The sequence below is a fragment of the Physella acuta genome, unplaced genomic scaffold, assembly GCF_028476545.2.
Source record: "Physella acuta isolate Inbredline_101_S28 unplaced genomic scaffold, ASM2847654v3 ptg000548l, whole genome shotgun sequence".
In the NCBI taxonomy this organism is placed as follows: Eukaryota; Metazoa; Mollusca; class Gastropoda; family Physidae; genus Physella; species Physella acuta.
In genome coordinates, this window is record NW_026732067.1 from 1 (window position 1) to 72,089 (window position 72,089).

Genomic DNA, 72,089 nt, shown 5'->3' on the forward strand with positions numbered 1-72,089 from the left:
TGCCATCCAGATGGCTAAACTCTAAACGAACACGCCAGTGTTTAGTGTTGCTCAGTTAGTTCTAAAAAACCTGAAACATAGGCCTACTTATATAAAAACCGTTACAGTTACTTGACATGATGTTTTAGATATTTTGTTGATCTAGGCAATGCCTCCCTGAACAAGATGCCTGAATGACAACACAACATTCTTCGCCGTTTTTTTCGGGTTTGATACGATTCCAAATTCTTACCCAATTTCATACTATAATTTATTATTTATAATGACATCACGCAAGCAGCTTTTTATTTCAGACTTTTTTTTCTCGATGGGGGGGGGGGGGGGGGGGGGGGGGGGGAGCGGACACTGGTAAAAGTATATATTTAAAATTATTTTCTATATGAATTCTATTTATTTGGGGGGGGGGGGGGGTTAACGTTCTTCGTGAGGCTCCACCCCCCCCCCCCCCCCCTTCAGACGAGTTGCCTGGAAGAAACAATGCATCCCCGGTCAAAAAGGAAAAATGTATAGGCCTATTGTATGTAGAAAATAAATACTTTAACCAGTGTCCGCCCAATCCCCTCCCCTGGAAAGTTCAAGTTCACCCCTCCTCCTGGAGAAAAATATCTAAAAGAAGCCGTGCTACAATTAGTACGTGTTCAACGGTTTTGATACTGACCGTTTTAAAAGCGGATTTTGTATTTTTTAAAATGTGATTATAAAGGAAATAAACGCACAAACTTTTTATAGATAGCTTCCCTTTATTTCATTTGCCTGTTGCTAAAATAACACGCACGTGCTAACAGCTGAACTAGAGGGCGTGGGGAGGGATGGGGGTTACACACAGCCGTGTCGTATAAACTGGTGAACACTTTTTACTGTCATAATATTCTATCCCCTACACTACACCATTAGAAGTTTTGAACCCACCTGTGTGGGCATGTGGTAAATCTACACACGTCATTGCTAAGTGGGTGTGTTGATTTGTTAGGTCTCAAGGTGGCAGAGTATTCTACTTGAACTTAACTTTAATGCAAACTCAACTGCAAACAGAATTTTAACAGAAACAAGTTTTAATGATACGGTGTCAAAAAGTATAGATCTACTAATTTGAAGTAGATCTATTAGGTATGTTAATGTTTTGCTAATGACATTGGCCTACACATTACTTTACTTGTGCATCGGGAATATTGAAGTATTGATTTGTACTAGATCTAGGTCTAGATCTAGATCTATCTATACACTTTTCTTCACTATACAGTTTTGCAATAACTGTTTTTGATAGTTTTTATTTATAAAGTTCGGGAAAACGTTATTTTTAAGCTCTAGATTAGAAATAGGATAAGATTTCAACTTTGTATTTTATCCCTCTGTTGTTGTTTTTTTTAAAAACTAAACGTATAGTATCTAGATCTAGATTATGAATATTTAATATAGATTTACCTCCCTAGTTAACTCTCATCTACTAATTTCGAACTTAACAGTTATTTAAAGCAGAATGTTAACAAAACAGAACTAACTTTATTTTGTGAGAACCAGTTTAGAGCTTAATCTAATCATCCATTAATATTTATATAATAATAAAGTATACTATTTATATTATTAATCAAATATATTTTGAGATGGGCTTTTGCCAAGCACAAAATCTATTGATATGGTCTCTTCATTGTTTAGTAATGACATTAGTAATTTTGCCAAAAGGTAAACATTTTTTCAGATAAATAATTATGCATTTTGTTTAATTTGTAATATATTTACTTACAGGTAACCTCACAGCAGCTGTTCTATTTTCTGGCACCTGCCTAGATAGACGTCAGCCATGTCTAACCAGCACAAACCACCCACCACAACCCCCAGCTATTTCCCACCACCACTGAACTACCACCCCATGCAGTACTATTTGAATGGACCAGTCCTACAGAGCGGCCAACCAGGCCCACACAACTACCCTGGGATGTCTTTGTTCAACTCCATGGCTGGCTCCAGTAATGCTCTACACCCAGCCAACTATGCTGGCAACGCTATGTATACTTCAGCCTTGGCCAATGCAGTTCCTCATAGATTTCCATTTGCATCTCAGAACAACCAGGACCTGTCTAAAATGATGGCAGCAAATGAACAAGCTAAAATGTACAACACAGCAGTCTCCTCTAACTCGGCTTATTTGTACAGTGACAATTCTCAAAAAGGTAACTCACGGCCATCTAGTCCAGCTAATGGTGGGTCGTTTAAGACTAACCCTAGTGCACCAAGCAGAACCAACACACCTGGGTTGGTACAGACAAAAACACCAAGCAGAAACAACACACCAGGTGCATACAGCTACTTCGGAGAAACCCAGGCACCAGGTGAGCCGATAGATCTCAGGCTAGAGAATTTTAACGGCCAGAATTTCCAGTCTAAGAACCTGCCGGCAACAAAATTCACCACCGGCACCAAAAAGGAAACTGATGGTCCTTCTACAAACGTCAGTGGGTCAAGAGACACACGCCCCCACCATGAGCGTGACGAGAACCCTCCAACAAACCCAGGTAACCAGATGTTAAACTCGCTATCACAAGATCATCCAAAGACTTCAGCTCCGTATGGTGCTGACTACTACAAGATGCTGTCCGCCTACCCGTACCTTCCATACATGATGAACAGCCAAGCTCTGGCATCTAACACAGCAAGTCCTTACGCCTGGCCACTGCCTGCTCTGGCTTCAATGTCTGGGTACTACCCCCAGCTTGGCTCCCAAAGTGCTAACCTCTTACAGCTGCCCATGGGTCAGTTTGCTTTGAATACACAACAAGGTTTTATACCACAAAACATTTGGAATCCCGTGCTGGGTCAAGTAAATTCTGGCCAAACAAACCGAGCAGCTTCCCCGGCCAGAGTTGAAGCACCACAAATGTATGGCCAGAACAATGGTGGCCCACAGTATCCCACATCAGCCCAGAACTCGCAACTAATGTCAGCCTTAGCTTCACATCAGTTCATCAGGTCGTCAACACCAAAGGACAATGGTCATTCTGCTAAATCCACAAGACTGGACACAGTCCAGGAGCCCGCAGGTAACCAGAGTCCAAAGTCCACACCAAAAAGAGCTAGAGCAACAAATGCTAGGTCAAATAAGAGGGCTGCAAAAAATGTAAATGGAGACCTGACTCCAGCTAAGGGAAGAAAAAGAAAAGTAGTGGAAATTGAACCAACATATTCACAAGCTAAACAACAAAACTGTGCCACTGATGATCAACAATATCAGTATGGTAGTCAAAATTACTTTCAAAATTCTGGAACAGTTTGTCAAAACATGGCATCACAGTCTGGAAATGTCCAGCAAATGGACAACATTCCACAGACCACAGCTGATGATAACATTGATTACCTAGATAGTGATGAATCCATAGACTTTTCATCCGCAAATAAATTAAATCATAGACTAATGGCAGTAAATGGCCAGGTCAGAAATCAAACTCCAAATGAAAAAGAATCCAATGAAAATGCCAATTTGGCCAGTGACAATAGTAAAAACATTCAAACTTTTTCTCAAAATGAAACCTGTGAAGGCTTTAGTAATCCACATGTAATGACCACATCAGCAGCTAATGGATCAGTTTACCAAGAACCTGAGAAGTTCAATGAACAAGAGGCAGTTGAACAACCAGTGTGTCAAAACAGAACAAACAGCATGGATTTTGAATCTGGCAACTTGGTAATTGATACTACCTGTCCAGGTTCTCCCACATCTGAAGAAGATAACTGCCATGTACCTGGGACCACATGTGAGGCAGATAACTACCACCTACCTCAACACCCATCTGGGGCAGATAACTACCACTCTGGGCACCCATCTGCGACAGATAACTACCATTCTGGGCACCCATCTGGGGCAGATAACTACCTTTCTGGGAACCCATCAGCAAGAGATAACTACCTTTCTGGGCAACCATCTGTGGCAGATAACTACCATTCTGGGCACCCATCTGGGGCAGATAACTACCTTTCTGGGCACCCATCTGGGGCAGATAACTACCATATATCTGGGGCTGTCACTGTGTCAAGTGAATACTACGAGCCTCCAAAGTTGTTGGACAAAGATTATAACATTGTTGATATCACTGATAACAAGTGTACTCCCATTGACTCTTCTAATACTGAATCAAATCAAATAAACACTAACACTGAAGAAAATCATGCAGAATATAATCAAAGGGTTAATCAAGTTCCAGGAACTTTTGAAACATCAGACATAGGTGTTTACAGTAACAGATTGGACTGTGAAACTGCTAACAAAGAAGAAACAAGGCCAGACAGGAGCAATGAAGACCATCAGCATGAAGGTAGGGACAACTCCTATCATCCCATGTTCTATGTTGAAACTAACCTAACAGAAAATCCATCATTCGATCAACCAGGCAGGGTGGAAAGTCCTGAAGAAGTGGATGTTTATCCAACTAAAAGTGACCAAGACCGTGGGAAAGATGTTCATCCATATGACACACAAGTATCTTCAACATCATATTCACCACAGTATTCGGACACCAAAAACATGCAATACAGTGCTGAACCACAGAACACAAGCCGTAGTCCAGAATCACAGAACATAACACATACTCCAGAATCACAGAACACATGTAGCCCAGAATCACAGAACACGCTCCATGGTACTGAATCACAGAACACGCCACACAATATTAAAACCCAGAACACACACAGCTCTGATGAACACCACACAACCTGCCATGAGCCAGCACAAGGTAACAGCCCCCACCAAGGACAGGGCAACCTTTCACAGTCTGTCTATCATTTTAATAGCACCAATCAAGATGGTCGAGCTGATTCAAACTCTTCACCAATAGGCAACTCCTCCATGCCAGGTATTTCCCAGGCAGAATCAATCAGTACACAAGGCCAAAGCAGACTTTTTGGGTTTGATGTAAGAAGCAATCACCAAGTAGCTAAGACAGCTCACCTTGCTCAAGAGAACTCTTCACAGTTTAAGTACAAAGATGGCCACCATGACAAGACACCAGATAGACACACAGAGCAGTACTCCAACTCTCACAACCATGGTGCTATTAACCTGTCTCTAGAAAACTCAGACAAAAACTCCGAAAAGGTTTTACCCTACCCCAGCACTGGCATGAATTATCCAGCCTGGTATGGGAACCCGAGTGGACCCCAGAACTTCCGTGGTGGCCCTGTAGCTCCAGGTGGTCAGCCACAGCCATTAACTGACAAAACCAACACACCTGAGCCACAGAATGATGCAACACAATGGAAGCACCTAGTTCCTCCGTATATGCTACACCCCATGTTCAACGGGCGTAACTTTGATTTTAATACAAATTATAATCTTAGCGGCAACCAGCTACAAAATTCATATTCACATTATTTGGATTATTATTATAATAAGGGTAAATAATTTGAGCATATAATGCGAAACATTGATTTTAATTACTAATTCGATTTGTTTTTAAACATAACCATATACTATACATTGTGTACATAAAAAAATGTTTTAGCGTGTATATTTGTAAAGCATTTCATTTTTCATTTATTGTTTGTAGAAGCATTTATTTCCTTTTTTTTTTTACTTACAGAAAATATTGAGAAAAATGTTGTTGATTCTCTGACGGTGATGGAAAAAAATAAAGCACAAATGTCTTGTAGCAATGTGTTGGTTGATAAAAATGTTGTTGTATGCCAATCTAAACTCTCTTGTAGCAGTTCCACTGATCAAACCAACACTGTGGCTGGGCATGAGCATGTTCCTAAACTGGACTCTGACATGGACATCAGCCAACAGAGTAATCCAGTTGCTGAACAGCAGGTGAAAGATGTTGTTGCATGTGGGATCAATTTGACTGAGCCAGTTTTAAAAATTGGGCCGGATCCTGAAATTGAGCCTGAATCTAAGAATAGACCTGATACAAAGGTTGGGCCTGATCCTGATATTGGGCCTGACTCTAAGAATGGACCTGATGCAAAGTTTGGGCCTGACTCTAAGAATAGACCTGATACAAAGGTTGGGCCTGATCCTGAAATTGGGCCTGACTCTAAGAATAGACCTGATACAAAGGTTGGGCCTGATCCTGAAATTGGGCCTGACTCTAAGAATGGACCTGATGCAAAGTTTGGGCCTGACTCTAAGGATGGACCTGATGCAAAGGTTGGGCCTGACTCTAAGAATGGACCTGATGCAAAGGTTGGGCCTGACTCTAAGAATGGACCTGATGCAAAGGTTGGGCCTGACTCTAAGAATGGACCTGATGCAAAGGTTGGGCCTGACTCTAAGAATGGACCTGATGCAAAGTTTGGGCCTGACTCTAAGGATGGACCTGATGCAAAGGTTGGGCCTGACTCTAAGAATGGACCTGATGCAAAGGTTGGGCCTGACTCTAAGAATGGACCTGATGCAAAGGTTGGGCCTGACTCTAAGAATGGACCTGATGCAAAGGTTGGGCCTGACTCCAAGAATGGACCTGATGCAAAGGTTGGGCCTGACTCTAAGAATGGACCTGATGCAAAGGTTGGGCCTGACTCTAAGAATGGACCTGATGCAAAGGTTGGGCCTGACTCCAAGAATGGACCTGATGCAAAGGTTGGGCCTGACTCCAAGAATGGACCTGATGCAAAGGTTGGGCCTGACTCTAAGAATGGACCTGATGCAAAGGTTGGGCCTGACTCCAAGAATGGACCTGATGCAAAGGTTGGGCCTGACTCTAAGAATGGACCTGATGCAAAGGTTGGGCGTGAATCTAAGAATGGACCTGATGCAAAGGATGGGCCTGATCCTGAAATTGGGCCTGACTCTAAGGATGGACCTGATGCAAAGGTTGGGCCTGACTCTAAGGATGGACCTGATGCAAAGTTTGGGCCTGACTCTAAGAATAGACCTGATACAAAGGTTGGGCCTGATCCTGAAATTGGGCCTGACTCTAAGAATAGACCTGATACAAAGGTTGGGCCTGATCCTGAAATTGGGCCTGACTCTAAGAATGGACCTGATGCAAAGTTTGGGCCTGACTCTAAGGGTGGACCTGATGCAAAGGTTGGGCCTGACTCTAAGAATGGACCTGATGCAAAGGTTGGGCCTGACTCTAAGAATGGACCTGATGCAAAGGTTGGGCCTGACTCTAAGAATGGACCTGATGCAAAGGTTGGGCCTGACTCTAAGAATGGACCTGATGCAAAGTTTGGGCCTGACTCTAAGGATGGACCTGATGCAAAGGTTGGGCCTGACTCTAAGAATGGACCTGATGCAAAGGTTGGGCCTGACTCTAAGAATGGACCTGATGCAAAGGTTGGGCCTGACTCTAAGAATGGACCTGATGCAAAGGTTGGGCCTGACTCTAAGAATGGACCTGATGCAAAGGTTGGGCCTGACTCCAAGAATGGACCTGATGCAAAGGTTGGGCCTGACTCTAAGAATGGACCTGATGCAAAGGTTGGGCCTGACTCTAAGAATGGACCTGATGCAAAGGTTGGGCCTGACTCCAAGAATGGACCTGATGCAAAGGTTGGGCCTGACTCCAAGAATGGACCTGATGCAAAGGTTGGGCCTGACTCTAAGAATGGACCTGATGCAAAGGTTGGGCCTGACTCCAAGAATGGACCTGATGCAAAGGTTGGGCCTGACTCTAAGAATGGACCTGATGCAAAGGTTGGGCGTGAATCTAAGAATGGACCTGATGCAAAGGATGGGCCTGATCCTGAAATTGGGCCTGACTCTAAGGATGGACCTGATGCAAAGGTTGGGCCTGACTCTAAGGATGGACCTGATGCAAAGGTTGGGCCTGACTCTAAGAATGGACCTGACACAAAAATTGGGCCAGAAGCACAGAGTGCACCAGATGCAAATATTCAGGTGTGCTCAAATGAAATAAACATCAAGCAGGAAATCGTGAACAATGAATATTTGACTTGCTTGGATGGAGCAGAAAACTTGATTCCTAAAACTTGTGATAAAAATGACAATCAACTGAATTTGTCCAATACCAAACATCAAAAAAGTCTTCTTTCATTCTATGGCAATGTTTCTCATGTTAAAAACTCAAGGCAGCATGTTAAGAAGGATGAACATTTAATTAAACAAGAATGTGTCTCACAAGAAAAATCAGCTGTACACAAGAAACAAACTAATATATTGACATTCTTTTCATCAAATGCTCAGAAAAATCAACTGGCAAACAGATTAGAACCTACAACACCAACACAGTCACATCTTCATAAACCAGAACAGCCGCAGGCAAGTTTAGAGAGTAGAAAACTTTTTCCTTTTAAAGAAAAAAACCTCAGCAATAACAAAATGCATTCACAAGTTCAAAGCAAACCACTTTGTTTGGTTAATAAAGCCAAAGTTGGATCCTGTTCACAGACAAATCACTCGCTGGTCACTGGGAATTATTCAACAGCCAGTCGAGGCAAACTAATGTTGATGAAATCCAGAGAAAAAAATTTGGAAAACCAAATCCATCTTCCTGAAGATCTGTCTGTGTTTAAAATGCCCCATGTTGGAGCTACTGGCAAAAAGGTCCCATGTTTGAAAAAGCCTCATCAGCCAACTAAACCTAAAACTTTAAAAACATGTTCGAATTCTGTGATGAAATGTGATAGTCAATTATACACTGTGGGGTGGGTGTATGGCTTTATACAAGTCTTAAATTTGACTGAAGATCCAGCCACACATTTATGCAGGTTAAGTGGCAGTATTGGCACTCTGCAAGATCTGTGTCCAATGGCAAGTCTAGAGGAGCTGGGTTTCTACACAAACCCTATGTGCAGAGGTTTATATTTCATCATTAAAATTGAAGATGGATTTATACCTCTCCGACCGTTAATCAAACAGTTTTTGACAGGTAAGTTACAGGCAAAGAAAGCGCCATCAAATCCTGCTGCCTTTAATGTTGTAGGCACATCTTCTGGATTGGATTTAAGAAAAGTTTCTCAAGGGAGCGCAAGAACTTCTGAATACGCTAAACTTCGGCAGAACATGAGCAGATCGTACTGTGATGCGTGCGGGAATGCGTACAGCTGTTCCACAGAGCAGCACCTCAATGGTGATAAGCACAGAGGTGTGGTCAACGCACCTGGGTTTTACCATAGGTTGGATGCACTTGTGAACTTAACTGGAAGCATTCACACCTTTATCAACTTTCATTTCGTAAACAAGGCTTGTGACCTTAGTGTTGGTAGCAAGGCTGGTGATGACAAGACTGGTGACCTTAATGTTGGTGGTGACAAGACTGGTGACCTTAATGTTGGTGGTGACAAGACTGGTGACCTTAATGTTGGTGGTGACAAGACTGGTGATCTTAATGTTGGTGGTGACAAGACTGGTGATCTTAATGTTGGTGGTGACAAAACTGGTGACCTTAATGTAGGTGGTGACAAGACTGGTGACCTTAATGTTGGTGGTGACAAGACTGGTGACTTTAATGTTGGTGGTGACAAGACTGGTGACCTTAATGTTGGTGGTGACAAGACTGGTGACCTTAATGTTGGTGGTGACAAGACTGGTGACCTTAATGTTGGCGGTGACAAGACTGGTGACCTTAATGTTGGTGGTGACAAGGCTAGTGAAGCCAAAGCTTGTAATGACAATGCTGTTGACAACATAATCAACAAAACTGGCAAAGACGACCTTTCAGAACACAATCCTAGTAAAACAACAGAACTGGCTGACCTATCACAATCCACTATTCAGCAGGAAATGTGTATTGCTGGAACAAACTCTCCTGAATGTAAACCAGCGACAACCGACATTGCTGTCAATATTAACATCACTCAAACCATTAAGAGTGACATGATACTACAAGCACCCAAGCTGAACCTGCTGAACACTGCAGTGGTGTACAGGAAAAGGGCATACTCTAAGATAGGCAATGTGACCTCGGATAAGCCCAGGAAAGATCAGAAATCAAAGCGGATATGCTGTAGAGCACCTTCTGACCAAGACCCATTTTTCAAACTAGCTCAGGATATAGAAAATTTCAGCATTTCTCCATGCATAAAAACACAGCAAGATAATTTATATGCAGACAAAAATCTATTTGTTGTTTCTAAGGATGAAGATAACCCCTTTAGAAGGGAAGTAACTCAATTAAAAGTAGCTCCCAAAAAAATAAAGCAAGGGAAACTACCCAAATTAGTAAGAAAGAAAAAGTCCCGTAATCCAGTAACTTACGTTTTAATAAATAACAGTGTGGCCATGGATCAGTGGAGTGAGGGTAGAGACAAGAATATTTTTTTGCAGTGCTTCGATGAACTAAAGAAAGGCATTCAACCAAACATTTTCCAATCCACTTACTGAAGTTGAACTCTACTTCACTTGCCCCATAGACCATCAGGTTTGAAAGGGAACTTTACTAAAGTTTCTTTGTGGACTAAGGTTTGACTCAAGACTAAGGCTTTATTTGATAAATCAATTTTTAGTCAATTTTTGTAAATTATTTTAATGCAAATTATGGTTTATATTTCAAATGTAATTAATGTAAAATAGTTTCTCCACATCTGTACATAATACTCCATGGTATGAATCTATTTATAATTAAAAATCTAAGAAATATAGATGCTAAAATACACAATTCTCTCAAATAAATGATACATATAAAGAGAATTAGTTTTGTTTTATATTTAACAAGTGTCATAGTGTAGTGTAGTGATGGCTTGCCATTACAATACTTTCACATTTCATTAAGTTTTTTTATCAGTTTTTTTTAATCAGTCTTATATATCACGGAGATAATTGTTTTTTTTTTTTTACTTTGTCTCAGGTAGAATAATGGGGCTATACTTATCAATTTTTATAGTAGTCCAATGCTAATGTAAAGAATCCTGCAAACCATCAGACATTCACATAAGTATACAGACTAAAAACCTTGGGTAGAATGTATGTGATTTGTCAAACTATCCAAAAGTTATCTTTCGCAGTTTAAAAACATGTAAATAAATTTTAAAAAGTAACTGGTAGTATACATTTTATTATCACATCATGTAAAAATATAGAGAACACAAGGTATATTTTTAAAATGTACAGCAGTTGCAGAAAATCTCTTGACAAAACCTAACCTTTTGATGTTATGGCATCAAATATTCTCCGAACACAGTTGCATATTGCTTGAGCTTGATCCTGAAATCCAAACAGCCATTGCACCATGAATTATGTGAATACATGTTTAGAGTACCACAGAACAAGTTACAGCATTCAATCTGAATAAATCTGAATGATACTTAAACTATAACACATACATTGAATATAATAATCTGTGTAAATAATGGCCTTTACTTTGTGCCTTGGTATTTTCTCCTATTTATAATTCTTATGGTTAACCCCAAAATAGCTATCATTAATTACCTCTGAATGGCACTGGAAAATGTAGCATTGGTACAAGTGTTTACCAACTTGTCCAATTTTGACGGCAATGTTAGGTCTGTTAAATCCATCATTGTACTGGATGAGTTGCGCTATAGTGTGGAGGGGATGTCGCTGGAGGACTTCCTAAATAATTGTTTGGAATTTGGAAACATAATCTTGAACATGGAATCAATAAGTACCTTAAAAAAACTAAAATTAAATGTTTAGAATTATAAACCCTGATGTTGGATAGTGGTTTCATAAATATAATATTTTACAATTTAGTTAAATTAATCCATCAAAGTGTTTCATATTAAGAAACATCACCTTGTATTATGGGACGGAGTGGTCTAGCGTTAGAGAGCTGGACTGCTAACCTGTAAGTCTCGAGTTCGAATCCGGGTTCAAGTCAGTAGACCGTCCCTGAGTCCGTCCAACTCTGATGGGTACCTAACTCACGTTAGGGAAAGTAAAGGCGGCTGGGCATAGTGCTGACCACACTATCTCTTCATATGCCGAGGTCACAGTGAACTCTACTTCACTTGCCCCATAGACCGTCAGGTTTGAAAGGGAAACTTTACTTTTACCTTGTATTATATATTTAGAATCAATGATACACATTACCTAACTCAAGAATTTAATAATATAAAAATATTTAGAATCAATGATACACATTACATAACTGTTAGTGTAAAACAAATGAACACACCTGGCCGCTACTGTCCATGACTTTGATGCCATGCCTCGACACAAACATGACAACTTTATTTTCTTCTGAGGCTAAAACATTCAGTCTTCCTTCAATCTTTAGAGAGATTATTTTTAAATTACTTACTGAATAACATAATGCAAAAAAATTTAAAGCTATTGTATACCTATTTTAGTGACTAAATTGAATATCTGTTAAACAAATCAGATTTAAAAAAAAAACAAGAATTTTGAAACAAAACTATAAAAATATGCATATTTAAATAACAAATGGCAAAATATTTTTTTGTGTCACTTTCTGCATCCACAAATCCCAAATCATTCAGAAAGTTAACAAGTACCTGGTTTTCTTCTATAATATCCACTAATTGTGGCTCTGTGTCTCTCTTTTTAGAGTTGGTCATGTTGATTTGATCAACTACTCCTAAGTAGTACACCTAATACAGAATACAGAAAACCTGTAACTATACTATAAAACCATAAACACTTCAGCACACCCCTCAAATTTAAAACTAATGTTGCTGACATTGTGTTGTAACTTATTTTTTCATCTGACCTGCTTTTCAAACTGAAAATAAAATGTCACCTGAAAGTGTACTCGTTGATGGAGAATTTTGTCACCCCTTTCTTTGTCATCTTTAGAGCTTAAGTTCTCATTACTTGAGCCACTCTGCAAAATCAATTTGCTGTTGTGTACAAATGTGAACACTCATTTATTTATAAAACATAGCAGGCCTCTGTATAATAAAGAATGTGTGCCAAATCAATTTGCTGATGTATACAAATGTGAACACTCATTTATTTATAAAACATAGCAGGCCTCTGTGTAATAAAGAATTTGTGTGTTAGATAACCTAATATCATAAACAACAGTATGACAAAATGAAAAATAGGTACTATTACTATTATAAAAAATATTTTATTTTACTAGGGGATTAAAATGTTGATTTCATGTTTATTTACCAGTTGGCTGTCCATTGATTCACGACTACCATTATAATAACTCATCTTGTTTGGTTTCTCATGTATTTTCATCATTTTGTAGAATTTTAGCTCCTAAGCTCGCATCAAATGTGTAGACAATGTTAAGTACCATTAACTGTAACAATACAATCAAAATAAATAATAGCTTGAATTATATGTTGCTGCTCTTTCATAAGTCTGTAGAAAAAAAAATCCATTTACTATTGGAAAGACCACTTGATAGTTTTAAGTTTTATTTTAAATACAAGCTAATTCTAATATTAATTTAAAATGATAATAAATATTAGACATTTTTATTAGACGAAGTATTAATACAATTTAATATAATTAACAAAACTAAAGTAAGAACAAATGACAATTATTAATAACAACAATATTACAATAAGTCATCAGACGCCATGAGGTAAGATAAGAATTAAGATTGTCAAACAATTAATTTTAATTCAATGCATTCCATAGTGATAGATAGTAGATAGGGGAGGCGATCCATAATAATAAAGAATTAATTATAATTATAGGGCCTATAGCCTAATTTTAATCGGCTAATAATTAATTACTAATATAGTACTGTACAATACAGTTATACATTACTTACTTATAGAATATAGATCTATTTAGCTTAGTTAGAAGATCTAGATCTATAGACCTTATTAGTATTTACTATAGTATTAGTAGTATTTAGTAGTATTAGTATTTTACTATTTTACAAATTTACACTCTTACAACAGACAGTCAGTAACAGACTAACAGTCGTCTAACCACGTACTACATACAGTTAATTACAGTAATAATAATTATTTAGGCTCTAGTAACAGAGTTTCTTCCAGGCATCTTTTTGTTTTGCCGCCGCCCCCCCCCCCCCCTCTAGAAAGTCTACCGCCTCCCGAACGAGATGGAATTTATATAGTAAACATACACTTTTACTAGTGTCCCCCCCCCCCCCCCCCCGGAGAAAAAAAAGTCTGGAAGAAACACTGCCTAGTAATATTAAATTAAAATTAGGGCTTACTATTACTAATTAATAGGTAATCTTTTGTTATAGGTACGCAAAAATCGACAACAGCTAGTAATGTACGAAAAAGTTACCTCATTGCCAAAGCTTTAATAGCAGTATATTGTGATATATTTGGGTCAAGTATTATAGATAAATGAATAATAAACCTATATCACTGGCTAAATATATCAATATAAGCCAGAAATTAACTTTAAACAGCAGTGTTTGCGAGCAAGATTTGCTATATAAACAGCAGCCATTTATAAAATAGAGTGGCTTCCCCCGAATCTCACGCAATAAGTTTACAAAAAAAATCTTAAACAAGATGAAGATGGCTGCTAGATTTAGATCTATAGTAAATGAGGGTAATTTATCGTTTTTGGTAAGTAAAATCGCCCGCTGCTAGTAATGTACGAAAAAGTTACCGTGTTTGCGAGCAGGATTTGCTATATAAAAAGCTGCCATCCATAAATTAGAGTGACTTCCCTTGAATCTTGCGCTATAAGTTTAACAAAATAAAACTTAAACAAGATGGCTGCTATAGTAAATGAGCATGGTTGCATCTGTTGGAAACATCGCTAGTCTTCATTTATTACTGAAAAGTTTTAATTCACTTGTTTAAAAACAGGTACATAAATGAAACAAGGAAACATTTTTGTATTTTTCAAAGCATAAATCCTCCTCCAAATGTGAAATAATTATTAAAATTTAAGGAGTCACCTGGTTTTCACATTACTAGTCGCGGGCGACTTTACGTACTTAAAACGATAGATTACCTAAATGAGCATGGTTGCATCTTTTGGAAACAAATTTCAAACATTGCTAGTCTTCATTTATTACTGAAAAGTTTTAAATTGTTTTTAAATTGCTTAAAAACAGGTACATAAATGAAACAAGGAAACATTTTTTGTATTTTTCAAAACATAAATCCTCCTCATAATGTGAAATGATTATTAGGCCTAAATATTAAAATTTAATAATTTAAGGCTTTTAAGTTTAAGGAGTCACCTGTTGGTAAAACTCCATTTTAGCGTATTTTATTCGCCTCTTCACGTTCACCTCAGATTGAGCGTATTTTATTATATACATATACTATACTATACACCACCAAAACACACAAAAAAACGTTAGGAAAACACTAGGATTAGTAGGTGATAGATATGGATCTACTTTTTTTTTTTATTAATGTGTGCTTTAATTAGAAAAGTTAAAAAAAAATATTATAAATAAGCATTACAGTTTCAATTAAATAGAGTGTGGTCGTCGGCAGGAAGAAAATCCCTGCATGGTCAAGGGTGCACCATGAGCTCACATTGACTTTAATTATCAGCATACGGATCATAGCTTAGGGTCATTGTGAATTCATGTAAGTTAATTTATAGAATCGTGCCTTGCAATTTTGCGTTTCTACTTTACCCATTGCCATGAAACTCTTAACTTACCCGAACATATTTTCAAGAAAAAAAAAGTTTAATCTAGATCTAGATAAATAGTAGGCTACACATTAAATATTCCCAATTTTGGATTTTTCTCAAGTATTGACAAAATTAATTAAAATAAAAACTAAACCAAAAATTAAAAAAGAATTCAAAAGGCCGTGTGATTTCCTAACGTTTTGTGTGTGTGTTTCGGTTATGTTTATAATATTAATAAAATACGCCCAACTGGAGGTGAACGTGAAGCGGGGAATAACTACGCTAAAATGGAGTAAGTATTACGGTAGTATTACCTCACCTGTTTTTCACATAGACATCTGCTCTAGAATTCTAGAAAACGATTATGATGATACTAAGAATACCACACCAACCAGTTAATAATCTTAATAACATTATTTTTTTTAGGGCAGGGGGCCTACATTATTATAATAATATTATTATTAAAATTTAATAAAATGGGTACCGTATGTGTAAAGTGTAAAGTACTGTAAAGTTTTAAAGTAGTGTAACGTCTAATAATTTTATTAATTTATAATAGGCCTAAATAATAGTAATATTACTATTAAAAATAAATATAGATCTAGATCTAGTAAGGCTACTAGAATGTATAGACTAGTTGATAATCTGTCAATAATTTTCTTTGGCCTATTTACTATTTTGTTATCTGTTCAGATGTAGATCTACCTCCTCTAGGTCTAGATCTAGAATCTAGTCTAGATCAAGATCTTTGGCCAGATACATTTAGAGCAAAGAAAGTTAAATACTTGATTAGAAAAAAATAAAAAAACAAGCCATCAAGTAGATCTAAGACCTAGAAATCTAGAATAGTTACTAGATCTATATGTTGCGATTATTTATTAGGTCAAGTTAATATAAGTCTAAATCAAAAGTATTTAACGCTCATATAAACGAAAATTATTATAACTGTAGATTTTTAAAAATTAATGCACACAAATTGTTTCATTAAATTTGTATTTTATCGCCCTCATTTTCACAAGGACAGGAACAGCTGCTTTTGTTTATACCGTTGTTAAACATGGCGTCGTCGAATAGGGATAAAAGAAGGGGCGAATTAAAGAAGAAAATGTTAGACGATGGGACTCTTAGTAAAACAGAAACTAGTACAGTTCTGTCTACAGGCTGCTCAAGTCCCGAGTTTTCATTACCAGAATCTGTAAAGATTACATCAAAAGTACCTACACCTGAACCAGTTTATGATGAACCTGTTCTTTCCGAATTAATAATAAAATCGTAAGTAGTATGTTAGGACCTATTCGTAAGTAAGTAAGTAATAATATAATACTAGATCTAATTATTTACTAATTACTAAGCTAAGATACCAGACTAAGTAGATTAATAAGTAATAACTAAGTATTTTTCAAATTATGTAACTAGAAATCTAGATCTACTTAATCAGACTTAATGGAGGCGAGCGAGTTGACGAGATTCCTTCCATAATGTTGTTGTCATGGAATAAAAACGTGCTTTTTAGATTTAGACCGTAAAAAAAAATAAAAAATAAAAACTTAAGCCTAAAATTAATTTAGAAATTTTATATTTTTAGAATAAATGCTATAAAAGTTGCAAATCCAGAGAACTTGAAAATAATTTGTTGAGTTTAGGCTACATTTCTATTTATTTTCATCAAGCCTAAGTTATAACCGGATGTTTCACTTTCGTAAGACAAATATTGATTGGCTGTACAGTAACTTAGTGATCGATAACTATTTGTTTACAAAACTTTGCAGATCAAGTTTTTAAATAAATATGCAAATTTAAAACCCCATGACCTAGTTTTCTATTTTTAGCTTACAATGTGTACAATAAAATCAATGGCGGCCTATCCAATAGCAGGATGCCATTGTTTATGTCGCCATTACACGTGAAAACCAAATTGTTTTTGCTTTTTTTTAAATTTTTATTTAGTTACCGAAAATATTATAAACATCAAATACATCTAATCTTTAGTAAAGTCCGAAAAAAACCAGACAGACAGGATTTTATAACCATATTAATTGTAACTACTCTGTGCATGATTTTTAAATGAATTTATACACCTCTCAAATACCTTTGAGACTTTTCTCGCTCGTGTCCATTGAATTGGTTCTAGCTAGATCTAGTCTAGTTTAGTACTTTTTAGTACTAGATCTAGATCTAGATCGGTAATCTATCGTTTTAGGTACGTAAAATCGCCCGCGACTAGTAATGTGAAAAACAGGTGATTCCTTAAATTTTAATAATTATTTCACATTTCGAGGAGGATTTATGTTTTGAAAAATACAAAAATGTTTCCTTCTTTCATTTATGTACCTGTTTTTAAACAATTGAATTAAAACTTTTCAATAATAAATGAAGACTAGTGATGTTTCCAACAGATGCAACCATGCTCATTTACTATAGCAGCCATCTTGTTAATTTCTTTTATTGCAAACTTATAGCGCGAGATTCAGGGGGAAGCCACTCTAACTTACATATGGCAGCTTTTTATATAGCAAACCTTACTTGCAAACACTGCTGTTTAAAGTTAATTTCTTGCCTATATTGATATATTTAGCCATTGATTTAGGTTTATTATTCATTTATCTACAATATTATACACAAATATATCACAATATACTTCTATTAAAGCCTTGACAATGCGGTAACTTTTTCGTACATTACTAGCCGCGGGCGTTTTTACGTACCTAAAACGATAGATTACCTCTAGATCTATTATCTAGAATCTAGATCCTAAGAAGTGTAAGAAAAGAAGTAATAAGAAAGGTAAAGATTGATAAAGATTCCTCTCCTTTTTAGTTACAATAGTTGATTTGAATAGTTTGACCTAACCAATCATGTTTATCATAACGATCCATATTCCATTGGGCTTGGGCAGATAAAGTTAGAGTTCATATGTATGTTTAAATAAAATAGTTAATGTTTCTTAACCTTGGCATATGAATATGAGCGGATAATATGGTCAGCACCATGCCCAACCACCTTTAATTTTCCTAAAGTGAGTTAGGTGCTCATCAGAGCTGGGTACACTGACTTAACCCTGGATTTGAACTCTAGAATTTTAGGTACGCAGTCCAGCACTCTACTGGTAAGCCACACCATCCCAGAGCCTTAGTAAAAAAGTTTATTTAATATAGTGGGGTCTAGAATAACATACACAAAATCTAACTCAGAGTTTCTTCCAGGCATCTCTTCGGGGGGGGGGGGGGGGGGGAGGGGCAAAAAAATTTGCCCCCCCCCCCCCCCCCCCCCCGAACGAAATGAAATTTATATAATTTATATAGAAAATATATACTTTTAACAGTGTCCACCCCCCGAAGAAAGTCTACCGCCCCCCTGAAAATTTCAAGTGCCCCCCCCCCGGAGAAAAAAGTCTGGAAGAAACACTCACTGATCTAGCTTAATCTACATCTGGAGATTTTAGATCTAGCATTACTATTAGTGTATTAGCCTACAGTTAAAATATCTGTACAAACTTTTTACTTAACGATTAAATAGAAAATTATTTACTGTTTTTAGTTATATTGGAGAAAAATCTAAAGGTCTTTTTGAAGGGGAAGGTGAGGCATATTTTCACAGTGGACATTATTATCAGGTATAATACATCATAAAATGTTTATTTGTTAGAAATTTAAAATTAAAATGTACACAGATCCATATCTAGATGTACAACTCAATAATTTTTACTCACCCTTTGGGCATTATAAGAATTATTTTCAAAATTTAAAAAAAAACTCTAATTACTCACTTAGTTATTCAAGATCAAACATGTTTCATTACTACTTTAGTTTAGATTATTTTTTTGTTAATTTATTTTCAATTGATAAAATTACAAAAACTCAAATCTTTATTTAGGGTATGTTTTCACAAGGCCAAATGCATGGCAGAGGTACTTATGTGTGGAATGATGGAGTTAGATATGAGGTTTGTACTCTCTCTAAGAGTAAATTATTAGGCTACTAGCGTACTCCGCCCATGTGTTGCTACAATCTAGTCCTTTTCAGAATGATGCAACATTTGATAATGTCTTCATCAACATCTCAGTAATTGTGTATTTTTGGTTGCATGACCTTGTTTTCTAAAATGGTGGTATTTAAATGTAAACAAAGCCAGCAGGTAGGGTTTAGTGCACGTTAATCACCCTCTGAAATAGTAAAGTAAAGCTACCCTCTGGGATGGCCCATGTGTCAGGGGCATCACAGGGCACTCCTAGGAGACACCGAGTATACTATTGTAGGAGTTCTCAGTGTTGAGCTTGGTTTGTTTTAATCAATGAATGTCATGTGTCACCAAGTTCTTATTGTAGGGTGATCTTTAAAATGAATGTAGACACCATAATGCTCACAGGAGCCCGGGCGCTGTAGGTCACTTGACCACTGGTGGAGCGACAGACACGCCTGATTCAATTTTCTCAACAATAAGAGCAGTCTATTGTATCTATGATGTATCACACACTTTAAAGCAAAAGTAGGTGCAATAATGCTCACTGGTGAGACCAAAGCACCAGAGGACGCTCCTGATTTGATTTAGTGAATGATTTTTTGTTATTACTTACTTTTAAATTGGTGTAACCTTAAAAAAATTAGTCTAAATTTTCATTTTAATGTTTATACAATAGGGAGATTTTTCTGAGAACCAAATCACAGGTAAAGGAGTCTACACTTGGCAAGATGGAAGGTAAATCTATTCTATTGTAGATATATTCTTAAATTTACATTTTGTAACTGAACAGTAATAGTCTTTATTTTAACATCAAAGATCATGAATAATAGCTATTGACCCAAGTGTGTGGTGTGCCTCAGGGTTGATCTAAGTGTGACAACACCTGACATTGGTTAAGAAGTTACTACTAATATAATAATATACTACTTATAAAATTCCAAAAATGTCCATTACTCCTAGTGTCTCTTGGGTGCCTTTTAATGATACAAAGCACAGTCTACCTTCTAGCCTTTAAGCATTATGCACTGCGACATAGAGCACCATATGCTTATGAATGTCAAAGATTGCTGTAACCACTATAGGTATAATGAGATGAACTAGCTACATTGATAAATTGAGTTGTACAAAACTAACTGAAGATTTAAATCTGGACTGCTATTCTACTGAGGGGAGAGTTGTTCAACCCCTACCGCACATTCCTTTTCTATGTTCTAGAAAGTAAACTTAATGGTATGATGTTTATTTTTATCCTGTATAGCAACACAATTTAAAAGATGTTTCTAATACAATTAGGTGAATGAGCTAAAAACTATAAAAGTAACCACCCTGTAAAAACCTGTATTATTACTTAAATTTCAATTTGCCTTTATTTTCATAGTACATATGATGGTGATGTTTATAATGGAAAACGACATGGATTTGGAATCTTCACATTTGCTAACAGTCCTCTTTCATACACTGGAGACTGGGTTATGGGGAAAAGACATGGAAAAGTACAGATTTCTTTCCTCACAACCAGATATTAATTATTTTAAATTTAAAATTTTTTCTATTAAAAATACTAAAACGTATTTTTTAATCTTTTTTTTTTTACACATTAATTGCAAGTATGTCTTATATTTGACAGGGCAGGATGGATTTTGACGAGGAAGGTATATCTTACTATGATGGTGACTGGGAAAATGGGATCAAACATGGCTGGGGCATCCGTCAGTATCCCTCTGGCAATGTCTACAGTGGCATGTGGTTCAACAATGTCAGGCATGGGGAAGGTACCATGAAGTGGTTGGACAGAGACCAGTGGTATACTGGTCAGTGGGAGAATGGTATTCAGGTAACACCTTCAAGCTGTCTCTTCATAAAGTATTTCATATTAAAATCCTATTCAGTTCTTAATAGGATGAAAGAAATGTTCTGATCATATGTAGCTGCAAAAATGTCAAAAATGGTGTAATTTTGAAAAGGGAGTTTCACATTTATATGAAACTTAATTAGCCCAAACCAATTACTAAAGTGTTGGTTTTTTTTTTTTTGTTAATTTAAAAAGAAACAAGATTAGAACATTTTATGGAAGAAAAAATAAATTCTTTTAGTAGAACACATTGTTAGAAATCCTATTTTAGTTTGTCCCTGGGATAATCTGTAGATTAATTTTCATTTCTCTTTATTTTTTGCATGATGCGAAATTGCTGAATTAATGTATGTTAATTGTTTTTTCAAAGAGCAAAAGAGCATTTTAAAGAAACAATTTATATGAGTGTTTAATTTTATGATTTGGACCATTTGGTTTTAATTTTAAGTCTATTTATCTACTTTATGGGAAAAATATTTTATTATAGTATGTGTTGATATTTTTTGTTCTTGTTATTAATAATCTTTGCAATAATAAATGAATAGTAAATCATGTATGTAATACCTGTGGATATCTCTAATTTAGCATGGCATAGGTCAACATGTTTGGCTACTAAAACGCATCCATCATTCCCAATATCCTCTCCGTAACATGTATGATGGTGATTTTGTGAATGGACTGCGCCATGGCTATGGAGTATTTTATTACGCAAACGGAGCTAAATATGATGGACACTGGAAAGACAATATGAAGCATGGGAAGGTAGGATTGTGTGTTTTGAACTATCCTATGTCAATGTAAATTAATAACAAATGAGGGTTATGTGTTCACGTTTAATATGTAAATTTAGTTTTGCTTTATTTACGACTGATTTTAATATGGAAAATTCTCATTTTTGTTTTATCACAATGTTTTGTTTCAGGGTAAGTTCACATTCAAGAATGGCAGAATTTATGAAGGTGTGTTTGAAAAAGATCACATCATTGAATATCCTGACTTTACAATTGATGGAATGACTTCACCTGACTTAAGTCAGATTAGAACCAGGACTCCACTTCCTACAGGTAATGCAAACACTTTATTGGTCAACCTGTTAAAATGTAGGGAATAATTCAAAATACTTTAATATGCTAGTTCATTATAGCCTTTTTCAAATACAAAGTAGGATTACATTAAGTAAAGTACCCTTTCAAGACTTACGATACATGGGGCAGATGAAGTAGAGTTCACCAGTTTCAGTGGAGTGCCTCATGGTTGAGTCAGGTACCTATCTTCTGACACAAAAAAAAAATGAGCCTGTTTGAAGAAATCTAAGCAAGCAAACCACTGGGATTTGCAAACTGGAAAATTTTAAAACAACAGTAAAAACATTTGACATTTTCTCATTTAGACAATATAATTATCTTTCCATTGTACACACATCTCTGTCAGATAATGAATGTACCCAAATCTCTGTCAGATAATGAATGTACACACAATATTTCTGGCAGATAAAGAATGTACCAAAATCTCTGTCAGATAATGAATGTACCCAAATCTCTGTCAGATAATGAATGTACACACAATATTTCTGGCAGATAAAGAATGTACCAAAATCTCTGTCAGATAATGAATGTACCCAAATCTCTGTCAGATAATGAATGTACCCAAATCTCTGTCAGATAATGAATGTACACAAATCTCTGTCAGATAATGAATGTACCCAAATCTCTCTCAGATAATGAATGTACACACAATATTTCTGGCAGATAAAGAATGTACCAAAATCTCTGTCTGATAATGATTATACACAAATCTCTGTCCTATAATAATGAATGTACCCAAATCTCTGTCAGATAATGATTATACACAAAAATCTCTGTCAGATATTGAATATACACAAATCTCTGTCCTATAATAATGAGTGTACCAAAATCTCTGGCAGATAATGAATATACACAAATCTCTGTCCTATAATAATGAATGTACCCTAATCTCTGTCAGAATGTACCACAATCTCTGTCAGATAATGAATGTACCCAAATCTCTGTCAGATAATGAATGTACCAAAATCTCTGCCAGATAATGTCTCAGTCCACTCCAATGAGAGCAGAAACACCACAGGGCCATCCTTCCAGTTAGAGATTCCAACCCTACTGGACACCATCTCACCTGGAGACACAGACCACGAAGCCAATCAGGTGATCCATTCATTAAGCTCAAGCTTTTATCATGGAAGAAATAACATCAGTTATATCCACAATTCTTATTATATTTTTTTTTCATTTTTACTTTAGTGAATTTGGTGAAATGTATATGTTATATACAAATATATACCTATATTTTGTCTAGCTGGAAACACTTATTATGTTTTAACTATTTGGTCCAGGCATTTATAAGATCTAGTACCAAGCTTAAGCTAATAGCTTTTTTTTAGAATGCAAAATAGGTTAGTGTTTGCTTTACAACTGTACATCTAGGTTTCGGTTGCAGCATGGTCTACAGAAATGCAACAATTAGGATGTTATGCTAATTCCTCCATCCCCCCCCCTGTGTTTTTCACCTGGCAGGTACTTTACGCCATCACCCGTCATGTGACTGCACTGCGACGTATCTACAACTTCTACAGCATGCTGGGCTATGAGGAGAGTGTGGACAACACTTTTATCATGAACAAGATGCAGTTCTGGAGGTTTCTCAAAGACATTGGCCTGCACCATGACAAGTTTTCTCTCACTGATATGGACAGGGTTATTGGTGAAAGTAAGTCCACAACTAAAAATAGATCATGGGGAGGTGAAAGTAAGTTTACAAGTAAAAATAGATCATGGGGAGGTGACAACAGGAAGTCCTCAAGTAAAAATAGATCATGGGGAGGTGACAACAATAAGACCTCAAGTAAAAATAGATCATGGGGAGGTGACAACAGGAAGTCCTCAAGTAAAAATAGATCATGGGGAGGTGACAACAGGAAGTCCTCAAGTAAAAATAGATCATGGGGAGGTGACAACAGGAAGTCCTCAAGTAAAAATAGATCATGGGGAGGTGACAACAATAAGACCTCAAGTAAAAATAGATCATGGGGAGGTGACAACAGGAAGTCCTCAAGTAAAAATAGATCATGGGGAGGTGACAACAGGAAGTCCTCAAGTAAAAATAGATCATGGGCAGGTGACAACAGGAAGTCCTCAAGTAAAAATAGATCATGGGGAGGTGACAACAATAAGTCCTCAAGTAAAAATAGATCATGGGGAGGTGACAACAGGAAGTCCTCAAGTAAAAATAGATCATGGGGAGGTGACAACAGGAAGTCCTCAAGTAAAAATAGATCATGGGGAGGTGACAACAATAAGTCCTCAAGTAAAAATAGATCATGGGGAGGTGACAACAGGAAGTCCTCAAGTAAAAATAGATCATGGGGAGGTGACAACAGGAAGTCCTCAAGTAAAAATAGATCATGGAGAGGTGACAACAGGAAGTCCTCAAGTAAAAATAGATCATGGGGAGGTGACAACAATAAGTCCTCAAGTAAAAATAGATCATGGGGAGGTGACAACAGGAAGTCCTCAAGTAAAAATAGATCATGGAGAGGTGACAACAGGAAGTCCTCAAGTAAAAATAGATCATGGAGAGGTGACAACAGGAAGTCCTCAAGTAAAAATAGATCATGGGGAGGTGACAACAGGAAGTCCTCAAGTAAAAATAGATCATGGGGAGGTGACAACAATAAGTCCTCAAGTAAAAATAGATCATGGGGAGGTGACAACAGGAAGTCCTCAAGTAAAAATAGATCATGGAGAGGTGACAACAGGAAGTCCTCAAGTAAAAATAGATCATGGGGAGGTGACAACAGGAAGTCCTCAAGTAAAAATAGATCATGGAGAGGTGACAACAGGAAGTCCTCAAGTAAAAATAGATCATGGGGAGGTGACAACAGGAAGTCCTCAAGTAAAAATAGATCATGGAGAGGTGACAACAGGAAGTCCTCAAGTAAAAATAGATCATGGGGAGGTGACAACAATAAGTCCTCAAGTAAAAATAGATCATGGGGAGGTGACAACAGGAAGTCCTCAAGTAAAAATAGATCATGGAGAGGTGACAACAGGAAGTCCTCAAGTAAAAATAGATCATGGGGAGGTGACAACAATAAGTCCTCAAGTAAAAATAGATCATGGGGAGGTGACAACAATAAGTCCTCAAGTAAAAATAGATCATGGGGAGGTGACAACAGGAAGTCCTCAAGTAAAAATAGATCATGGGGAGGTGACAACAGGAAGTCCTCAAGTAAAAATAGATCATGGGGAGGTGACAACAATAAGTCCTCAAGTAAAAATAGATCATGGGGAGGTGACAACAATAAGACCTCAAGTAAAAATAGATCATGGGGAGGTGACAACAGGAAGTCCTCAAGTAAAAATAGATCATGGGGAGGTGACAACAGGAAGTCCTCAAGTAAAAATAGATCATGGGGAGGTGACAACAGGAAGTCCTCAAGTAAAAATAGATCATGGGGAGGTGACAACAGGAAGTCCTCAAGTAAAAATAGATCATGGGGAGGTGACAACAATAAGTCCTCAAGTAAAAATAGATCATGGGGAGGTGACAACAGGAAGTCCTCAAGTAAAAATAGATCATGGGGAGGTGACAACAGGAAGTCCTCAAGTAAAAATAGATCATGGGGAGGTGACAACAGGAAGTCCTCAAGTAAAAATAGATCATGGGGAGGTGACAACAATAAGTCCTCAAGTAAAAATAGATCATGGGGAGGTGACAACAGGAAGACCTCAAGTAAAAATAGATCATGGGGAGGTGACAACAATAAGTCCTCAAGTAAAAATAGATCATGGGGAGGTGACAACAGGAAGTCCTCAAGTAAAAATAGATCATGGGGAGGTGACAACAGGAAGTCCTCAAGTAAAAATAGATCATGGGGAGGTGACAACAGGAAGTCCTCAAGTAAAAATAGATCATGGGGAGGTGACAACAATAAGTCCTCAAGTAAAAATAGATCATGGGGAGGTGACAACAGGAAGACCTCAAGTAAAAATAGATCATGGGGAGGTGACAACAATAAGTCCTCAAGTAAAAATAGATCATGGGGAGGTGACAACAGGAAGTCCTCAAGTAAAAATAGATCATGGGGAGGTGACAACAATAAGTCCTCAAGTAAAAATAGATCATGGGGAGGTGACAACAATAAGTCCTCAAGTAAAAATAGATCATGGGGAGGTGACAACAATAAGACCTCAAGTAAAAATAGATCATGGGGAGGTGACAACAGGAAGTCCACAAGTAAAAATAGATCATGGGGAGGTGACAACAATAAGACCTCAAGTAAAAATAGATCATGGGGAGGTGAAAGTAAGTCCACAAGTAAAAATAGATCATGGGGAGGTGAAAGTAAGTCCACAAGTAAAAATAGATCAGAGGAGATAAAAGTTATTTTCTTTTTTTTTAAAGAAGTTTTTGAAACATTTTGTTGTTTAAAGAATACTTTTAGCTAATTCACTAAAACAGGAGGAGAAAAAAAACAAGTCAGATAACATTCACTTTCACAAGCTGATATTTTAAAACCTTCTTATGTGAAGTCAAATATAGGCAGAGAGAAAAAAAATTAACTTTTTAGCTTGAAATAATCCTTACTAATATGGTTATTAAAGTATAATTCTTTTTCCATAGCATGACTGATTAAGTCATTCCAACTCTGGTGGTTAACTAAGATTTTCAAAATAAATTTGTGCTGTAATTGTAGACAGAAGTCAAATACTTGTTTCCTTCTGTAGGCTACAGCAAGTCCAAATTTGACCTTCACAATCCTTATGAGAAAATTCTACAGCGCCAGTTTATCAACTATTTGGTCATCTTAGCACACCTGGTTTATAAGAAGGAATATTATAAAAAAATGTAAGTAGTTTTTTGTTGGGTAATGTTAGCAACAAACATACAAAAAAAATTACTGTTATTTACAAGAACCATTATTATTGTTTTATAATTAGTGTTTTTATAACTCTGGAAAGAATATATTTGTGTATACTAGGAATGATCAAATGTTAAAAAGAACTTTGTTATTCAGGATGAATGGGCCACTGTTGGAGCATTGTTTTTCTCGGTTGATGACTGAAAGAATTCTTCGTTATGCCTGTTTGGTTAAAGGTATGTTTCGTGTAACTTAGAGTTGAAGCTTGTGGGATTAAAGGAAGCAACTCTACACAAATATGGAGAAATATTTTTTTTTGGTTGATAGCACACAAAAAGTAATTAAATTACATATTTTTATACACATTTAATTATAGCAACAACTTGTTAATTGTCATTACCAGGTCCACTGTATAAAGAGATTAGAAGGGCAACCAATGCACTGGTGCATATGGATCAAGCTTATGAGATTTATCAGGCCATTTGTACTCCAGCCAAGGTGAGATATTTTTAGTAACATTTACTGCTGAACTGCAATGGTATATTTCACAGGCTAGAATTGTTGATGGGAGCTAATGGTGACTTCTCAATCTGTTACTGGGGCTTACTGTTGTACTCCAGCCTAGATAACACAGTGGTTAATGTTACAGGATAAGCAGTCTTGAGGTCAGGGAGAGCGCAGCAATTTTTTCTGTACACAACTGTTTTTAATTGCGAGTTCTGTGTTTTAAGGAGAAGGAGAGGCCTTGAAATGTTTCTCTAAGCTGCAGTTTCCATAACAGTGACCAAACAGCTAGCACCAGGCTATGTTTACTGAAGTCAAATCACACAACAAGCCAGCTGCTGACAATGTATTAGAAATGTATTAGAAACAGAAAGTTGACTTATAAAAAGTTGGAGTTTAGTTTAGTTAGTCATTTTCAAATTAATTTTGTATTAGTGAATAATTAAGTATCCTTTTTTTTACTATTCTTTTATGTAAATCAGACAAAAATTATGTTTATTAAAAATGTAAAAACCTATGGTGTAAAACAAAGCAAATATGTTATGTTTTTCTTGTACCTAAATAATATTTTTTTTATTTTCAGAAACCTCCTAAAGAAAATGTTCTAAAAATGAGATCATTTCTGTTCTTCCTGAAGGTAATTTAATTTATATCAACCTTAAATTTAGAATCAATAATTCAGCTTTAAATTTAAAACCAACTTTAAAATTTCTCTGTTCAGTATTATAATTATATGCTTAATATTACAAAGTATGGGCTTTAAAAGTTTGTTAAAATTTCTATGAATTGTTTCAGTCATCAGAATAATCATAAAACATGTATACTAGTTGGCTTTTTAGATAGTTTACAGTTGGACATTGTTCCCATCAAAGTTTTATTCATCTCGTTTCATGCATTCACAGTGTTCCAGACTTATTTCTCCGGGGAGGGGCACTTGAAATATTCACGGGGGGGGGGAGGGGGTTAGACTTTCTTCGGCGGGGAGGGGGGGGGGGGGCGGACACTGTTAAAAGTATATATTTTCTATATAAATTATGTAAATTTCATTCGTTCGGGGGGGGGGGGGGGGGGGAATTTTACCGCCCCCCCCCCCCCCCCCCCGAAGAGATGCCTGGAAGAAACTCTGTGCATTCATATTACAGTCAATATATACAAGTTTATTGATACGCCTTTCTTTGATGCAATGTATTTAAAAACATACTTGAAGAGAAATACATTAAAGTTTGTTTACGGTTTTAAAATATTATAAAATGAAGTCTTTAAGTTTAAATTAATTTGCGTATATTTTTATAATAAATGTTACAAGAGGTAGGACTTTATGTTTTTAATAAAATATTACAGGAGATTGGGCTTGTCAATGAAGACCTGACAGCCAAGAAAGTCATTGAAATTCTCGGTGCTGACAATCCCAGGGTCTGTGATGGTGAGGGCTGTTTTAACCTGGAGTTAGAGGTAAGAAATGGGCAGGGTGAGGGTTGTTTTAATGTGGAGGGGTGAGGGCTGTTTTAACCTGGAGTTAGAGGTAAGAAATGGGAGGGGTGAGGGCTGTTTTAACCTTGAGTTAGAGGTAAGAAATGGGAAGGGTGAGGGTTGTTTTAACCTGGAGTTAGAGGTAAGAAATGGGAGGGGTGAGGGCTGTTTTAACGTGGAGAGGTGAGGGTTGTTTTAACCTGGAGTTAGAGGTAAGAAATGGGAAGGGTGAGGGCTGTTTTAACCTGGAGTTAGAGGTAAGAAATGGGAAGGGTGGGGGTTGTTTTAACCTGGAGTTAGAGGTAAGATATGGGAGGGGTGAGGGCTGTTTTAACCTGGAGTTAGAGGTAAGAAATGGGAGGGGTGAGGGTTGTTTTAACCTGGAGTTAGAGGTAAGAAATGGGAAGGGTGAGGGTTGTTTTAACCTGGAGTTAGAGGTAAGAAATGGGAGGGGTGAGGGCTGTTTTAACCTGGAGTTAGAGGTAAGAAATGGGAAGGGTGAGGGTTGTTTTAACCTGGAGTTAGAGGTAAGAAATGGGAAGGGTGAGGGCTGTTTTAACCTGGAGTTAGAGGTAAGAAATGGGAGGGGTGAGGGCTGTTTTAACCTGGAGTTAGAGGTAAGAAATGGGAAGGGTGAGGGTTGTTTTAACCTGGAGTTAGAGGTAAGAAATGGGAAGGGTGAGGGCTGTTTTAACCTGGAGTTAGAGGTAAGAAATGGGAAGGGTGAGGGCTGTTTTACCCTGGAGTTAGAGGTAAGAAATGGGAAGGGTGAGGGCTGTTTTAACCTGGAGCTAGAGGTAAGAAATGGGAGGGGTGAGGGCTGTTTTAACCTGGAGCTAGAGGTAAGAAATGGGAAGGGTGAGGGTTGTATTAACCTGGAGTTAGAGGTAAGATATTGGAGGGATTGGGAGGACTTAAACATTATCATTACTATTTTCATCTTAAGTGAGTAAAATAAAAAATACTGGATAAAATCTTATATTGTTAATGACGAAAACGTAACTTAAAACTTTCATAACATTATCAATTTCATTATAATGTCTGTCGTATTCTTGTGTTGATTTACTAATAAACTGGTCAAAAATTAATAAAATTTAGACAAAGTAATCCATTAAAATTGTGTACAATTAATTTTATTTTTATAGAATGCCAATTGACTTTGTTGAAATTTGAATATTGTTCTACAGATGACTTTCCTTATACCAATTGACTTTGTTGAAATTTGAATATTGTTCTACAGATGACTTTCCTTATACCAATTGACTTTGTTGAAATTTGAATATTGTTCTACAGATGACTTTCCTTATACCAATTGACTTTGTTGAAATTTGAATATTGTTCTACAGATGACTTTCCTTATACCAATTTACTTTGTTGAAATTTGAATATTGTTCTACAGATGACTTTCCTTATACCAATTGACTTTGTTGAAACTTGAATATTGTTCTACAGATGACTTTCCTTATACCAATTGACTTTGTTGAAATTTGAATATTGTTCTACAGATGACTTTCCTTATACCAATTGACTTTGTTGAAATTTGAATATTGTTCTACAGATGACTTTCCTTGAGTTTTTGGAAGCTCTGATCTCTTGTGCAGAAGTTTTTGTGACTGAGAAGGTCGTCCATGACCCGACGACCCCGCGCTACTCTGTTGGGACCAGTCATGAATCAAACGTGTACTCTGTCCCTGCGTCAGGCACTCACATTTCTGGGTCACGCGTCTCAACTAGGATACATAGCCAGGTTAGTAGTGGGGTCTCTTTAGTCAGGTTAGTTGTGGGGTCTCATTAGCCAGGTAGTTGTGGGGGTCTCATTAGCCAGGTAGTTGTGGGGGTCTCATTAGCCAGGTAGTTGTGGGGTCTCTTTAGTCAGGTTAGTAGTGGCTTCTCTTTAGCCAGATTGTAGTGGTTCTAATTAACCAGGTTGTAATGGGTTTCGTTTACCAGGTTGTAGTGGGGTCTCATTAGCCAGGCTAGTAGTGGCGTCTCATTAGCCAGGCTAGTAGTGGCATCTCATTAGCCAGGCTAGTAGTGGTGTCTCATTAGCCAGGCTAGTAGTGGGGTCTCATTAGCCAGGCTAGTAGTGGGGTCTCATTAGCCAGGTAGTTGTGGGGTCTCATTAGCCAGGCTAGTAGTGGGGTCTCATTAGCCAGGTAGTTGTGGGGTCTCATTAGCCAGGCTAGTAGTGGGGTCTCATTAGCCAGGCTAGTAGTGGGGTCTCATTAGCCAGGTAGTTGTGGGGTCTCATTAGCCAGGCTAGTAGTGGGGTCTCATTAGCCAGGCTAGTAGTGGGGTCTCATTAGCCAGGCTAGTAGTGGGGTCTCATTAGCCAGGCTTGTAGTGGGGTCTCATTATCCAGGCTAGTAGTGGGGTCTCATTAGCCAGGTTAGTAGTGGGGTCTCATTAGCCAGGTTAGTTGTGGGGTCTCCTTAAACAGGGAATAATGGGGTCTCATTAACTTGGTAGTAGTGGAATGTATACTATCGGTACGCCTTACAAAAGAAACATGTTTAGCATTTAATGAAAGAATTCCAGACCTCTTTAAGCCTGAATACTTACAAGTTTCATGTCCCACCAGAGCAACCATGAAGAGAAAGAAGCTGAGCCACAGACCCAGGCTACCACCCCCATACAGCCCTCCGCCACCCACAGTACCACCCAGTCTGTCACTATGTATACACCCACCGCACCCACCAGTAAGACAGAAACTGGCTCAAGGAAAAATGGGGTAGGTCTCCCCTAGATACCTCACTTAATCCTTGCCTCATTTGTTCCATATCTCTTCTCACAGTGAGTTACCTCAGTTAATCCTTATCTCATTTGTTCCATCTCTCTTCTCCCGGTTACCTCAGTTAATCCTTATCTCATTTGTTCCATCTCTCTTCTCCCAGTTACCTCACTTAATCCTCATCTCCTTGTTTCCACTATCTCTTTTCCTCCGCTACTTCTAACCAATTATTAGAAAATTTTCCACAAAAACTTTCATAAGTTCTAAGTATTGTCAACCTCCCTACATCATTACAGCTGATAATGTTTTTATCTTTTAAAATACAGAGCTTTGTAGAACCAAGTTCAATTAACCTCAGTGGTAATCAACGGCGCAGCAGTTTAAAGACAGGTAATTCATTCATTTTCAAGGCATTTTCTTGTCTGTAAAAAAATGTAATTATTCAAATTTACCTTGTTACGTTTTTTTTCTTAATTACACCATTGTTTTTTGGGTTTGGATCAGAATATTGACCTTCTGTCAATTAACCCCAGGTCATTCCCACAGGGTGGGGATAAAATTTGTACAAAATTGTATGGATTAGAACCTTATATTCCATGTGGGAAGGTGAGATGTAAATTAAAATACCCCCACCATTAAGAGTGTGTTTCTAGTTGAGATGTACATTAAAATACCCCCACCATTAAGAGTGTGTTTGTAGTTGAGATGTACATTAAAATACCCCCACCATTAAGAGTGTGTTTCTAGTTGAGATGTACATTAAAATACCCCCACCATTAAGAGTGTGTTTCTAGTTGAGATGTACATTAAAATACCCCCACCCTTAAGAGTGTGTTTCTAGTTGAGATGTACATTAAAATACCCCCACCCTTAAGAGTGTGTTTCTAGTTGAGATATAAATTGAAATGCCCCTACCATTACCAGTGTTACTTCCAGACTTTTTTTCTCCAGGTGGGGGCAGGGGCACTTGAAATATTTGGAAGGGGTGGGGGGAGAAGGACTAAAATTTCCAGGGGGACAAACACTGTTAAAAGTATATATTTTCTATATAAATTCCATTTTGTTCGGTGGGGTGGTAGACTTTTTTCGGGAGGGAGGGAGGGGGGGGGTGGCTCCGCCCCTCCTTGAAGAGATGCTTGGATGCTAGACTTTTACCTGTGTTGTGTGTGCAGGTGAGGAGACGAACCGAATCTCTGACAGCAGCAGGTGTGTGTCCGTGGCACCTCAGGTGAAATCTGTGGAGGAGATGGCAGCGGAGATGGAGGGGCATACTGGTGAAACTGCTGGAAGTGAGTGGTCTAGTGGTAGCGCACATGTTAGATACAGAGTTCATGTGTTACATGCAGGGTTCATATGTTATATACAAAGTTCATATTTTGTATGCAGGGTTCACATATTATATGCAGGGTTCATATGTTATATACAAGGCTCGTATGTTGTATACAGAGTTCATGTTTTGTATACAGGGTTCATATATTATATGCAGGGTTCATATGTTATATACAGGGTTCATATGTTATATACAGGGTTAATATGTTATATACAAGACTTGTATGTTGTATACAGAGTTCATGTTATACTCAGGGTTCATATGTTATACTGAGGGTTCATATGTTATACTCAGGGTTCATATGTTATACTGAGGGTTCATATGTTATACTCAGGGTTCATATGTTATACTCAGGGTTTATATCTTATGTACAGGGTTCATATGATGTGACACAGCTGTTGAAATGTTAACATTTATATAAAGGACTCATATTCTAGTTAATTAAACCGAAGTAATCGAGAGGCAATGTACATTTTACACACAGGGTGATATCCAATATAGAACATAAACATACGAATTCTTCTTATCACTCCTGCATCAGACGGAACGTTGGGATGTAAAAAAAACTAATATAGGAGACAACGTTTTTCTTTTTAAAATCCAATATTTAAGATGAATTACCTCCCCTATTAACAAACGAGGTTGGGTCACCAATGCATAAGGTGTAAGGAGTGGTTTAGTGTGAAGTGACATTACACAGTGTTAGATTACAATGAATAACGTATTTTTGTTTTAAAATATCCCAACTATGACCTCATACGATTACCTCATACGATTACTTCATACGATTACCTCAATCATACTACTGATCCAGTCGTTTGACTTTAAATAGAAAAAAAAACATTTACAATGGCGTCATCTGCTCCATTCAGGCTACCGAAGAGGTGGATGCTTTCTACTGGATTAAATGTCACACATCATTGAGTTGAATTTTAGGATTTTATATCACGAACTGTGTTTCATTCAGGGGAGGGGGCGGACACCAGTAAAATTATATATTTTCTATATAAATTCTGTTGTGTGGTGGGGGGTGGAGGTGTTGGTTGACGTGCTTGAAGAGGGGGTTCGGAGTAAAGAAGTCGTCGATGTCGTCGTCTCCCCTCCTGAGATGCCTGAAAAAAACTGATTGCAAGGCGGCTTCACAAACCTTGGTTCCTGCATAGAACAGGTTTTTCGATCAAATCCACCCCAATTGATTAACTGATTTTGTTTTTAGTCAGTCCTGAGCAGAGGCGTAGCGACCCTTCCCGGCGCCAGGGGACAAACTTTCAATTTGCACCCTCCCACCTCAAACTTTCGATTTGCTCCCTCCCACCTCCCTCAGACTTTCGATTTGCACCCCCTTTTAAACTTTCACTTTGTTTCTCCAACCCATATGCCGCCCCCCCCCCCCTCGCTACGCCTCTGGTCCTGAGTACGCTCTCTTGCACCAAAATACACTCATACTTAGATTGGTGATTGTGACTATAACTACAGATGTCGGTCTATCTTAGTAGAAACATCGCATGTAACTTAACACACAGAAACAACACAACTAGTAACATAGGCGGTGTATCCTGCAAGGGAAGCAACCCAAGGTTGTTTTTCCCGAAAATTATGTGATCTATTATTAAGGAAAACTAGGCGGAAATGGAAAACGGGGATGACTACTAAGACTAGTTCCCCCAGTGAAGATAGTCAATCACCAATCTTTTCAATAATTCAACACCACTCTATAATAGCTTTATGTTAAACTATACTCACATAAAAATGTAAGCACCAGCACCTGAGACTCTTAAAAAACTAGCCGTGTGCCCTGTGTCGACTGAGTATAATTTAGCACATTTGTTAGCTTCAGATGAACAAGTATAGCTTTCATTTACCGACAACTATAGCCTGTTATGTAATACGAGCCGACCCGCGGCGTATCATACGCCGCTATTTAGTTGTTGTTTTTTCTACTTTTCAGTAATTCATAATTTGTGAATTCGACAGTACCAACGCTGACACTGAAAATATTTCTTTAAAACACTATAAGTAGCTCGTTAAGGACCATAACCCCCCCTCCCCCCCTTTCCTCTCCCCCCCCCCCCCCCCCAACGTTTAAAATCGTTTCAAACTAAATTATCTGCCCCTAATAGCCGTCACGAAACCCGACTCCACGAAGGTAAACATAGCGTGAACCACAGCTCACTAAGACCATGTAGGGGTGGGGATGGTAGGGAGCGCGTTTACAGCTTGTTTTCTAGCGTCTCCCAGAAGAGAATTATATATATATAGATAGATAGATAGATACCTTCGTGAAATTCCGGAATAACTTTTTAAACAAAGTATAATCACGAACTTTTATATCACCTTCTGTTTCAGTTTGTCCGTAATCTAATTTGCAATTCTATCCCCTCTGTCCGTGTTTTGAGATAACATTACAGATTTGATTGGCACTGTCACATTTGCGCACTTAAACTGACCTCTACGTCTGCTTTCACTGCTCATGGTTGTCTGTTTATAGCAGCAGTTTACGTGGTGGTTGCCAGGCAACCAGCCAGCCGTAGTGACCAATAGTGTATTCAAACATAGGTCAAAATTAGTCTCCCCCACCCTCCACTCCTATTGATAACCCACATTGCTGATTGGGATAAATTACATAAAGTGCTAATTGGGATAAATTACATAAAATAATCACAACTTTATAATGACCACCAAATATTACAATAATTTAATCGAGTCTTGTAGATTTATATGACAAGTGATTGTCAACCAAATCTTTATACGAACAGTTACGTCCCTTACGTAACTATGATTAATCATTAATTAAGTTCTATCCATTTTTTTTAGTTATGTGCATTTTTAAGTTCTTGCCATATCTTATTTATATACATGTAGGTCCGTGTATATCATAGTTCTGAGAATATAACTAATAAATTTAAATAAATTTAATTCAGATGTATATTCACAAAAAAACGTTCCTTACAGGTCCTTTCAACAACAGCAATTTACAACATTCGTATTGTTGGATCTCACAATACCCACTCACAAAACCATTGTTGGTCCTCCCACTATATACTCCATCACAATACCACTGTTGGTCCTCCCTAAATACCCTATTACAATACCATTGTTCGGATATCTATATACCCCATCACAATACCGTCCTAGTTGGATCTCAACAATACTACCCTCTCACAATACCATTGTTGGTCCTCCCTATTTATCCCCATCACAATACCATCCTAGTTAGACCTCACCATACCCTCGCACATTACCATTGTTGGTCCTCCCTATATACCCATCACAATACCATCCTAGTTAAATCTCTCAACAATACCCCATCACAATACCATCCTAGTTAGACCTCACCATACCCTCGCACATTACCATTGTTGGTCCTCCCTATATACCCATCACAATACCATCCTAGTTAGATCTCAACAATACCCCATCACAACACCATCCTAGTTAGATCTCACCATACCCCATCACAACACCACCCTAGTTAGATCTCACCATACCCTCTCACATTACCATTGTTTCTCCATTCTTCAGCTTCAGATAACGAAGCTGCCGTCGACGAGATGCACGATGAGGAAGAAGGCGACGAAGATGACGAGCTATCCGACCTTGACCCTGAGACCAAGGCCTTCAACTTCTGGACCCACCAGATCCACATCTTCTTCGTGCGGAAATTTTTCCCCCACGCCGAACGCTATCTCAGCGTGCTGAAAGCCGAGCGCATCCGGCGCCTGAACGAGTCCAAACGGAGATCTTCCGTACTTTCCCGAGACGCGGCGGAACTTGCCGGACTCCGCTTCGAACCCTGCATCCTTGAGGAATCCCAGTTTTAGTTTTGTTTACAGTTGATACAAATCTAGATCTATATAATTAGTCAAGTGCTCCTTATAGCGCGTATACATTGCACAAATATGTTGCTATTTTAAAATTTTATATTAATTTAAATATGTTGATTTTAAAGTTTTCATTAGATTAATCAATTATTCATTGTATCAAACCAGTGGCGTAGCGAGGTCGGGTGTCACCCGGTGCGGCACTTAATGGTGTCACCCCCCCCCCCCCCCCAGAGGCGTTGCGACCCTTCCCGGGGACAAACTTTCAAATTTTCGATTTGCACCCCCCCTCAAACTTTCGATTTGACCCCCCCCCCCCTCAAGTTTTCGATTTGCACCCCCCCCTCAAACTTTCGATTTGCACCCCCCCCTCAAGTTTTTCTCTCTATATTTTGCTATTTTTTGTCTTGGTGTCACCCCCCTAAATGGTGTCACCCGGTGCGGTCCGCACCCCCCGCCCCCCCCCCTCGCTACGCCCCTGTATCAAACAATTTAGTTTGGCGTTAATAGACCACAGCATAAATTCATACAGTTTCAATTACCTATAACCTTGGTAGGATACAAACGCCATGGGGTACATTTAAAATACAAGAGTAAGCTCCTATCATAAGATGGTATTGTGTTTTAACTACTTTATAAATGGAAGTAAAGAATATTATCATGGACTAAAATTTGTATTTTTAAATACTTCTCTCTTTAAAATTATTATTATTTATGAAGGCGAATGCCTATTTATTAGTAAATTTTAAATACATTTCTTTAAGAAATGACTAATAAGAAAATCATAAAATGTTAGATAAAAGTTAATAATTTAAGTTAGTAAATGCTTGACTTGTTTTATATATATATTTATTTAAATTATACTAATAACTGAATTTATATCTGCAGATTTTAACTGCTTTGTGATATTGTATAAAAACTTTTTACATCAAAATATAGAGACTGGTTTTAATTTTTTGTTTGTACTAATATATTTCATGGTGTACAAGTGGATGTGTCCATGTTTTTGTGTACATGTATATGTTTGTAAGTAGTTTGGATACTTTTGTTTTTGTGGTCTAAGTCATTTTTGCTTGTGGTAGTGACACATTAATTCTGATGGTGACATGTTAATTCATATGGTGAGACATTAATTCTGATGGTGACTCGTTATGGTGGTGACTCATTAATTTTGATGGTGACATGTTAATTCTGATGGTGACACGTTAATTCTGATGGTGACACGTTAATTCTGATGGTGACTCGTTATAGTGGTGACACATTAATTCTGATGGTGACACGTTAATTCTGTTGGTGACATGTTATTTCTGTTGGTGACATGTTAATTCTGATGGTGACACATTAATTCTGATGGTGACTCGTTATGGTGGTGACTCATTAATTTTGATGGTGACATGTTAATTCTGATGGTGACACGTTAATTCTGATGGTGACACGTTAATTCTGTTGGTGACACATTAATTCTGATGGTGACTCGTTATAGTGGTGACACATTAATTCTGATGGTGACATGTTAATTCTGATGGTGACATGTTAATTCTGATGGTGACACGTTAATTCTGTTGGTGACACGTTAATTCTGTTGGTGACACGTTAATTCTGATGGTGACATGTTAATTCTGATGGTGACACGTTAATTCTGATGGTGATATGTTAATTCTGTTGGTGACACGTTAATTATGTTGGTGACACGTTAATTATGTTGGTGACTCGTTATGGTGGTGACACATTAATTCTGATGGTGACACGTTAATTCTGATGGTGACACGCTAATTCTGATGGTGACACATTAATTCTGATGGTGACACATTAATTCTGATGGTGACACGTTAATTCTGATGGTGACACATTAATTCTGATGGTGACACACATGCATTCTGATGTAAAGCCTGACAGTAGCCCACCCAGTCTGACACTAAATCGGATGGTGACACAATCCGTCTTACATGATGGTAACATACTCAGCCATATACAAAGTGTTGGTGAAACTATTGGCCACTATGTCTACTCTTTATCACGCCCCTATTGTGATACATGCGATTGGTCTCATATGCCTATGGAAACATACACACACTGAATTGTAGATGAACACACCCGGCCCTCTCTAGATACACTAAAGTAATGTTCACTGTAACATTTTGACCTTTTGATTGACCTTTCCTGTAGGATTTTAACGTGTTCAATGACCTCCACTTATTTAAATACCCTATATCACCCTCCACTTGAAGCTTTTGATGTGTTAAATGACCTTCCCTGCACTAATTAGACGTGTAAAAATGACCTTTACTGCTTTAATTTTCGTGTTCAATGACCTTCACTTGAAAGATTTTAACACCCTAAATGACCTTCACTGGTTTGATTTTACGTGTTCAATGACCTTCAATATTTTGATTTGACGTGTTAAATGACCTTCACTGCTTTAATTTAATGTGTTCAATGACCTTCACTTGAACGATTTTAACGCCCTAAATGACCTTCACTGGAAGAATTGAACGTGGTAAAAAGTACAGCGCCAAGGAAAAGACAGGGCTCAGTTCAGACCGGAAATGACGTGGCAAGCGTCTCTCTTTGATCCCGCGCCATTAAACCACGGGAGCAGTCGACTCAAGGAAGCTGCAAATTAGCGTCCTACAGTTTGTTGTCAGGGCGGCATGTGGCACAGCAATACAAGTTTCTGTTGTGGGGTTTGTTCTAGCTCGCTGAGAGGTTCTGTGGCTATTTGGTAGGGTTCGTTCTAACTCGATTAGACGTTGTTTGGTGACTATTTGTTGGGGTTCGTTCTAACTTGATTAGAAATTATTTGGTGGGGTTCATATTTGTTTGACAGGACGTTTTGTGGCTGTTTTGTAGGGTTCGTTCTAACTTGATTAGAAGTTCAGTGACTATTTGTTGGGGTTCGTTCTAGCTCGATTAGAAGTTATTTGGTAGGGTTCATACTTGCTTGTTGGAAGTTTTGTGGCTATTTTGTAGGGTTCGTTTTAACTTGATTAGAAGTTCAGTGACTATTTGTTGGGGTTCGTTCTAGCTCGATTAGAAGTTATTTGGTAGGGTTCATACTTGCTTGTTGGAAGTTTTGTGGCTATTTTGTAGGGTTCGTTCTAACTTGATTAGAAGTTATTTGGTGGGGTTCATACTTGTTTGACAGGACGTTTTGTGGCTATTTTGTAGGGTTCGTTCTAACTTGATTAGAAGTTCAGTGACTATTTGTTGGGGTTCGTTCTAGCTCGATTAGAAGTTATTTGGTAGGGTTCATACTTGCTTGTTGGAAGTTTTGTGGCTATTTTGTAGGGTTCGTTCTAACTTGATTAGAAGTTCAGTGACTATTTGTTGGGGTTCGTTCTAGCTCGATTAGAAGTTATTTGGTAGGGTTCATACTAGCTTGTTGGAAGTTTTGTGGTTATTTTGTAGGGTTCGTTCTAACTTGATTAGAAGTTATTTGGTGGGGTTCATACTTGCTTGATGAGAAGTTTTGTGGCTATTTTGTAGGGTTCGTTCTAACTTGTTGGGAGGTGTGTGTGCATTCCTCGCACTCTATTTGTTAAGGCTAGGGTAAGATTTTTGTTAGGGCTATGATATGACTAAGTTTAGGGCTTTGGTATAACTAGGACAAGAGTTAAGACTATGGTATGACTAGGCTAGAGTTAGGGCTATTGTATGACTAGGACGAGAGTTAGGGCTATGGTATGACTAGGATAGAGTTAGGGCTATGGTAGAACGGGTTGGATTAGTGATAAGGTTAGCGATCACCCTTTTTTTAGAAGATTCATTTATTGTGACATTATCCGTCACATCTATTAAACGTACCCCAACATTTTTAACTTCCTTGTTCTGCAAATAACAACACGACTGTGGCAATATGACCCGATGCTTCAGTCTTTGTTTTCGTAAATTATTTATTATGCAACAAACGTCTACATCTACATCCACACATATTTGAAACGTAATGTGAGTCAGGTCAATACAAAATTGAAAACGTATTAAAACAACAGACGTATCACATGGCTTTACGACAAGGAAAGTGATATGTAACAATTGAAAACGTATTAAAACTACAGACGTATCACATGGCTTTACGACGGGGAAAGTGATCTGTAACATATCACAGAGCCCGACGTCCGCTTTCCTCATTTCTGCTCGTGACCTGCGCGCGCAGCACTGTTTATCCCACGTGAGCAGGCGCTAGGCGCGTGCGTCTGCCACTGTTGTACAGAGGGGGAAAAATCTGGTCATACCTCTCAAGTCTGTATCATGTGACACCCGTCTCCCAATCTAACAGTGATTAATTTATTTTCTAGAATAAGGTAAGACATTTTTATAGTTTTTATTCTCAACACATTATAACATTTTTTAACGAAATTCTTTTTTTTCTTCTAATTATATGTATTCTAATCATATATAGTCTATTAAAAGTTTATCTCAAAGATATTTATACAAAACTTTTTATCTCTGTTCAAATCACTTAGTTTTAAAAGGCAGATATGTAATGTTATATTTACTACTAGCGTACCCGTCCCCGCGCGTTGCTGCGGGAATAGAAGATTAAATGAATTTTATGGTAAGCTCATTTCTTTGGCGTGGTTTGAATGTTACGCAGAGAATGGTTAATTGCTTTGGTTTTAGGGAGTTGATTATAATGTTTTTAATTAAAAATTATAAGAAAAGTTTTTAAGATGGTTGCAGTAATATTTGTTACCATACTTGCACTATAGGAGTAGTTATAAAGAAGTGGCGTTAAAATAGTAGCGAATGTCTTACTTACGTCACAAAATGTGTCGCTTACTTTGGCGTGAATACCTTGCTTACATTACCAAATGTGCCGAATAGCCTATATATAATGGGTGCATTACTTACATCACCAAATGTAGCAATTACTTTAAGTGAATACCTTTCTTGTAGCAACACAAATATCTTGCTAGCGTCAACAATTGTGTCGCTTACTTCAAGTGAATACCTTGTGTACATCAGCAAATGTGCCAATTATTTTAAGTAAATACTTTGCTTACATCCACAAAAGTGTCGCTTACCTAGGCGTGCATATCGGACTGTAAGTGAATACCTTGCTTACATCAGAGGAATGAGCCCATTACTTAAAATAAATATCATACTTACATAACCAAATGTGCCAACTATTTTAAGTAAATACCTTGCTTACATAACCAAATGTGCCAACTATTTTAAGTAAATACCTTGCTTACATCAACAAAAGTGTCGCTTACCTAGGCGTGAATATAGTACATTATACCTAGCTTACATCACCCACGTGTCGCTTACTTTAGATGAATACCTTACTTACAACACCCAATGTGTCGCTTACTTTAAGTGAATACCTTGCTTACATAAACAAATGTGCCATTAGTTTCAGTGAATACATTGCTTCAATCACCAAAGTGTTTCTTACATTCGATGAATACCACATTGTGTAATATTAGAGACGGCTAATGCCACCAGGGATCAACATCCTGACGCCTTGCAGTGAATAGGGGCGGGAAAGTGTGTTTGCTTTAGCTACAAGTTTTCATGCAGATATTATTCGCAGACGATGAGCTTTTATTTCAACGTGTGAAGTAATCCGTGAGCCTTTAGATCAGGAGCTTAATTCTGGAACATTCAGTCGTTTGGATTATTTTTGAGATTTTTGGAAAAAAAATTTAAGAAGTGGGAAAATTTTATATGTTCGCACTTTTTTAACTGTTTGAAATTGCGTTTATCTCAGTTCAAGCGTTTTAATAACTTCCTTTTTTTATTTTCCAGTTTTAATAAAGCAAAAAAAAAAATAAATAAAAACTTATCTTCCATGAAATGTTCAGTTCATTTTCATGTTTTCCTAAGTTTTGTTTATGAATGCTCAAGTCTTGTGTGAGTGTTTTAACAAAATATTTGTTGGCATGTTTTCCTAATTTTATTTATGCATGTTAAGTCTTGTATGGGTATTTAAATTAATTATTCCTTGGCATGTTTTTCTAAGTTTGTTTATGGTTGCTAAAGTCTCATATGAGTGTTTAAACTACATATTTGTTGGCATTTATTTCAGTTGCCTTTAAAAAACTAACGTTTAATAGCACTTGAAATGTGATGCGTTTGTCGTAGCTGCATTACAGCATACGTATCTATTTTAAAACTCACGTTTTCGTAAAGGTCAATCTTTTTAGCCGTTTTACATCATTTCTATCACTCTCTATATTCCAATGTCAATCGCTGTCTATTTTAAAGTCTATTCCTGTCTATTCCTCTTTCTACTTTTCTATCTATTCCCCCATCCATCAATCTCTGTAGTCTGTCGTTTATTTTTTCCTGGCTATATATATATATATATATATATATATATATATATATATATATATATATATATATATATATATATATATATATATATATATATATATATATATTCTTATCTCTACCTTTATGCCAATCCCTACTTCTACATTGTCCATCGGGTTTCTCTCTACACCTCTGTCTGTTGGTTTTTGATTTGTATATTTTTATTTATTGTACAATCTTCAAAATGTACATTTACTTACAGCCTCTGTATTGTAAACTATCTTTACTTCCGCATATTTCTAAAGCAAAAAAAAAAAAGTTGCAGTTAATTTAATGACTCTTTGATTAGACATGTATGCCGATGTGTTCGTAAAAAACATCTCTGTTTTATTTTGATGAATGGCGGCTCGGTTGGACTTTAATTATGATAAAAACCTTGTCATAAACTTTTATTGTTGGCTTTGGCTTATTTATTTTCCATCTAATTTTTGTTACCATTTTTTTTAAAGAAGTAGGGCGGGGTGGGGGAGAGTAAGACAAATCTTTCAGAATCATATCATCAATTGTGCTGATATTTTTTTCGTAATTTAGAAATAACTTTTTATAAAGCCTTCGGGAATGGTAATTTAAATTTGCAGACATAATAAACATATAATTACAGTTTCGGATATTGCAAGCAAAGAAGATAAAATCAAAAGAAAATTATTATCTTGTAGATGTGTTGGATGTTATAGACATAAGTATACTCTGAAGTTTATGATGGCCTTAGCGAGTGATCCTATACGCAGCCTACAGCACATAGAGATGATTCGTGGAACTATTGCAAAAAGTACTAAATCTCATCTACGAGACTTTTCATTTGAATTTCAATGATAGCCCCAGGCTGAAAATAATTTTAAAAATGTATTTTGTTAAAATTTCGTGCCAGGATGACTTATAATAGGTGTAGATAGATCTGGATGTAAACAAGTAGTTTATATAGTGAAATCTTCTCATGGCGAGGAAGTGTGTAACGTTTTTTCTAGAAGATATATGGCGTGCTGTGACCGTTAACAAGACGCTATGGTGAGACCTGTAATGGAAGCAACTTCTCGCTTGAGCTTCAAGACATTCAATCCATTTCAATCCATTTCAATCCATTTCAATCCATCCATCACTGTGGATCTACAGCCCATGGATGGCATTATTCAGCCTCACCACATTCCCTCCACTTGATTCATCCGCCATCTTCTTCTTCCATGTCTAGCCTCTACATTGTTATAGATCTGTCTCCACATTACTAATTCACTGTTTCAGTGTCAATAAATGTTTGGTTTGGGGATGGAGTATGACAACGTGAAGTAACGCAGTAAGGTAAAAAATCCCTTTCTAGACATAACGATCCATTGGGCAAATGTAGTAGGGTTCATTTTTCTTAACATTAGCATATAAAGAAAAGGCGTGGTCACCATTATGCTGAAATTCATATCGGGATCCAAACTCGAGACTCTCGTGTTAGAATTCGAGCGCACTACCACTCAACCACGCCATTCCTACATTACCACCAGGGGGTAACATAAAAAATTACCGCTGTTTGGTGACCGTGGGACGCCTTTAGCGTGTGTTGTTGTCGATGTATTTCATGTCTACATGGATGTAGTCTACATCTACACTTTAGAAATGTAATCAAATATTTCCCCCCTCCCCCCCCCCCCCCCCATGATGTACACTATACGACGCAAAGATGCAAATCAATCACTCCTCCCCCCCCCCTTTATCTCAGCATCTCCGAGCTCCCGATGAAATGTGAGAGAAAGTTCTCGATTTCCCGACATCTCCACTGACGCAAACAGTCCCAGGTTTCGAGTAATTCGTGTCGGGAAAATCCCGATAACACCATCTCACCGGGTGTAATGGTGTGAGCAAGATTGCTCTTACACTAATCGTGTTTGTCGGAGATCAAGTCAAGATCGTGCTAATCCCTCCCTTAAACTTACCTTGTGTGTCGAGGATCTCGTGTAGGTTGTCCTAATCTCTTAATCCAACACGCCAAGAAGCAGAGTTGTAAATAATGCGTGTATGAAGGTCGCCATGTTGTGGGTACAAAACGGATGAAAATAGCGCTGAACTTGGCAAATTTGAAATGCTCATCTCGGAATAGTTTTTTAATTTTTTTTAAATATATATAAAAATGCGAATTAGCATGAAAATCAGGGCGTTTCTACGCGACCAAGAAGGCGTGTCTAGGTGACAGAGTAGATATGTCTAGGTCACAGAGTAGGCGTGTCTACGTGACAAAGAAGGCGTGTCTACGTGACAAAGAAAGCGTATCTACATGACATAGAAGGCGTTTCTAGTTGACAGAGATGATGTGTCTACGTGACAAAGAAGGCGTGTCTACGTAACAAAAAAGGCGTGTCTAGGTCGCAGAGTAGGCGTGTCTAAGTGACAATGAGGGCGTGTCTACGTGACAAAGAAAACTTATCTACGTGACAAAGAAGGCGTGTCTACGTGACAAAGATGGCGTGTCTACGTGACAAAGATGGCGTGTCTACGTGACAAAGATGGCGTGTCTAGGTGACAAAGTAGACGTGTCTACGTGACAAAGATGGCGTGTCTACGTGACAAAGATGGCGTGTCTACGTGACAAAGAAGGCGTGTCTACGTGACAAAGAAGGCGTGTCTACGTGACAAAGAAGGCGTGTCTACGTGACAAAGAAGGCGTGTCTACGTAACAAAGAAGGCGTGGCTACGTGACAAAGATGGCGTGTCTACGTAAAAAAAATGCGTGACATCGAAAACGACCGTAGAGTGTAAACAAACATGTAGATATATACACCACTGCGTGACATCAACATTGCCGAACCCTTTCCTCCGTGACATTCAGCGCTCTTTAAATCTTCCCCCGGCAGATGTTAGCCTTTACAGTTGTTAATGTTAAACAATGGGCATACCTCGCTAATTATGTAACCCCTAATTACTTGCTGTATGTGCATCTATAAATTATGATGTCATGTGTACATTGTCTGAACCTCCTGTAATCTACCAATGGCTATTTACCATACAAAACGGTCAGTTTTAACGACACGTGAGTTGTATCGTGTTGATAGAATGTAAACGAGTTGAACTTAAGGTCTGATCGATTTACGAAATGAACGTCAGTTCATGTAGAAAATAACTTGAAATTCAGATCAAATGAAAATTACAGTTGGAACAGAATAAACGCAAATGTTCTATGTTCACGGTTTCAAAACAGGTGAAATAATTAAAGTATATTTTAACAGCAGGAAGAGATTATATAACCCAAGGATAGGAGTACATACGTCTGATAATAATAGCCTACTAGAAATCTAAATTGTTTTAGACAAAAGTTTTATGAGATTAAAATTCGATCAAGACAGATGGGGGGGGGGGGGGGGGGGTCGTAAGTCTAGTGCAGGGGACTCCAAACTACGGCCCGCGGGCCATATGCGGCCCGCGAGGTCCTCTCATCCGGCCCGCGGCGATCTTTTTGTCCACGGAATAAATGTTTGTTTGAGGTGGCTGAGAAACTATGCCCAGAAAATTAAAACAATTTGAAAATGTAGCTTTGGGTGCAAATACCATTGCTCGCCGTGTTGCAGACATTGGGGAAAACATCGTGACTCAAATAGGGAAAATGCAAGCAAGTTTGGCAATTTTGTAATTGTAATGGATCAGCTGCTGGACAGCTGTTCCACATCTCAACTGCTTATGTTCATTAGAGGTGTGGATGAAGACATAAACATAACACAAGAGCTGGCTTCACTACATAGAATGTATGGCACTGTTACCGGAGAGAATATAGATAGTTCAAAGACATGTTAAAAGATAGAAATACAGAATCGCAAGATTTACCATATTTCACAGCAGTAAGATGGCTAATTTGCGAGAATTTTTTTTGAGAAGTGTATTTAAGTTAAGAAAGGAGATAGGTGACTTCCTTGAAAGTAAAGGCAAGCCACAAGCTGATGTACTTACTGCCTGATGAAGAGTGGGTATAGAAATTGGCCTCTGCTGCAAACATAACGAGTCATTTAAATTTTCTGAACGTAAAAAAAAAAAAAACAAGAGCTGGAAATTTAGTTTCTGATCTATACACCCACCTAAGGCTTTCAGATCCAAACTTGTCATTTTTTTTGGAACAAGTACAACCCAACAACTTACGCACTCTCAGTAGTGCAAGGTCTTTAGGCTGAAGCAACCACTGAGTTCCCCTCGTCATTTGCATACGAGATCATCAAAGACTTCAAGCTGCAGTTTCAGTAGCGGTTTTTTGACTTGGATTCAAAGGCAGAAAAAGTGAGACTGTTTCAGAATTCAATTGAAGCAAATGTGGCCAGTTGCAAAGGTGAACTGCAGCTGGAGACACGTTCAAAGAAGGGCAGGTGGGTTTTTATAAGTTTTTGCAAAAGGAAGATTTTCCTAATATTAAAACGTGTGCATTAAAGTACCTTTCAAATTTTGGAACAAGATACCTGTGTGAACAAATATTTTCAAGAATGAATTACGTGAAGAACAATTTGAAAGCAAACTTAGGATAATTTAGTCAGAGAATAATTGGCGTAAGAAACATCGCTCCATCACAAAATGGCCCCGATTAAAACACCCGATCTAAAGGCGTGCTGTTTAATATCCCCGCATTTGTGTCAGCTTTAGGATTATATTTCGTAGTGTCCGACCCACGTCTTTGGGTCTGACCCGTGTATCGACGGTCTATGCTGACTATTCTGTAGATAGAAGGGTTAGAAGTTAGTTCAGACCAATCAGAGTTTCTTCCAGGCAAGCCCCCCCCCCCCCCCCCCGAAATTTTTTTACCGCCCCCCCCCCCCCGAACGAAATGAAATGTATATAATTTATATAGAAAATATATAATTTTAACAGTGTCCGCCCCCCCCCCCCCCCCCAAAGAAAGTCTACCGCCCCCCCCCCCCCCCGAAAATTTCAAGTGCCCCCCCCCCCCCCCCGGAGAAAATAGTCTGGAAGATACTCTGAGACCAATAAACCATATTTTCTGACCCATATGCCGTAATTTCAGACTCATAATAATGTTCTGACCCATATGCCTTAAGTTTAGAACTTTAAACCACTTGTTCTGGCCAATATGCCGTGTTCAGACCCATAATACTGACCCATATGAAATTTATTCACACCCATGTCCAACGCTTTTCCTTCAAACTGCCTAACAATAGACGGATGTAGGGGAGACAAGCGATTGTCCGTGTTTGCGTCAGGTGTTTCCTGTCCTAGATTTCCTCAAAGCCAGACTTTTAAAAATGAAGAGCTCCATCGGTAAACAATTATTTACCAGCCGGAGCCTGCGTCATCTCGGTCAACATCCAAGACGGGCATTTAATTAACAGCTTATACAATCAAAATATAGGCTGGACAACAACACAATTATAATACAAGAACTAGAAACGGAAAAAAAATTCGTCAGATTAAAATTTATTTTTTTTCACATTTTTTTTTTATCCTCGAAGATTGGTGGCAGATTTTCACAAAACATGTCTGGAAATGGCTGCAAATCTTAGAGGTGATAATTAACTTACTGGATTCCTCAAGACAAAAGTACGAATAATGAGAGAGAAAAATATCCATAGAGCAATATTCATCGGAAAGATTATCATGCTCGGGTAATGTCATTACGGCGGGGGTTGGTTGGTTGGAAAAAGTAGGAGTAGCTAGGTGGTGTGGCTGTTCTTAATGATTAGTGGTGTGGCTGTTCTTTATTACCACGAGTGTGGCTGTTCTTTATGTATAGGGGTGTGGCTGTTGTTTATGTCAAGGGGCGTGGCTGTTCTTTATGTCTAGGGCTGTGGCTGTTCTTTAGGTCTAGCGGTGTGGCTGTTCTTTATGTCTAGCGGTGTGGCTGTTCTTTATGTCTAGGGCTGTGGCTGTTCTTAATGTCTAGGCGTGTGGCTTCTTTATGTCTAGTGGAGTGGCTGTTCTTTATGTCGAGGGGTGTGGCTGTTCTTTATGTCTAGGGGCGTGGATGTTCTTTATCTCTAGTGGTGTGGCTGTTCTTAATGACCACGGGTGTGGCTGTTCTTTATGTCTAGGGATGTGGCTGTTCTTTATGTCTAGGGGTGTGGCTGTTCTTTATGTCTAGGGGTGTGGCTGTTCTATATGTCTAGGGGTGTGGCTGTTCTTTATCTCTAGTGGTGTGGCTGTTCTTTATGTCTAGAAGTGTGGCTGTTCTATATGTCTAGGGGTGTGGCTGTTCTTTATCTCTAGTGGTGTGGCTGTTCTTTATGTCTAGGGGTGTGGCTGTTCTTTATGTCTAGGGATGTGGCTGTTCTTATCTCTAGTGGTGTGGCTGTTCTTTATGTCTGGGGGTGTGGCTGTTCTTTATGTCTAGGGGTTTGACTGTTCTTTATCTCTAGTGGTGTGGCTGTTCTTTATGTCTGGGGGTGTGGCTGTTGTTTATGTCAAGGGGCGTGGCTGTTCTTTATGTCTAGGGCTGTGGCTGTTCTTTAGGTCTAGCGGTGTGGCTGTTCTTTATGTCTAGCGGTGTGGCTGTTCTTTATGTCTAGGGCTGTGGCTGTTCTTAATGTCTAGGCGTGTGGCTTCTTTATGTCTAGTGGAGTGGCTGTTCTTTATGTCTAGTGGAGTGGCTGTTCTTTATGTCTAGGGGTGTGGCTGTTCTTTATGTCTAGTGGAGTGGCTGTTCTTTATGTCGAGGGGTGTGGCTGTTCTTTATGTCTAGGGGCGTGGATGTTCTTTATCTCTAGTGGTGTGGCTGTTCTTAATGACCACGGGTGTGGCTGTTCTTTATGTCTAGGGATGTGGCTGTTCTTTATGTCTAGGGGTGTGGCTGTTCTATATGTCTAGGGGTGTGGCTGTTCTATATGTCTTGGGGTGTGGCTGTTCTTTATCTCTAGTGGTGTGGCTGTTCTTTATGTCTAGAAGTGTGGCTGTTCTATATGTCTAGGGGTGTGGCTGTTCTTTATCTCTAGTGGTGTGGCTGTTCTTTATGTCTAGGGGTGTGGCTGTTCTTTATGTCTAGGGATGTGGCTGTTCTTTATCTCTAGTGGTGTGGCTGTTCTTTATGTCTGGGGGTGTGGCTGTTCTTTATGTCTAGGGGTGTGATTGTTCTTTATCTCTAGTGGTGTGGCTGTTCTTTATGTCTGGGGGTGTGGCTGTTCTTTATGTCTAGGGGTGTGGCTGTTCTTTATGTCTAGGGGTGTGGCTGTTCTTTATCTCTAGTGGTGTGGCTGTTCTTTATGTCTGGGGGTGTGGCTGTTCATTATGTCTAGGGGTGTGTCAGTTCTTTATGTCTAGGGGTGTGGCTATTCTATATGTCTAGGGGTGTGGCTGTACTTTATCTCTAGGTGTGTGTCTGTTCTTTATGTCCGGGGGTGTGGCTGTTCTTTATGTCCCCGAAGTGTCTGTGTGTGTCTATATATGCGTGTGTGTGTGTGTGTGTCCCCGAGTGTCTGTGTGTGTCTATACGTGCGTGTGTGAGAGCCTGTGTGTAAGTCATGTTGTCGATGTTAAATTGCATCCTGCAATAATGTTGCATGTTAATTGTTGTCATTTGAGTTTTCTTTAAAGTCGTAAAATTGAAAATATTTTTTTAAATAGCCTAAAGCCAGAGTCTACGACTTTGATGTAAATACCAAACCATCAATAAATAAACAACCATATTGCCTAGAATGTTGTTACGGCATTTAAAACGATAGATTTTTTAACTGAAAATCTTTCCGGTGCCTCAGCGAGTGATACACAGAAACGGCTTTAATGGTCCAATATATTATGCAGTTATTGCTGGAGGTCGACTGTTTTTATTTTTGTTGTTGTGAAGAATTTTTTAAGAAAAAAAATCTCAGCAGCTGAACTAAGTCTCGAACATAAGCATTTTCTGGATAAGCTGACGTCTAAAAAAAGTGCCTGGATAAGTGACGTTTTTAACAAAGTGCCTAGCTAAGTGATGTCTTTAACAAAGTGCTTACCTGGGTGACGTCTTTAACAAAATGCCTAGCTAACTGACGTCTTTAACAAAGTGCCTAGCTAACTGACGTCTTTAACAAAGTGCCTAGCTAAGTGACGTCTTTAACAAAATGCCTAGCTAACTGACGTCTTTAACAAAATGCCTAGCTAACTGACGTCTTTAACAAAGTGCCTAGCTAAGTGACGTCTTTAACAAAGTTATGAACTAGTTAACGTCTTTAACAAAGTGCCTAGCTAAGTGACGTCTTTAACAAAGTGTCTAGATAATTGACGTCTTTAACAAAGTGTCTAGATAATTGACGTCTTTAGCAAAGTTCCTAGCTAAATCTTTAACAAAGTTCCTAGCTAAGTGATGTCTTTAACAAAGTGATGAACTAGTTGACGTCTTTAACATTGTGACGTCACTGACTTCACAGTACCTAACTACAACCTTGACATACCATTCTCTTAATTCGCCCTACATTATCTATTTCACTACTGCCCCTTACATCTGAAAGTAAACTTTCTTTAATCTTCTGCATTAATCCCTTATTATTCCTCTCTTTTGCTTTAAAAAAAACCCCGACGAAAATCGATTTTTTTATTGCTTTAAAAATTGAAACGTTTAGTTTTCCTGGCCAATTATGGCCTGGTGGGCGGATGTGTGACGTCAGGTTAGACTTGCCATATAGTTCACGGAAAGTCTCTGTCTGGTGTCTACCTAATGAAAATCTAATTTAAAGACGACATAATAATAGTAAAAATACCAAGACGGAATAGCCAAAGTTATTAACATTAATACAATTAGGAAATTAATTTATCAAATAGCCTACTTGTGGCAAAATAGTTTCTAATTAGTCTGAAAATCTGCCGTAAAAAATTCAGAACATCTGTCAGAGATTTGAAGATAAACAGCGGGTGCCATTTTTTTTGTCAGTCTGCTTTTTACAGATTTTACCTACAAGCAAATATATCGGTATTGAAATTATATAAAAATTCAAAATCTCACTAGAGTTGTGCCATTAAAAGAAATAGCTGAGCATACTATTATCTTATTTAAATTCTAGGAGCTGCCGTGGTTTGTTTTTAATGCAGATTATAAACTATGTAAAAATATGGGATACATTGGGAGAATAGATGAATGCACACAATGGGATGGGAAGAACTGGGAGGGGGAATGGGAGAGAAACGAGAATATGTGTTCAAGGGAGATTATTTACAGTATTGATGTGACGGAAAAAATGGACGGAGAGATCTCGTAGGGGAGAAATAGGAGGGAAGAAATGGGAAGAGGGGGATATGTGTTCAGGGGAGATTATATGTGACGTGAGAAAGGGGAGATTCCATGTTTGTACGGCAAAGCTGTGAGGGGGAAAATATGGGGAGGGGAGAAAATGGGGGGGGGGAGATCTGATGAATATAGATGTACTTCAAAGATGTTAGGGGGAAAATGGGGGCAGGGGGATGGGAGGGGTGTAGAATGGAAGAAATGGAGTTGAGGTGGAAAGAAATGGGAGGGGAGATGAAAATAGATGTACTCCAAAGATGTGAGGGGGAAAATGTGGGGAGGTGGAGAAATTGTGGTGGGGGAGATGTGATGAAAATAGATGTACTTCAAAGCTGGGAGGGAAGAAATGGAGAAAGGGGGGAATGGGAGGGGTGATGAGATGAAAATAGATATACTCCAAAGATGTGAGGGGGAAAATGTGGGGAGGTGGAGAAATGGTGGTGGGGAGATGTGATGAAAATAGATGCACTTCAAAGCTGGGAGGGAAGAAATGGAGGGAGGGGGGGGGGATGGGCGGGGGATGAGATGAAAATAGATGTACGTCAAATATGGGACGGGTTGCTAAATCACGTGGACAGCGGCTTGACCTCTGGTTGGCCCCGTGGGGCGGGGAGGTCAAGGTCGACGTATGGCTGGAATGTTAAATAACAGGGCAGTTGACGTCACGATCACGTGGGCATTCGTGCAGCGTCTGATTATTTCACGGTGCAGCGCCGTGCACTAATGTGCAGCTGTGTATGCAGTAATACGAAGCTGTGTGAGTAAATGTGCATGTTTAGCTTGACAGGATTAATTAGCGCGCAATTATCATTTTGTACGGGGTGACTACATGTTGGATTTTCGAGGTGGATGGGGGGGGGGGGTAGTAGATCATTTACGAACAAATACATGGCTTCAGTAGTGTTGAGGTAAAGTTAATTGGTTGTCTCATGTCTCTTGTTAAATGGCGATCCAGTCACGAGTAGGGCAGCTATCCCCCCCCCCTCCCAGACCCCTATCTCTGCCCCACCCCCAGGAATAAAGTCAAATATTTTGCAATGTTTAAATAAGGACGGGTGTAATTCTAGTTAAGTTTGTGACAGAAAGCAAGCATACTTAATTAAAGGTTTGCTTTTCAAGATAACGGAAATATGGCATGTCCTGATGATTTTTATAGCTACGAGAATATGCCCTGTCTTTCCAATGTTACAAGAAAATATTTAATATTAAAAAAAACCTAGGCATGTATTCTACACATATATAGTAAACTTCGTGTCGTGATGATCATACCATACAGTACCAGTGTTTCCTCCAGACTTTTTTCTTCTGGGGTGCACCTGAAATTGTCGGGTGGGGGGGGGGGGGGGCGGACTAAAATTTCCGAAGAGATGCCTGGAAGAAACTCTGTAAAGTACAGGCATCAGGTTAAAATAAAAACGTACATCTTGTTAGATGTGTATAATGAGCGCCATTAAAACAACTTGTGTTTGTATAGCAATTATTGTCCTTGAATAAAGTACCCGCTAAAGCGATAAATATCTTTCCCATGCTGTAAATTCTAAAAATAGTTTTAAAAAATAAAAAAAAAACCAATGTAATTCCATATTGAGCAAACAAAAATTTCCATTTTAACTGCCGCGAATATTCATCGATTTTTTAAATTTTTACATTTTTATTGTCTTTAAAAAAACAACAATAAATTATTTTCAAAAATTGTATGTATTGTGATAATTGCGTCTCTGAAAAGAATTTGATTGAAATGAAAACAGGAAACAGAAAGCTGGTGTCGACAAAGAATGGAAGACATAACGAAAGTAGAAAGAGATTTCCGGTTGTGGGAGATCGGGAAACTTGTTGATGTCGAGAAATGAAACGAATGAGAAATTTTGTTACCGTTTACATGTTGCTAGCAACAGGAAAATTAATTTTCTATCTGGAAAAATACCTTGTTAATCAGCTTGCTGTCTAAACAAATATTTGTTCATTTCCGCTTGTTTCAACAGTTTTTATTGTGTTGAATTGTTTCGTTTAATCATCAATCATCACAATGATTCTGTTTTTCGGTTATCTCAAAGGTTAAGTGGACTGTTGCTAGAATCGTTAGAGTTTCGTTACGTGTGTACCCGACACCAGTGGCGTAGCCAGGAATTGGTCATGGGAGGGGTTCAAAAATGTTTCCATACGTATATAATCCTATATACCGGTAGTCATATATATATATATATATATACATATATATATGACTATATATATGACTATATATATATGACTATATATATAGTCATATATATATAGTCATATATATATATATATATATATATATATATATATATATATATATATATATATATATATGACTATATATATAGTCATATATATATATATATATATATAGGGGTCGGGGTCCATGGGAGGGGGTTATGAGCCCCCCCCCCCCAAACCCCATTCGCCTACGCCACTGCCCGAAACACGAAGTTTAAATAGAATTAGCTTGTGGTTTATCTTGTCAGTAGTAAAAACATGCCTGAGAACGCCTAGTTATATATTCTGTGTGTACAAAACGGCGTCGTACAGCGGGTTTGTGTTTGTATACGCTAGCGCTTGACCGCACGTTCCCTGTAATTCTGGCTCGTTCAAACATCCTGGTCTGAGCTGTGTCCATCCTGTGACCTACACCCATGCCTTGTTTTGTTAGCATGTAGTGTCAGGAAAATGTACATCGCCAACAGGAGCAGTCATAAATTCTCTATTCTGATCTAGAGATCTAGTCTTGTGTCATATTCTCCCATCCACCGTCCCTAGTTTTCATTGCCCGTCGAGTTTTTCCTTTTGCCTTCTGAATACCCCGCAACCACACAATTAAGTGTCGCCTGGTACAGTCGATTGCCCGACCCCCAACCCCATTCCCAGCCCATCTTTTATGACAATCAGTCATCTAACTACAAGCTTTGAAAATTCCGTTATTTTCTTTTATTGAACAATTACTTGAACTATTGCAGAAAATAAAACAATAATTTCGGTCGTTACAGTCCGTTAACATTATCATGTAATGCTAATTTAACATCTTTGAATGTTCAAAGAGTTAATTTTATATTTAATCATGTACGTCTGTGGTGAAGAGACTCTGACTACTTAGGAATAATTCATGAAATCTTAGTTCTATGTAAATAATAAAATACTAAAACACTTGAAAGTAAACTGTAAATCTAGTACATTTGGTATATACGCAGATCAATTTCTTCTTGAAAATAAAGTTGTGTGTGTGTGTGTGTGTATGACTAAAAGACATTAGTAACGTCTTTAAGTATTTAATATATTGATTTCAACACTACAAGTCACCACTTCTCACCACTTCTCACTCCTTCTCACCACTGGTTATCACACGTCACAACGAGTCACCACAAGTCACCCCATCTCACCACAAGTCACCCCATCTCACCATGAATCACCACGAGTCACCACAAGTCATCACAAGTCACCACAAGTCACCACGAGTCACCAGAAGTCACTACAAATCACCACAAAGCACCATAAGTCACCATATCTCACCACAAGTAACTACAAGTCTCTACAAATCACCACAAATCACCACAAGTCACCACAAGTCTCCCTATCTCACCAGAAGTCACCACAAATCACCAGATCTCACCACGAATCACCCCCCAATTCCCCATGTTTACCCTATCACCGCATGTTCCCGACCACCCCCAGAGCTGTCCCTTGAGATAATCAGGATTATTTTCGCTCAAATGAAAGCGAGGCTGATGATTTGATTACGAGTGTAAAGACGGGTGTTGGGGCGGAGGTAATTAAGATTACACAGACCAGGTTTTGTTGATGAAACGGATACATGCCACGTCTGCCAGAAGACCGTCTCCAGCGGCCTCTTGCAGTACACAATGTCGTCAGCAAACCCTGCTGTAATGGCATTTTCATTCGGTTTAAACACAATACGCTTTTTCGCTGTTTTATTTTTACTTTCTTGTATAGGAAGTAGAGAGGGGTGTATTGTAAATGGTAAACATGCACAAAAAAAAAGTGAAATTGAGACTTACAAATATAGACAGTTTACACATTCCTGAGACGGAAAACTCCTGTTTTGCATTCGTATCTGTATGTCGGTGTATGTTGATAACTGAAGTATCGTTTAAGTTATGTGGAAGAAATCTTGCACGTAAGTGTTAGATTTTATATGCAGATTTCTAAAGAATTTTGATAAATTTCCAACAACTGTAAGGGGTACCTTGCTCAATTTCTGGTTTCTCAAAAGTTAGGTGAGCAAAGTTTACATGCAAGTATTAGATCCAATACGTAGGTTTCTGTCAATTTCCAAGTGATTTCCGGTAACCGGAAGTAACATGGTATTCTGTTTATGTGTGAACAGTATAACTTGAAAACCGCGTAAGTTAGGTCGACAGAAGTTCGTGAATATGTATGTAGATCCTAAAGGAAAGTTTACGCCAACCTTATTGCAATTTCTGGTACTTTCTGTTTTCTCAAAAAAAAAACTTCAGTTTGATATTTCCATATCACTTTCTCATAAAGTACCATATTCTAAGTATCTTTAGCCAATGTGTTTTTTTTTAAACGAGCGGTTTTGTCACAAACTTCTATATTTCAATAGCTCAACTCCACCAGAAGTACCATCTCAACCCTGTAAGTTATATACCCGAATACAGAAGAAAAATGTAGGGGATCTCACTCCTGTTAAGAACTTGTATGATAAAATATGTTTATGTTCGCGTTTTAACCAGTTGACAACGTGTCTGTAATAACTCGATAAATGAAAATAAAATGCGACACTTTGTCAATAAATCAATAACTTTTTTAATCAGCAATTGACGTTAATAAGGATATCTATGTCTAACTTATAAGGGATGTGGACGGTGATTCATTTTAATCAGCTTATTTTAATGCGAATTCTGCGATTTTTGCTGTTCTAATGATTGATGAACTTATTCAGTTTAATCAATAAGCTGAGTTATATTCAAACAATACTAATGTATACAATACTAATGTATATTTAAACATTACTGATGTTTAGGCCTATATGAAGAAAATGTGATGTATTTTTGAAAGACCCTGATTTGAATTAAAACAATACCATTTATATTTGACCAATCATGATTTAAATTTGCACAATCGTGATTTGAATTGCAGCACTCACCCATGTGATTTTCTGACACCACTTAATCTGTAACACCAAATTTTAGTGCTCACATCATTGAGAGTTCCTAACTTAAAATTGAGTTTCGTTTATTTCGAGAAAAAAACAACAGCAACACAACCTTGATGCTATATTTAGCTTAAATGATTGAATGATAAGGGACATATTTTGTAACTCACACTTGTGTGCCTGACTGACTGACTGACTGACTGACTGACTGACTGACTGACTGACTGACTGACTGACTGACTGACTGACTGACTGGTTATAAATTAATTTAAATTATCGACCCCCCCCCCCTCCCTGTTACGCTACTAATGTAATTAACCGTCTTAGTGATCTTAGCAATCAACTAATGTGACTGGAAATCGGTCGGCTTAATTAGCACAGGCATGACATGAGAGGTGGGGTGGAGTCCTTGGCTAGAGTTAGTAATTTATTTTCATCTGGGAAACTAAACTAGTCATACGTAATATTTATTTGTTCATTTTTTATTTAAGTTTATTTTTCGTTACATAGGACTAGGCGGTAAATTTTAGCCGATCGTAAGGCACGCAAATGTGTCCTGGTTGGGTGTAAGGGTTAGAAGAAGGGTAACTTCGGGTTGTGATTAGATTTGTTTAGATCTAAGAATGAGGATTATAATAGAAGATTATAATATACTTTGAAAATTTGGCAAAGGCCGCTTTGTAAAGAGCACTAATCACTTGTATATTTTTTTTCGGCAGCGATTTGTCATATCGCTTGTTACACTATATTGTTTTTAATCACAATTATTTCATTAGATAAAACTTTATTACACACTAGAAAAAAATTGTATTTTAAATTGAAATTCTATAATCGCACCGCTATATGTAGTTGCACCGGATATCGGATACTTATAGCACACAACTGAGTGAACGCAGAAATCCATATAACTATAACGTTGTAGAAAGCCAAACCTCCTTATAATTCTCAAACCATAAAGTTGCAGAAAGCCAAACCTCCTTATAATTCTCAAACCATAAAGTTGTAGAAAGCCAAATCTCCTTATAATTCTCAAACCATAAAGTTGTAGAAAGCCAAATCTCCTTATAATTCTCAAACCATATAGTTGCAGAAAGCCAAACCTCCTTATAATTCTCAAACCATAAAGTTGCAGAAAGCCAAAACTCCTTATAATTCTCAAACCATAAAGTTGCAGAAAGCCAAAACCTTCTATAATTCCCAAACTGTTAAAAAATTACTGACCAGATTTCACAAACACCAGGAAATGAACGCCAAAATAAAGATCTCCATTGGAATTTGCATACTCCGGACGCATATTGTTTTTAACCGGATGTTTCTGTTCTCACTCAATGGTGTGTTGCGCATGCGCGCCCAAAAGGAAGCCCAGGAAGTGTCAGCAACAGGTCTCTGTGTTTGAGCACCGAGTTCATTAAGATCTCTTCTAATTGTTTTAATTAGATGTTAATGAGCTTTATATCTAAGCAGAGACTTTTCTTTTCAAAGGGGAATAAAACGCTCGAATAAAATGGAAAAAAACAAACCTGTTTGAGACAGCCGATACAACTAAAAAAAACTAGTTAGAAGAAAGGTAAAAATGAGACATTGGCTGATAACAGAATAATTCCCTATAATTTTTTATGGCAAGTTCGCTTAGCTCCTGCAAGTGTTGACTTATTGTTTAAATGACGTGATGCAGTCTGTTCAAATAGGCTACATATGATGATTTCAGTTTAAATTCTAACTTTTAAAAAAAATTATAAAACTTTTAAGGTAATCATTTTTTAAAGAAACCATAATGTGTACCATTATAATAATATCAGCCCCAAATCCAAGAGTTAACACTAACTGTAGGTCAACAATTAACTTTAACACGTAGTTAAAATTTAACACTTGATCTGAAATATTGAGATATTATTACATACCGACCTTTACCTTTCTTCAAATAACAGTGTGTTGATGATCAATGTGTCAGAATGAAAAACAAAAACTTAATTATGGCTAAAATTTAATTATCTGATATTTTAATTATTCAACCAGCCAATGTTGCCAAATAATGGAGGTGGAAGGGAAGCCACAGGCATTTAATTTTTTTCTTTTTTCAGATTTCACATTATTCGATTCTTTCGTATTATGTGAAATTTCAGCCAACAAAATAATATATAGAACGTCAAATGTATGGGAACATTCAGCTTTTTTTCAAATTCCGAACTGAACGACCAAATTCAACTATTGAAAAAACTAATTCACACATTTAATGACCAAATTCACACATTGAACGACCAGATTTACACACTGAAAGAGCACACACACACACACACTAAACGGCCAAATTCAACAATTGAAAGAACGAATCTACACACTGAACGACCAAATTACCCAATGGAAAAACCAATTCACATACTAAACGACCAAATTCATCAATTGAATTTGAAAGAACGAGATAAAGAGTACACACAGTCCTACCCACCACCGACCAAGTTAAAGACCCTGGACTTAATGACAGGGCCGACAACCCCTCGTTACAAGTGCTCGGAGATTTGTCGAATTTGCAGACAGTCGAGGCTAGGGCTCGCAGCTTTAAGGGGACAAAAGCCTCATCACCCAGACCCACAGAGTAAAGGGAAGTAATTCTTAGTTTATTGCTTCCATTTGGGGTGGCTGGTAGTGATAAAGTACGTTGGAAAACTCTGGGGTGTGGGGTTAGACGGGACATAAACATGGGGATAAATACATTTGGTTTGACTAATTTACGATAGGTTGCACTAAATCGAGATAAATACATTTGGTTTGACTAATTTACGATAGTTTGCACTAAATCGAGATAAATACATTCGGTTTGACTAATTTACGATAGGTTGCACTAAATCGAGATAAATACATTTGGTTTTACTAATTTACGATAGGTTGCACTAAATCGAGATAAATACATTTGGTTTTACTAATTTACGATAGGCTGCACTAATTCGTGATACAATACTTTCTTGCACCATTGTATAGAAAAAAACCTGCCCTAGTCTACATATGGCTTCATTACGTTTCACATAGTTAGACAGCACTGAGTAGATACTGATCTACTTAGACACTGACAGTTAATTCGTCTTCTGGATAGTATCGTATACAGAGTTTCTTCCAGGCATCTCTTCGCCCCCCCCCCCCCCCCGAACGAAATGAAATGTATATAATTTATATAGAAAATATATACTTTTAACAGTGTCCGCCCCCCCCCCCCCCCCCCCCCGAAGAAAGTTTACCGTACCCCGGAGAAAAAAGTCTGGAAGAAACACTGATCGTTATCACATTTAATAAATCTATGTGGATGTATTACATCTATGTGGATGTATTACATTTATGTGGATGTATTACATTTAGCCGGGTGACCACAGAACACGTTTTTTGCCGAGTTCTCACGGGCATCACGTGATTTCAGATGTGAGATCGATGAACGAATCAATCAATCAGTGGTAGTTCTCTGTTGATGTTTATTGGGTGTCTCAGCCACAGAGATTTAACCCTTTAGCCGCCACCACAACATGATGAATTGGTTTGACATTCTCTCCATCCGCCTGTTTACAACACGCCTGCGACAGTGACTGGTGTACCTGCGGAGTCTCATGTTAGAATCAAGCTCATTAGCTAATCAATTTAATTAGCAGGAACCAGGGCGGGTTTGTATACAAGTACAAGTCCAGCAAGCTTTAACTCTTCGGTGTAAGCAAGTGAGATGTAAGCGGTTGATGTAAGCAGGTGAGATATAAGTGGGTGATGTAAGCAGGTGAGATGTAAGTGAGTGAAATGTAAGCGGGTAATGTATGAAAGTGATTTTGTGATGTAAGCAGGTGAGATGTAAGCATGTGATGTAAGCAGGGAATATGTAAGCGGGTGATGAAAGCAGGCGTCGTAAGCATGTGAGATGTAAGCGGGTGATGTAAACTAGTGATTTTTCGATGTAAGCGGGTGACGTAAGCCAGTGATGTTGCGGTAGACTCATCCGTTCATTAATTAAATGAACCCAGCAATTAATTCATTAGGCCTCACTTCAGGTTAATGAGCAGTGTAAGCATGCGGTTGTCGATCACAAAATAATGGCGTTGAACAAGTATTTCAAGTCCATGTAGAGTTGATTGCCATAGATACTTACCTGGCGATATATGTTCTTAGTCTAGGGGACGTACAAGGTAACATATGAGGGAAAGGGGAACACACCTGGGACCTAATTAGTTTTTAAATCGTCTTGAAAATTCAACCTGCCTCATCTTACTTTTGGTCTAATCTATAACATTTTCCATCCCACCCCCACCCCTCGTTTTCCATCCCCCGTGAATTCCTAACCAGAGCCTTTCTAGTGTTGTCATTAACTGTCTTTCCGGGGGTGTGCCCTATCCACCCCTCCTTTTTTTATCTTATTTGTATCTTATTTTTTTTATCTACTGTTACGTCATATCGGCACACGTCCTTTGATGAAGATTCATACCCAACCACACGGCGTCTCTGCTTTAAAACCTGAGTTTATAAACTCCGATCTAAACAGCCAGAGCCAAAACGGCCTAATAGACTTGGTGTTTCATTAAGTGATCACCTCGACAGCCCATTAAACGGCACTGCTTTCATTACACATTACATAATGACTTTAAACCGTTTTAAAATGGCAATAAAAGTCGCTGAAATTAGCCGACTACTTTGTTTTTAAATAATTACCTTTGATGTAGAATTAATAAACCAAGAGCTAGATAGACCATCAAAGAGCCAACAGGATCTATTTCGTTGTGTTAGAATACATCTGTAAAGCAGGGCTTGGCACGCTGGCGTTCGATCAATGAGATAAGGAGCTTACATCTTCTCGCCCGGTCATTAACTAGCGACACCTTTTGATGTTTGTAGGATGTTGAATACGGTGTAGATCTTTAGATAAAGCTTATATTCACTGGAAAGTTTTTATCAGCCTAGATCTAGATATTAATTGTAATCTTATATTCATTATATTTTTTTTCGTTAAAATCCACATAGCTATGTAAAACCAGGTGTAGGCTACTTTTTAAAACCTATTACCTGGATTCTGACATAAAATTATGATTATCTTTTTTAATTAAGTAATTTATGATAGCTAATAAAACAAATGGCCGATTTTAGCCTGAAAAAGGTACGCATGCGATAAGGAAAGTAACTACTGCCTTCATTTTTCGATTATGTTTTCGATGATAATGCACATGTGTGTGTTTACCAAAAAACCGCAGAACCCTAAACCTATCCATATTCCTATCCATATCCCTAACCCTAACCCTAACCCTAACCCTAACCCCAACCTTAACCCTAACCCTAACCCTAACCCTAACCTTAACCCTAACCCTAGCCCTAACCCTAGTGCAGCTATTGAGGTCACTACGCATGCGCAGAACTATTGAGTTTCGTATTTCTGCCGAAACATCTGTTTCCGAGTAGTAACTTCATAAAAAGGATAGTACTACGACAAGAGTATGTAAGATTTATACATGTTACATTATAATGTATGAATTCACGTTTAAAATAAATTCTTGTTTTTATATAGTCAAGCGTCTTCCATAAATTAAGTCCCCTCGTCACACATCGTCACAAGAACTCTGACATCCTTCCACAAAAATAACGGTCACTTCAACCTCACCCCTCTCAAAGAGCAATTTACCTTTTTTTTTAAAACAGGAATTAATCTAGAAAATATCAGAGCTTATTCAAGATTAGGAATTATGATCCATTTTCATCACACTTTACTAGTCTTCAAAAGTGCAAGATATATGGTAAAACTCAGTTATAAACAATATTTTTAAATGCAAAATTATGAAGTCAAAACTCCCCCCCCCCACATTAAAAAATAATTTAAAAAACACAATAAACCCGCAAAAATATGATGGCAAAAGATAGGTTTTTGCAGCGTCGAGTATGAATATTTGTCTTTTTTTTCAACACAAGTGTTTTTATACAGGATTTATTTTGAACGCGTATGTCCCAAACAACATATTGCATCCTAAATGTGTATATGTTGGAAGCTTAATCAAAAGTCTGCAACCATGCTTTACAATCAGAGCATACATCTGCCTATGCTATGCTGAAAGCTTAGTGTACTGTAAAGCCTGCTTTATGTCTTAATCATACTTTACACTTACACGTCCATGTATATTGCATGTGTATTCCAAGCTTATCATAGTCTATGTATGCTGTACTCCAAGCTTATCCTAGTCTATGTATGCAGTGAGTACTCCAAGCTTATCATAATCTATCTATGCTGGAATACTCCAAGCTTATCATAGTCTATGTATGCTAGAGTACTTCAAGCTTATCATAGTCTATGTATACTGGAGTATTCCAAGCTTATCATAGTCTATGTATGCTGGAGTATTCCAAGTTTATTATAGTCTATGTATGCTGTGATTACTCCAAGCTTATCATAGTCTATGTATGCTGGAATACTCCAAGCTTATCATATTCTATGTATGCTGGAATACTCCAAGCTTATCATAGTCTATTCTGGAGTACTCCAAGCTTATCATAGTCTATGTATGCTGGAATACTCCAAGTTTATCATAGTCTATTCTGGAGTACTCCAAGCTTATCATAGTCTATGTATGCTGGAATACTCCAAGCTTATCATAGTCTATGTATACTGGAGTACAAGCTTATCTTAGTCTATGTATGCTGTACTCCAAGCTTATCATAGTCTATGTATGCTTGAGTACTCCAAGCTTATCAAAGTCTATGTATGCTGGAGTACAGCCTGTATGCTGCTGTAGACAGCTGTCTCATTTTTACACCGTGTATTGCCTGTCGACTCTGATTACCGAAAGTTCCATCAGAAATCTGCAAGTTGCAGAAACCTTCTGGCGCCACGATAATTCAAAACCTTCTCCCAGGGCGAGAATACATTAGCAAAAATTATTCGATGTAGACACGTCGTGTTAAAGTACAAGCTAAGGGGAGTTAATCCACATGTAAACAAGTAACCAATGGTTAATGCTCTTGTCAGTATGGGTATCCACACACATTTTGGTAGAAGTGTCAGGTTACTCACACTCTTATCTCCCCACAAACTCCCTCTCTCTCTCTCACACACACTCACACACAGTTACTTGTACTAATAAACAGTAACCTTAAAAGTACAGCTAAAAAAAAACTATATGTTATGAATTAGGCCTACTCAAGTATTTGTAAATTTTGAGTGTCATTTACTGTCCACTCGGATTGACATACAGACAGTATAAATAATATCATAAGTTCTAGATGTTGAAACCTAATGCTATTATAATGTCCGAACCAGGTGTTACTTATACCTGATAAACTGCAACTTGTGTGTGGATATTTTGTGTGGGTTAACTTACCGTGTGTCCTAACGCACTCGGTGTGTCCTGACGCACTTGGTGTGTCCTGTTATCTCTTGAGTGTCCTTGCGTTTCATAACACGCCTTGTAATGTTTGCCTACCCATACCCTCTTCTCGTATGTCCTGCCATACCTTTTAAGTCCTGCCATACCTTATAAGTCCTACCATACCTTATAAGTCCTGCCATATCTTATAAGTCCTGCCATACCTTATAAGTCTTACCATACCTTATAAGTCCTGCCATACCTTGTAAGTCCTATCATACCTTATAAGTCCTGCCATACCTTGTAAGTCCTGCCATATCTTATAAGTCCTGCCATACCTTATAAGTCCTGCCATACCTTATAAGTCCTACCATACCTTATAAGTCCTGCCATACCTTGTAAGTCCTATCATACCTTATAAGTCCTGCCATACCTTGTAAGTCCTGCCATACCTTATAAGTCCTGCCATACCTTGTAAGTCCTACCATACCTTATAAGTCCTGCCATACCTTGTAAGTCCTACTATACCTTATAAGTCCTGCCATACCTTATAAGTCCTGCCATACCTTATAAGTCCTGCCATACCTTATACGTTCTGCCATACCTTAAAAGTCCTGCCATACCTTATAAGTCCTGCCATAACTTATAAGTCCTGCCATACCTTATAAGTCCTGCCATACCTTATAACTCCTGCCATACCTTATAATTCCTGCAATACCTTTAAAGTCCTGCCATACCTTATAAGTCCTGCCATACCTTATAAGTCCTGCCATACCTTATAAGTCCTGCCATACCTTATAAGTCCTGCCCTACCTTATAAGTCCTGCCATACCTTAAAAATCCTGCCATACCGTATAAGTCCTGCCCTACCTTATAAGTCCTGCCATACCTTATAAGTCCTGCCATACCTTAAAGTCCTACCATACCTTATAAGTCCTACCATACCTTATAAGTCCTGCCTACCTTATAAGTCCTGCTATACCTTATAAGTCCTGCCATACCTTATAAGTCCTACCATACCTTATAAGTCCTACCATACCTTATAAGTCCTACCATACCTTATAAGTCCTACCATACCTTATAAGTTCTACCATACCTTATAAGTCCTGCCATACCTTATAAGTCCTACCATACCTTATAAGTCCTGCCATACCTTATAACTCCTGCCACTCGCGTGACCCGTACACGACACAGCCCATCAACCAGTTACCCCAGTCAGCTGATACCCTACTCCCCCCCCCACCTTAGCATTACCCAGCATTAGTGTAGCCCAGATCTGGCATCCCACGGTACCTCTAAGCTGACAATCATCGGATGACGATCCATCAACCTTCTTGTCTTTAAAAAAACCAACCAGCTTGGGTCGTATCACGAACAAAAGTTGGGCTGGTTTGGAAAGTCCGGAGAATATCGTGATGAAGATTGTGATGAAGATTGTGGTGAAGATTGTGTAGAATTAAGGGTCGGCATACCTGGGTGGGGCGGTTAGGGTGGGGGGACGGGGATTTGATGTCTAAAATTAGACCGGCGTAAAATAGAGGATCAGTTGTCACGTGCGGATTTGGTCTGCGGGGGTTTTATGCAATTTGGGGGTGGGGTGGGGGTTTGATGCAACTTGGGGGGTGGGGTGGGGGTTTGATGCAACTTGGGGGTGGGGATGGGAATTAGTGGCAGGGATGGGCAAGCAAAATTTGGAGGTATAAGCCTTGGGTTTAATTGAATTTTCTTAAAGTACAGGGATATTCAGAGTAATACATCCTGTGTCTAGATAGTCAAAATTATTAATTTTGTCTTAACAGTCAAAGTGATGGCTTAACTTTCTGTGTGTCCTGACGCTCTTGCTGTGTCGTGTTATTTATTGACGAAGTTTTATATATATATATATATATATATATATATATATATATATATATATATATATATATATATATATATATATATATATATATATTTGTATATATATATATATATATATATATATATATATATATATATAATATAGGCCTATATAAGTGCTTTGTTGAAATGTATTAAGCCCGTACAATTACTTCTTGTGCCTTTGTTCAAGAAATATTTCCCAAACGGACAATATGGATACCGCACTTACTTTAATCGAATTACATTTACAGTTTTCTAATCAGCTAAGATCAAATAAGGCACGAATCTACATTTAAAAGTCAAACAGAATTAATTAACTTATTTTTTAACAACCTGTTATCTGTGCAGACTGGAGGTAAAATAAGGCAAGTAAATTGTATTCACCTAGTAGACGAGATTTACCATGTTTTTGAAACACATTTGAATCACACGAGATTTATGGTAATCTTTTCAACAAACAAGAGTAAATAATGAGTTCTATTAATGAAGATACCTTACGATTGCAAAAAAAAAAAAATTTGTAAAATGGTTGTTATTTTTTAAATTTTGTACTTGAAAATTCAAGATGTATTTTGATGAGATAGTCTGAGCTAAAGTACTTTATATTTTTCATATACTTTATAAAGTGTTTTCAGGGTAAAGTTAATTGATTATCATTATCTCAATAGTGGTACACTGCTTCAAACATACATTAGAACTTTTTAGCTATTTAATTGGATTCTGTTTAATCCTAGATTCTTAAATAAAATAGCTAACGTGTTATTTTTATTTTACATTTCTATTTTTCTTTAATTGCACTTCGCTACAATATAATATAAAAATACGAAACTGTAGATTTTTTTAGAGCTTTTTAACTATGTACTTTAAAGTCCGTAATTTCCATGTTTCAGAAGTACAGAAGAACTCTCTTTGTGTAGCTGTTAATTAAATATAACGTTCTACTAGGATTTTATTTTTTATTTTTTTAAATGCAGAGTTCTATTTCTGGAACTGTTTAATTATGATGACTCAGCAACACCGCTTCTGGCACTGTCCGGTACCCAGCACGTGCTTTCTAAAGATAAACTACGTCACGTGATTGTGAACTTTAATAAACGCCCCGACTTCCGGGTTCTAGAAGCAGATCTGGAAGTCAAGAAAAACCTGGTTTTGACGTCTAAAGAAATTCTGCTATACAGTGCGAAAGTGTTCAAACTGTGGTTATCTCTTGCAACGAAATCACCTCCGGTTTGAATTAAATATCTTCAGTCAAATTCTTTTGCCTTCGGGCTACCGGACCTGTTAGCGTTGGGGTGGGTTGGGTTCATCTTCTCTTTGTTTCGACTTTGCTGGGGTTTCCCTGGGAGAATAACCCAAGTGAATTGTGTGGAGGGTGGGGGAGGGGGAGAAGTGGGTTTCGCCACTTCCTGTAACAAGATGTCTGCCCGTGCCGCGGATGGTCCTCGAGTCGTTTGACACAAAAACCGAGAAAAGTAATTTTTAAAAGCTTAAATCTGGTTTACGGACAGTGTAAGGCAGGGGGGGGGGGGGGGGGGTTGTGTTAGAGGTCAAGCACTGACTGGCAGAGTTACCGCCCCATGCACGTGTTGTCCGGGTGAAACCGGACATAAATTGTCCGCCAGACGACTGGGCGATCGCCGGAACGAGGGCGCCAAATTTCTTTCTGGTGCCAGTCGATGACCGATTCGGTACCAGAATGGAAAAGGGGGGGGGGGCAGGAGAGGGGTCGTTGGTCAAGTGGATCAAGAACCTCTTCCAATGACAGAATGTACTAAAAGACAAATACATTGCCGTTCTTGCACAGTCTCTACACACCTTTAAGTGAACTGAGGAATGTTCTAGAATGTGAAATGTTGAATGTTTCACTTATAATACAACTGCAGGTTCCTGGAGCTATTGGCGTCACCCCTTCCTTCCCCTCTGGACACACCTATGGCGAATGTTGATTTATTATTTATCGATATATAAGTTGCTATACCACACAACAAAACGATGGTCTCAATTTGACGTCAGTGCTATACCACAAAACGAAACGATGGTCTCAATTTGACATCAGTGCTATACCACCAAACGAAACGATGGTCTCAATTTGACGTCAGTGCTCTACCACTAAACGAAACGATGGTCTTAATTTGACAGGGTGGTTTCGTCTAAAAAAAAATCTAAGATTGGATGTAATTATATTTAAGACTAGACAAACACCAAATGAAGCAACTATCTCTCCATTTATTCATATAACGTTTATTAAAGTATTTTCGAATAAAAAAAGAATTTAAAAAAATAGATCTGTTATCTTTTAGATCTAAAGCTCGATTTTTACACAACATCTAAAAATAAAATATCATGTATTTCTCTGACAGAATAAATAGCTATGAGGTCTTGCTTCTCTAAGAAATAAAATATGAGATTTTACTCTGGCAAAAAAAGCGGTGTTTGTACCTCACTCACGAAAACTGATGTTTCTACCTCAACCTAAAAATGAGGTTTATACCTCACCGTTAAAATAAGGTAATTATCTCACCTAGAACAAATGAGGTTTGTACCTAACCCAAAAAAATTAGATTTGTACCTCACCCATAAAAAAATGAGATATGTACCTCACCCAGAAAAAATGGGGTTGTACCTCACCCAGAAAAAAATGAGATTTGTACCTCACCCAGAAAAAAAAGAGATTTGTATCTCGCCCAGAAAAAATGAGATTTGTACCTCACCCATAAAAAATGAGATATGTACCTCACCCAGAAAAAATGGGGTTGTACCTCACCCAGAAAAAAATGAGATTTGTACCTCACCCAGAAAAAAAAGAGATTTGTATCTCACCCAGAAAAAATGAGATTTGTACCTCACCCAGAAAAAATGAGATTTGTACCTCACCCAGAAAAAATGAGATTTGTACCTCACCTAGAAAAAAAATGAGATTTCTACCTAACCCAGAAAAAATGAGATTTGTACCTCACCCAGAAAAAAATGAGATTTGTACCTCACCTAGAAAAAATGAGATTTGTACCTCACCCAGAAAAAAATGAGATTTGTACCTCACCCAGAAAAAAAATGAGATTTGTATCTCACACAGAAAAAATGAGATTTGTACGTCACCCAGAAAAAAAATGAGATTTGTACCTCACCCAGAAAAAAAATGAGATTTGTACCTCACCCAGAAATGAGATTTGTACCTCACCCAGAAAAAATGAGATTTGTACCTCACCCAGAAAAAATGAGATTTGTACCTCACCCAGAAAACAGAAAAAAATGAGATTTGTACCTCACCCAGAAAAAATGAGATTTGTACCTCACCCAGAAAACAGAATAAAAATGAGATTTGTACCTCACCCATAAAAAATGGGGTTGTATGGCCTACCCAACCCAGAAAAAAATGAGATTTGTACGTCACCCAGAAAAAAAATGAGATTTGTACCTCACCCAGAAAAAAAATGAGATTTGTACCTCACCCAGAAATGAGATTTGTACGTCACCCAGAAAAAAAATGAGATTTGTACCTCACCCAGAAATGAGATTTGTACCTCACCCAGAAAAAATGAGATTTGTACCTCACCCAGAAAAAATGAGATTTGTACCTCACCCAGAAAACAGAATAAAAATGAGATTTGTACCTCACCCATAAAAAATGGGGTTGTATGGCCTACCCAACCCAGAAAAAAATGAGATTTGTATCTCACCCACAAAAAAAATGAGATTTTTACCTCACCCAGAAAAAAATGGGGTCGTACCCCTGACTGACCTATTCATCAAACTGTGATTACGTACTCCGGCGACCTATTGATGTGCATTAACCTTGGGTTTTTTCTTTACCTGCGGGCAAACCTCTCCTGTAGCCATAGCTAGTTAACTCCTCTTGGTTCCTCCCCGACAGAGGATTCAATAATCGCCATGCAATCGTGGGATCGTGCCGGGAATAACCGTACCGTCTGTAATAGCAATAACCGTACCCTTAAGACGGGAATAACCGTACCGTCTGTAATAGGAATAACCGTACCCTTATGACGGGAATAACCGTACCGTCTGTAATAGGAATAACCGTACCCTTATGACGGGAATAACCGTACCGTCTGTAATAGGAATAACCGTACCCTTTGATGGGAATAGCCGTACCCTTATGACGGGAATAACCGTACCTCTGTAAATTGGAATAACCGTACCCACTCTAATAGGAATATGCGTACCCTTGTGAGGTGGAATAACCGTACCTTTGTGATGGGATTAACCGGAAATATACCGTAGTAACCGTATATATGTATGTATATATATATATATATATATATATATATATATATATATATATATATATATATATATATATATATATATATATATATATATATATATATATATATACATGAGGCAGGTGAAGTAAAGCTCGTCTGTTTCAGTTTAGATAATCTATTTAACACAGAACTTAAATTTTTTAAGAGGGAAAAAATTCAAGGAAAAACTTTAAACATTTTTTTTTTTTTGCAATCGAAATTGTAAATTATTTGTAATTTCTATTCCTTATATGCCTTTGTTGTACAACCTTACAACAAAATCAAGCGGAATTTTCAATCTTAAGATTTTCGGGTTAGCAGATGTATGTTCTGTCTTTTTTGTGGGTATTTGTAATAATAAGCATCTATTTGTTTATGCATGTGTGCATGTATTTATAAGTATTTGCTTGTGTTTATGTAATTGTATATGTCTGTATTTATAAGTATTTGTATGTGTTTTTGTAAGTCTACCTGTATGTGTATGTGCATGTATCAGTAAGTATGTTGGTTACCGTAAGTGGATATATGTGTATGGCTACGAGTGTGTGTATACATATGTGTGTGTGTGTACTCTATGTTATGTTCTTGTCAGGACTTTCACCTCAGTACCCCCCCCCCTCCGCCCCCCCCCCCCTCCTACGTGAAGATCTAATTTGTCTGAAAGCTTTTGTCTTTAATTATATATATATATTTTATATCTTCAATTTATTTTATTTTTTTATAGCGAGACCGTTGAAATGTTACATTTTGTTTTTGTTCATTTGAAGTGCAACAAAAAGATAAAAATGCATTCAAATCAAAACAGAATACCGTTAACTATTTATAAGTATATATATATATATATATATATATATATATATATATATATATATATATATATATATATATATATATATATATATATATATATGTATGTATATATATATATATATAAATATATATATATGTATATATATATATATATATATATATATATATATATATATATATATATATATATATATATATATATATATATATA

The 72,089-nt window shown here is 37.7% G+C and overlaps 3 protein-coding genes across 11 annotated transcripts; 2 read left to right on the forward strand and 1 right to left on the reverse strand.

Moving 5' to 3' along the window:
• Positions 1 to 4,621: 4,621 nt before the first annotated feature.
• LOC131946239 (uncharacterized) lies at positions 4,622 to 5,440 on the forward strand (the record flags this gene model as incomplete). The annotated part of the gene is given in 1 exon segment (XM_059306924.1): positions 4,622 to 5,440. A coding segment is annotated over 1 exon segment (768 nt), but the record flags the coding sequence as incomplete, so codon positions are not given.
• Positions 5,441 to 10,913: 5,473 nt separating this feature from the next.
• On the reverse strand, positions 10,914 to 16,194 carry LOC131946206 (integrin beta-1-binding protein 1). Of its 9 annotated transcripts, none has more exons than XM_059306868.1 (8): positions 16,099 to 16,127; positions 15,744 to 15,797; positions 12,995 to 13,130; positions 12,618 to 12,701; positions 12,373 to 12,468; positions 12,033 to 12,128; positions 11,324 to 11,467; positions 10,914 to 11,098 (listed from the first exon to the last, which is right to left on the reverse strand). In XM_059306868.1, exons 3-8 carry the CDS (start codon positions 13,067 to 13,069, stop codon positions 11,033 to 11,035), a joined length of 561 nt encoding a protein of 186 aa, XP_059162851.1. In that variant the 5' UTR covers positions 13,070 to 13,130; positions 15,744 to 15,797; positions 16,099 to 16,127; the 3' UTR covers positions 10,914 to 11,032. The 9 variants fall into 9 exon arrangements, with proteins under 9 accessions (XP_059162851.1, XP_059162852.1, XP_059162850.1 ...); XM_059306869.1 differs by having other exon boundaries at positions 15,744 to 15,775; positions 16,099 to 16,113; XM_059306867.1 differs by lacking the exon at positions 16,099 to 16,127 and adding an exon at positions 14,435 to 14,508 and having other exon boundaries at positions 15,744 to 15,835.
• A 245-nt stretch (positions 16,195 to 16,439) lies between these two features.
• Positions 16,440 to 37,147, forward strand: LOC131946199 (radial spoke head 10 homolog B). The gene is made up of 20 exons (XM_059306851.1): positions 16,440 to 16,696; positions 18,962 to 19,037; positions 19,298 to 19,366; positions 20,061 to 20,119; positions 20,763 to 20,877; positions 21,012 to 21,218; positions 21,822 to 21,998; positions 22,159 to 22,300; positions 23,298 to 23,416; positions 23,786 to 23,978; positions 26,999 to 27,119; positions 27,289 to 27,368; positions 27,536 to 27,630; positions 28,220 to 28,273; positions 28,978 to 29,088; positions 30,665 to 30,853; positions 31,688 to 31,837; positions 32,164 to 32,227; positions 33,010 to 33,126; positions 36,690 to 37,147. The coding sequence occupies exons 1-20, from the start codon at positions 16,482 to 16,484 to the stop codon at positions 36,986 to 36,988; spliced, it is 2,652 nt and encodes an 883-aa protein (XP_059162834.1). The 5' UTR covers positions 16,440 to 16,481; the 3' UTR covers positions 36,989 to 37,147.
• Positions 37,148 to 72,089: the final 34,942 nt, after the last annotated feature.

Bases quoted from the DNA above. Each gene is read 5' to 3' on its own strand.
- LOC131946199 (XM_059306851.1), top strand. From the start codon at position 16,482: ATGGCGTCGTCGAATAGGGATAAAAGAAGGGGCGAATTAAAGAAGAAA. The intron at 23,979-26,998 runs GTAAGTCCACAA...TTCCTTCTGTAG, and splicing joins GGACAGGGTTATTGGTGAAA to GCTACAGCAAGTCCAAATTT. The intron at 33,127-36,689 runs GTGAGTGGTCTA...TCCATTCTTCAG, and splicing joins TACTGGTGAAACTGCTGGAA to CTTCAGATAACGAAGCTGCC.
- LOC131946206 (XM_059306866.1), bottom strand. From the start codon at position 13,069: ATGATGAAAATACATGAGAAACCAAACAAGATGAGTTATTATAATGGT. The intron at 12,129-12,372 runs GTACTTGTTAAC...ATCTCTCTAAAG, and splicing joins ATATTATAGAAGAAAACCAG to ATTGAAGGAAGACTGAATGT. The intron at 11,099-11,323 runs GTAATTAATGAT...TTTGGATTTCAG, and splicing joins TTTTCCAGTGCCATTCAGAG to GATCAAGCTCAAGCAATATG.